The sequence below is a fragment of the Sminthopsis crassicaudata genome, chromosome 2, assembly GCF_048593235.1.
Source record: "Sminthopsis crassicaudata isolate SCR6 chromosome 2, ASM4859323v1, whole genome shotgun sequence".
Classification (NCBI taxonomy): Eukaryota; Metazoa; Chordata; class Mammalia; order Dasyuromorphia; family Dasyuridae; genus Sminthopsis; species Sminthopsis crassicaudata.
In genome coordinates, this window is record NC_133618.1 from 186,110,690 (window position 1) to 186,182,778 (window position 72,089).

The following is a 72,089-nucleotide window of genomic DNA, read 5'->3' on the forward strand; positions in this document are numbered from 1 at the left end:
TTCATGTTCACATTGGAATATATAACTATTATGATTGATAACAAGACTCTTTACAACCCATTTATTGCTCCTAGATTTATCCTCTGAGACCAAATCTATTCCTTCTTCTATGTTACAACCCCTCAGATACTTAGAGATAGCTATCATGTCCTCCCTTATCTCCCAGAATCTTCTCTTCTTCTATGTTTACATTTATTTTAATCTAATTTTACATTAAATGAATTCTAGGTTCTTTATTATCCTGCTTGCATTATTCTAGATATTCTCCAGTTTATCAAACATGCCATATAGAAATGAGAGCAGCTCAACCAGAATGCAGAAATGTAGATGCAATCTGATAGTGTCAACATAAAATTATCACTACTTAATTCCTTAACACTGACACCTTTTAATGATGCTCATGATTTTTATTAGCTTTTTGGTTTTTTTTTTCACTTTTGGTAGAAACATAACACTGTTAATTTATAAGTAGCTTATATGCTGCTAAAAAACCTCTAGATTTATTTGGGAGGAGGGGAGGATGAATTACCATTTGACTGTTCTTTGATTATCTTGGAATTATGACTTTTTTCAGTAAAATAACATATTTATTAGTTATACACTTCTTCCTGTTTTATAAAAAGCCTACTATCTTATCCATTTGAATTTTTTCTATATATTGTTTTTTTATCCAATGTAATAACTATCTTCTTTGTATCATCCTAGGATCTGATAAATGTGCCATGTAACCATTCAAATTTTTCCTATCTTAAGATCCCTTTTACCACAAAATATATTTTGTAATTTCCTGTGTCTCCTGATAGAAGACTAGAACTATGCCCTTTGGCTTCCATATATTCTTAGTTCATAGTAAAGATATTTCCACTTAAAAAGCACTAAATAAATATTTGTTGAACTAAATTATAGATTTTCAAGCACTCTGTCATTTATTCAATTATTCTGTGGGAAAAAAAAGATACAAAAGCTACTAAAAAAATAATACCAATCAAACCAAGCAAAAAGAATGAAATAAAGGGACGAAAATGTAAAGTATCTCATTGGAAAAATAGCTGACCTGGATAATTGGTCCAGAAGAAGCAATTTAAAAATTACTGGCCTACTTGAAGAGCATGATCAAAAAAAAATACTTTATAATATTCTTTAAGAGATCATTAAGGAAAATTGCTCCCAGATTCTAGAAACAATGGGGAAAATACTCATAGAAAGAATTCATTGATAACCTTTGTAAAGAGATCCCACAATAAAAAATAAAAACAAAAACAACAACAAAAAACAAACAAACAAACAAACAAACAAACAAAAAAACTTTGTTGCAAAACTCTAGAACTACACTCCAAGGGAAAAAAAATACTGCAAACTGCCAGACAACAACAATAAAAATATAAAGGAGCAAAAGTCAGGATTAAATCAGGATTTGGCAGCTTTTACAATAAAGGATCAGAGGGCCTGGAATAACTTATTCCAGAAGGCAAATGATCTAGGGTTATAACCAAGATTTAACTGCCCAGTGAGACTCAGAATCATTTTTCAGGGGAGACAATGGATCTTCAATAAAGTAAGAGACTTTCAATCATTTCTATTGAAAAAACCATAACTAAAAAGAAAATTTAATCTTCAAACATAGGATTCAAGGAAAGTATATAAAAGTAAACAGAAGTGAAATATATATTATTAAAGGTTAAATTGTTTAAATCCTTAAATGTAAAAATGATATTTATAACTCTTGAGTACTGTATGTGTTCTTGGGGCAGTTGGAGGGGGGCAATACATGGATGGAGGATGGGGCTATGAAGGGATTCTGATGTAATGATATCAAAAAAAAGAAACATTAAGGAGTGGGAAAATGTAATGGAAAAAGAGTAAAGAAGAGGTGAAATGTGACAAATTAGATTACATAAAGAGGCACAAAATACCCATTATAATCGAGGGAAAAAGAGAGGGGTATAAACATAATCTGAAGCTTGATCTCATCAATTTTGGCTCTAAGAAGGAATATTTCAATCATTCAGTTGGATAGAAATTTATCTAACCCTATGCAGAACTTAAAAAAAAAAGCAAGGAAAAGAGGAGCAAGTTAGGAGGGAAGGCAGAAAACACTAGGGAAAAAAAGTAAGAGAAAGAGGAAAGGGGTGATAGAAGATATGGTAGTGGGTGTGTTGGGTTAAAAAAACACTAATAAGACAGAGTGAAATGAGAAAAGAAAAGCATATACAGGGGAGTAAATAATGGAGGGAAATATACAGAGCTGATAATTCTAACTGGGAATATGAATGGATGAAATCTTCCCCAAAATACAGTGAGTAGAAGAGTGGATTAAAAAACAGAATCCTACAATATGTTGTTTATCAGAAACACATTTGACACAAAAATAAATATACAGAATAAAGGTAAAAGGCTGAAACAAAACTTTTTTTTTTAATTTAATTATAATTTTGATTTATCAGATATATGCATGGGTAATTTTACAGCAATTGACAATTTGACAATTTGACAATTGCCAAACCTTTTGTTCCAATTTTTCCCCTCCTTACCCCCCTCCCAGATAGCTGGTTGACCAATACATGTTAAATATGTTAAAGTATAGATTAAGTCAATATATGTATACTTGTCCAAACAGTTGTTTTGCTGTACAAAAAGAATTGGACTTTGAAATAATGTACAATTAGCCTGTGAAGGAAATAAAAATGTATGTGGACAAAAATGGAGGGATTGGGAATTCTATATACTGGTTCATAATTACTTCCCAGAGTTCTTTCGCTGGGTGTGGCTGTTTCAATTCATTACTGCTCTATTGGAACTGATTTGGTTCATCTCATTGTTGAAAATGGTCACAACCATCAGAATTGATTTCGTGTATAATGATCTGTTGGTCCTGCTCATTTCACTCAGCATCAATTCATATAAGTCTCTCCAGGCCTTTCTGAAATAATCCTGTTGGTCTTTTCTTACAGAACAATAATATTCCATAATATTCATATACCACAATTTATTCAGCCATTCTCCACTTGATGGGCATCCATGTAGTTTCCAATTTCTGGCCACTACAAAGAGGTGTGCCACAAACATTCTTGCACATAAAGATCCCTTTCCCATCTTTAAGATTTCTTTGGGATACAAACCCAGTAGTAACACTGCTGGGTCAAATGGTATGCACAGTTTGATAACTTTTTGAGCACAGTTCCAAATTGCTATCCAGAATGGCTGGATGTATTCACAACTTCATCAACAATGTATCAGTGTCCCTGGTTTCCCACATCCCCTCTAACATTGCCCAATCTGACAGGTGTATAGTGGTATCTCAAAGTTGTCTTAATTTGCATTTCTCTAATTAATAATGATTTGGAGCATCTTTTCATATGGCTAGAAATAGTTTCAATTTCTTCATCTGAGAATTATCTGTTCATATATTTTAACCATTTATCAATTGGAGTATGGCTTGATTTCTTATAAATTAGAGTCAATTGTATATTTTGGAAATGAGGCTTTTATCTGAACCTTTGACTTTAAAATGTTTTCCAGTTCATTGTTTCCCTTCTAATTTCATCAGCATTAGTTTTGTTTGTACAAAAACTATTCAATTTGATATAATCAAAGTTTTTTTTTTCTTTATTTTGTGATCAGTAATGATCTCTAGTTCTTTTTTGGACATAAATTCATTCCTCTTCCACAGGTCTGAGAGATAAACTAATATATATTCCTCTAATTTATTTATATTCTCATTCTTTATGCTGAGGTCATGCACTTATTTTCACCTGAGCTTGGTGTATGGTGTTAAGTGTGGGTAAATGCCTAGTTTATGCCATACTAATTTCCAATTTTCCCAGCAATTTTTGTCAAACAGTGAGTTCTTATGCAAAAAGTTGGGGTCTTTGGGTTTGTCAGACACTAGATTATTGAAGTTATTGGCAGTTTTTCCTTTGAACCTAACCTATTCCATTGATCAACTAGTCTATTGCTTAGCCAATATCAAATGGTTTTGGTAATTATAATTTTAGATCCGGTACAGCCAGGCCACCTTCCTTTGATTTTTTTATTTTCATCAATTCCCATGAAATTGTTGACCTTTTATTTTTCCATATGAACTTTGTTGTTATTTTTTCTAGGTCATTAAAGTAATTTTGGGGAGTATGATTGGTATAGCACTTAATAAATAGATTAGTTTAGGTAGTATTGTCATCTTTATTATATTTGCTTGCCCTATCTAAAAGCATTTAATATTTTTCCAATTAGTTAGATCAGACTTAATTTATGTGGAAAGTGTTTTGTAGTTTTGCTCATATAGTTTCTGATTTTTCCTTGGCAGATAGATTCCTAAATATTGTATACTATCAGTAGTTACTTTAAATGGAATTTCTCTTTGTAACTCTAATTGTTGGATTTTGTTAGTGATATATAAGAATGCTGATGATTTATGTGGGTTTATTGTGTATCCTGAAACTTTGTTATAAGTGTGAATTATTTCTAATACCTTTTTAGTAGAATCTTTGGGGTTCTCTACGTATACCATCATATCATCAACAAAGAATGATAATTCGGTTTCCTCATTACCTATTCTAATTCCTTTGATCTTTTCCTCAACTCTTATTGCCGAAGCTAGCATTTCTAATACAATATTTAATATTAATGGTGATAGTGGGCAACATTGTTTAACTCCTGATCTTATTGGGAATGGTTGCAATGTATCCCCATTACATATGATGCTTACTGATGGTTTTAAGTAGATGCTACTGATTATTTTAAGGGAAAGTCCATTTATTCCTATACTATCAAGTGTTTTTAATAGAAATGGATGTTGGATTTTATCAAATGTTTTTACTGCATCTATTGAGATGATCATATGGTTTTTGTGAATTTGGTTATTATTATGGCCAATTATACTGATAGTTTTCCTAATATTGAACCAGCCCTGCATTCCTGGTATAAATCCTACTTGATCATGGTGTATTATCCTGGGGATGATTTTCTGAAGTCTTTTTGCTAATATCTTATTTAAGATTTTATCATCAATATTCATTAAGGAGATTGGTCTATAGTTTTCTTTTTCAGTTTTCAACCTACCTGGTATGGTATAAGTACCATCTCTGTGTCATAAAAGGAATTTTATAGGACTCCTTCATTCCTTATTTTTTCAAATAGTTAATATAACATTGCAGCTTAATTGTTCTTTGAATGTTTCCTAGAATTCACATGTAAATCCATCTTGTCCTGGAGATTTTTTTCTTAGGCAGTTGATTAATATCTTGTTCTATTTATTTTCCTGAAATGGGACTATTTAAAGAATTTACTTCCTCCTCTTTTAATCTAAGAAACCTATATTTTTGGAGGTATTCATCTATTTCACTTGGTTATCAAATTTGTTGGCATAAAGTTGGGCAAAGTAACTCCTTATTATGTTTCTAATTTCCTCTTCATTGGTGGAAAGTTTCCCCTTTTCATTTTTAAGATTAAAAATTTGATTTTTTTCTCTCCTTTCTCTATTCAGATTTACTAAAGGTTTATCTATTTTATTGTTTTTTTCATAAAACCAACTCTTAGTTTTACTGATTAATTCAATATTTTTTTTACTTTCAATATTATTAATTTCTCTTTTTAATTTTAGAATTTCAAGTTTAGTATTTGATTAGGGTTTTTTTTTAATTTGGTCTTTTTCTAGTTTTTTAAGTTGTAAGCCCAATTCATTGACCTTCTCTTTCTCTATTTTATTCAAGTAAGCCTCTAAAGATATAAAAAATTTTCCTTCTCACTTCTTTAGCTGAATTCCACAAATTTTGGTATGATGTCTCATCATTGTCATTATCTTGAATGAAAGTATTATGTCTATAATTTGCTGTTTTACACAATCATTCTTTAAGATGAGATTATTTAGTTTCCAATTACTTTTTGGTCTATTTACCCTTAACTTTTTTTGAATGTAATTTTATTGTATTGTGATCTGAAAAGAAATAATTTACTATTTCTGCCTTCCTGCATTTAATTTTGAGATCTTTATGTCCTAATATATGGTCAATTTTTGTATACGTTCCATGAACTGCTGAGAAGAAAGTATACTCCTTTCTGACACCATTCCGTTTTCTCCAAAGATTTATCATACCTCTATTTTCCTAATATTTGATTTACCTCTTTAATTTCTTTCTTATTTGTTCTGTGGTTTGATTTATCTAATTCTGAGAGTGCAAGGGTGAGATCTCCCACTATTATAGTTTTGTTGTCCATTTCTTATTGCAACTCTAGGAAGTTAAATGCTATACCATTTAGTGCATATATGTTTAGTATTGATATTGCTTCATTGTCTATGCTACTCATTAGCAGGATATAGTTTTTTTTTTTCCTTATCTCTTTTTATTAGATCAATTTTTGCTTTTGCTTGATCTGAGATAAGGATAGATACCCCTGCTTTTTTTACTTCACCTGAAGCATAGTAAATTCTGCTCCCACCTTTTACCTTTACTCTCTATGTATTTCCCTGCTTTAAATATGTTTCTTGTAAACAACATATTGTAGGGTTCTGAATTTTGTTCCAGTCTGCTACCCTCCTCAGCTTAATAGGAGAGTTCATCCCATTCACATTATAGTTAAAATTACTAATTCTGTATTTCCTGCCGCATTATATTATCCCCAGATTATGCTTTTTTTTTCCTTACCCCCCGAATCCCCTCCTCAATATTAAACTTATAGGCCCCACTTGTGTCATGCAGCCCTCACTCTTTATAGTATCCCTTCCCCTCCCTTCAATTCTCTTCCCCTTTCTTGTACCCTTTCTGTATTACTCTTTTCTTTTTGCCTTTTCCTCTCCTGCTTTCAAATGAGGTGAGAGAGAATTCTCTGTAAAACAAATATGTCAATCATTTTCTCTTTGAGCCAATTCTGATGAAATTAAGATTCACACAATGTTCCTTCCCCTCTCTAAATTCCCTCAGATATGGTAAATTTTCTTTGCCTCTTCCTGGGATGTAGTTTCCCTCTTTTTATCTCCCCTTTTCCATTTTTCTGACACTATCCTCTTTTCATTTCTACTTCCCTTTTTTTGTTATCTCAGTAAAATAAAATTATACATGTGGTGTTAATGTATTTCCACAACAGAAATACTGTTCTCAAGAGTTCTGTTTACCTTTTTTTGCTTCTCATGAATCCTATAGCTGGAGATAATTTTTTTGTTTAGATCTTGTTTTTTCCTTAGAAACAAATGGAATTCATCTGTTTCATTAAATGTCCATCTTCTTCCATGGAAGAAAATACTGAACTTAGCTGGGTAGTTTATTCTTGGGTGCATTCCAAGTTCTTTTGCCTTTCAAAATATCAGATCCCAGGCCCTTTGATCCTTTAATGTGATGGCAGCCAGATTTTAAGTGAACCTTATTGTGGCACCTTGGTATTTGAATTGTTTTTTCTTGGCTGCTTGTAATACTTTTTCTTTACTCTGATAGTTCTGAAGTTTGGCCACAATATTCCATGGAGTTTTTTTGTTTTGGTTTGGTTTGGTTTTTTGGGGGTTTTTTAGGGTCTTTTTCAGAAAGCATTTGATGAAGTCTTTCCATGCCTATTTGACCTTCTGGTTCTATTACCTCTGGGCAGTTCTCTTTGATGATTTCCTGTAAAATACAATCTAGGCTCTTTTTTCATCATAATTTTAATTTTCTGGAAGTCCAGTAATCCTCAGATTGTCTCTACTAGCTCTATTTTCCAGGTCTGTCATTTTTCCAAGCTGATATTTGACTTTTTTCTCCAGTTTTCATATTTATCGGATTTGCTTGACTGATTCTTGGTGTCTCAGTGAATCATTCATTTATATTTGTTCAGTTCTGATTTTTAATGAGATATTCTCTTCATTAGCTTTTTTTTTACTTATTTTTGTATATGTCCAAATTAGTTTTTTAATGGGTTGTTTTGCTCTATAGAATTTTTTTTCCTTTTCTCTATTTTTTTAGGGAGTTATTTTCTATTTCCAATTCACAAATCCTACTTTCCAGGGATTTTTTTAACCTTTCTCCAATTCACATAGTCTGTTTTCCTGCACTTTCTGGAAATTCTTTATCTTTTCCAATTCACATTGCAGGACATTGTTACTGTCTTGCATAGCTTCTCTTTCCTTTCCCCATTTCTCTTCTAACTCTCTTTTGAGGTTTTTAACCGTCTCTTCTAGGAGAGAGTTATGGGATGGGTGCCAAGTAATATTATTTTTCAGGTTATTATCTGGAGACTGTCTGCTATTAGTCTCCTTGTGATTGCAAACCTGCTCTCTTTCTATATAGAAGCTATTGATCTTCCTTTTAATTTTTGTAAAGTCTGTAGGGTCTGCCTTCAGGGTAAGGTGGTTACCAACTTCCTCTGCAGAGCAGGGATAGGTATATGGACAGCAGCTGTGTTGTGAACGGGTTGCAAATGTACAAGGGTGCTCTGGAAGATAGTTCCCCCTCCCCACTGGAAGTGATTCAGAGCTGGTTAGCAGAGACTGGGCTGGAGAAGTGCTCAGTGTAGATCCCCCACTGTGTGGTCTAGCAACTGCCCTGAGGCTAGAGGCTGAACAGTGAAAGTATCACCACCCCAGACCAAAGCCCCCATGGGGCTCTGGATATTAGCAGCTGACCAGCCAATAGCCCAGGTATATAGACAGGAAGTGTCTCTGCTCCGGGAAACACAGTTGCTGCTGTGTAAGTTTCATTGCTATGGAAGTTCCACAGCCTCAGGCTTAACCCCCCACTGTGCAGATTAGAGGCTGCCCCAGGCTGTGTCCCCCTGGCTTCAAGGTTCTTAACTGCCCCAAGGAAAAGCCCAGTACAGCAGAAGGCGGCTGTACAGCTGTGTTGTGATCTGTAGTGAGTCACTTTTGGTTTTAGGTAGATATAGTCAGGCATTTTTTAAAGTGGCTTTGATTTCTCTGCTGATCTGCTGTTTTACAAGTATAGTAGAGAAATCAGCCTATGCCAGAGTTATTTATAGCTTTTCTAACCCCAGAGGCCTCCTCAGCCAGATCTGCACAATATGCTAGCCTAGTTCTATCACTGTCTGTGCCACTCTTTTCCCACATTTTAGGACAAACCTTTTCTGACAAAATTCCAGATTATCTTCAGCTGGTAAGTTGTTGTACTTCTAATCTTTCATGGGTTTTAACAGTCAAGCACTATTTTTAAGGCTGAATTAAATAGTTGGTAGTAAGGGAATTAGAGAGCTCAGAATGTCGTGTGTGGCTTCTCCACCATCTTGACTCTACTTGCCTGAAACAGAATTTATTATGCTTCAGCTGAAGTAAAAAAAAAAAAAATCCAGGATAACAATTTTGATCTCAGATAAAGCCAAAGTAAAAATAGATCTAATTAAAAGTGATAAGAAAGGAAACTACATTTTCATATAGGGTATCATACATAATGAAGTATTGATGATACTAAATGTATATGAACCAAGTAGTAGAGAAGCAAAACTGCTAGAGCAGATTTTAAGTCTCTTATGGGGAGAAATAGTCAGCAAAACTATGCTAATGGGGGACTGCAACCATTCCCTGTCAGAATCAGACTAATCTAACTAAAAAACAAACAAGAAAGAAACTAGGGAGGTTAACAGAATCCTAGAAAACTTCAATATGATAGACTTCTGGAAAAAATTTAACAGGAACAGAAAGGAATATATTTTTTTCTTAGCAGTACATGGCACCAATACAAAAATTGACCATGTATTATCACATAAAAACCTCATAATCAAATGCAGAAAGGCAGAAATAGTAAATGCTATTTTTTAGACCACAATCCAATAAAAATCATGTTCAACAAAGAGGCAAGAAATGATAGATTAAAATATAATTGGAAATTAAATTATCTAATTCTAAAAAAATGAGTGGGTCAAACAACATATCACAGGAACAATCCATATTTTCATTCAAGAGAATGACAATAAAGAGACAACATACCAAAACCAATGGACTGCAGCCAAAGCACTTCTTAGTGAAAATTTACATCTCTAAATAGCTACATGAGTAAAATAGAGAAAATGGAGATCAATGCATGCAATTAAAAAAAAAAAAAAGAACAAATTCAAAATCCCCAATTAGATAGCAAATCTCAAAGGACAGATTGATTAATGCAATTAAAATTAATAAACTTATTGAAGTAAGAAATAAAACTAAACTAAATACAACAAAATAAATGAACTTTTGATTAATTTTATTAGAAAAAGGAAAGAAGAAATCAAGTCACCAACATAAAAATGAAAAATGACAAGAAATTAAGGCAATAATTAGGAGCTATTTTACCCAACTATATGGTGGCAAGTCTGACAATCTAATTAAAATGGATGAGTATTTACAAAAAAAAAAAAAAAAAAAAAAAAATTAAAATTGCCCAGATTAACAGAAGAGGAAATAAATTACATAAATAGTTTCATTTTAGAAAAAGAAAATGAACAAGCCATCAATTAACCCCCAAAGAAAAAATCTCCGGGTCCTAATGGATTTATTTACAAGTGAATTTTATCAAACTCTTAGAGAACAATTCATTGAAATACGATGTAAACTCCTGGAAAAATAGGTAAAGGAGTACTTCCAAATTCCTTCTATGACACAAATATGGTACTGATAGCTAAACCAGGAAAAGCCAAAACAGAAAAAGAAAATTACAGATTAATCTCCCTAATTTACACCTAATATTGGTGTAAATTTTTAAAAATAAAATATTTGCAAAGAGATTACATCAATTTATCTGCAGGATAATATATTATTATCAAGTGGGATCTATACCAAGAATGCAAGGCTGGTTCAATATCAGGAAAACTATTACTATATACTCAGTCACATCCATAACAAAACCATCAGAAATACTCTAATAATCTCAATAGATGCCAAAAAAGCTTTTGATAAAATACAACACACATTCTTGTTAAAAAACACTAGAAAGCATAGAGATAAAGGAAGTTTTCCTTAAAATAATAAACAGTATTTATCTGAAACCAAAAGCAAGTATTCATAATTCTTTTTCTTGTTCTTTTTGTATATTACTAGGGACACACCCAGAGGCACAATAACAGCCCTATCTTTGCAGATAAAATTTTACAGCTTTCCCTTTGCTATCTCAGCTTTGTATTAAAGGAGATTCTCTACTCCCCTTTCTCTATTTTTGTGTGCAGGTGTGCATGCATATTTCTGTAAATTTAGAATCACACTCTTGTTAAGCTGCTGCAAAGGAAAAAAAAAGTTTGTTTGTTTGTTTTTTCTTTTTTTTTTTCTTTCTCTGTTTTCACTGGTATATGATAGGGTAGAAAACATTAACAAACTTTGACTATGCTGACAAGTTCTCTTGTGCAATATAGTTCTCATTTCAATTTAATCTTGTTAGCAAGCTTGCTTGAATTCAGAGTAGTGCTAAGGAAGATAAAAGTCAAAATTAGTATTTGTGGGTCTCCTTCTTACAGAAAAAGGGAATATTTCTTACAATTAGATAAAAGGAAGGCTGGCCAAGTGCTTCTGTTCAAAACAATCCACATACACTATTTATTATATAGCCAAATAAAAAAAGGAACAAAGTATTCTCCAGCAAGTCAATGAGTAGTAATTTTAATGCAAAATGTAGTCATATTTTTTTAAAACCTGCATGTGTGATTTAATTATCAAATTCTTTCTTACATCCCAAATATTGAAAGAAACCAAACATGGATGGAAGCTCATCTAGCCTTCATTTGCTGTTATGAGACAGGGCACAATTGTTTAAACATCTTAAAAGAAGCATTTATGTTCCTGTCAAGGTGGTCATCTCAAAAGTATGACCCCAACCAAGAGAGGAATGATGTGGAAATTTTTTGATGTGCTAATATTAGTTTGTTTAGGAAGAATTTCTTTTAAAATTGACATTAAACACAATTGCATGAAAGATCCAAAAAAAAAAAAAAAAACTAAGTAAAAGTGATTATTAATTTTCATACTATGCTCCTATTCCATACTGCAGCTTTCACCCAGTTGTAAATTGACATAGATTTGATCCCTGGTCTTCTGTGTGGTGAACTTTCATTATTTCTAACATAACCCAGACCTCCATGCTACTGTTTCTGAACCATTAAATTTCATAGTATTCATCTAAAAATATCTATCCCTTCTGCTCTTTCACCTCTTGCTATGGGAAGAATAATAAAATAAATACTATCATTCCTAGAAAGCACAGATAAACTCAACTATCATTCACCATCCTTCCCTGGATATGATATCCAGAAATGCATTGCTTTTACTATTTTAATGTTAGCTCCTTAGGGGAAGGAGTGGTTTTGCTTTTTTTTTAAATTTCTATCTTTAGTGTTTAAACATATATAAATGTACATATACACATATATGTATACAAATGTTCATAAAACATATGTTTATAGTATCTGCCATTTTAAATATGTATTTTTTGGTCATTCATCCACCCCTTCTTTATTGTTGAGAAAAAAATAAGGAATAAAGATATAAAATGGTTTTGTCAAGATTAGACACATAAAAAGTGTGAGAAAACATAACACGGAACAAATTCTTATTTAATTTATCCCTTTTTATTTAAAAGATTCAATAGGTGGTATGCATGTAATATATAAATGTATAAGATTCAAAGTTGAAAAAGAATTCTAGAAATTTTATTTTAATTTTCTCATTTCGGGGGCGGAGCCAAGATGGCGGAGAAGAAACACAAGACTCAGTGAACGTCCTCACTCCCTCACAACCAATTAGATAAATTAAGTCTCAAAATTAGCTCAGGACTGATAGATACCACAAGGACTGGAAGCACGACTTACCAGCTGAAGAGAATCTGGAGTTTCAACAGGAAAGGTCAGTTCTCAGGGGAGGAATAAGAGAGACCAGCACAGACGGTGGGGTAGGGGCACACTGCGCCCATTGCGCTGGGAAGGGCTCTGGGATCAGAGAAGCCACTGAGGTAAAGGAATCTGACACAGGCTGTTAGCTCTTCTCTGCTAATTATTTAGCAGTTCAGAAGAGAAAGCCAAAATATTTTAAAACTCAGATTAGAATTTCCCCGATCCTGGGGGTGACTCAGCAGAGACTCGGCACCAGGGGGTGTGGCCTCAGCTACCTCCTGAGAATAGTTAAGAGATTGACAAGTGGGTGGATACGGCCCAAGGCAACACACCCTGCCTAGCTTAGCTGGAGGGAGTGGAACTCAGCTCCAGGAAGTCCCAGAGAAGCGGAACCTTTGAACTAGGGACCGCGGTTTCTGGCAGACACTTCCAGTTTGAGCGCAGGGGCTTTTCAAGTCACCTGCTGCAGACATCCACGCCCCACCCTGACACATAGGCTGGGCTTCCTGCAGTCTTCACTATTCTACGCCCTCGAAGCACAGTAGTGCTAATCACCTCTGAGGCACTTCCAGGGAGGGGGTGGGGAACTCTCTCCCAGAGCTCTATCTTAGCTCAGGCTCAGGAGCCGCTGCATCCATCCGGTCTGGGAGGAAGCTGGTAAAGAAGTAAATAAATAAATTCCTACCCCAGGGACAGACCCCAAAAGATTTTTTAAGTATGAGCAAAAAAGCTAGAAAAACCATAGATTCCTTCTATACAGGGAAAGAGCGGGTATCCAACCCCAAGGAAGTTAACAGCAGAGAGACAGCAGATAACAACCTAAAGGGGAACGATCCCTGCCCCCCATCACATAACTCTCTCCTAGAAGAATCTCTTAAAAAATTGAGGGAGATTGAAGAAAAATGGGGAAAGGAAAGGGAAGCTATGATAGAGAATAACAACGTCCTGAAATTGGAGTTGGAAAAAATAAAGAATTCACAGGAGATGCAGAGAAACAAAATTTATGAATTAGAAAAGGTTAAAAAAACACAGGAAAGTAGGATTTCTTAATTGGAAAAGATAAAAAAGTCTCAAGAAAATAGAATTTCTGAATTGGAAAAAGAAAATAATTCTCAAAAAAAAATTAGGGAAATGGAAAAAAATTCAATAGAGCAAAATAATTCATTTAAAAATGAAATTGGGCATTTACAAAAAGAACTAAAAACTGTGAAAGAAGAAAATAACTCCTTAAAAGTCAGGATGGAACAAATAGAAATGAATGATTCACAGAGAACCCAAGAATCAGTCAAACAAAACAAAAAAAATGAGAAGCTGGAGAACAACGTCAAATACTTACTGGGAAAATCTATAGACATGGAAAATAGATCTAGGAGAGATAATCTGCGGATTATTGGACTTCCAGAAAACTATGACCAAAAAAAGAGCCTAGATTCTATTTTACAGGAAATTATCAAGGAGAATTGTCCAGAGATAATAGAAACAGAAGGGAAAGTAGATGTGGAAAGAATTCATCGAACTCCTTCTGAAATAGACCCTAAAAAAAGAACACCACGGAATATAGTGGCTAAGCTGCAGAATTACCACACAAAGGAGAAAATCCTGCAAGCAGCTAGAAAAAAAGATTTTAAATACCAAGGAGCCACAATAAGGGTCACCCAAGATCTGGCTGCCTCCACATTAAAATATAGAAGGGCCTGGAACCTGATATTCCGTAAGGCAAAAGATCAAGGACTGCAACCAAGAATGAACTACCCAGCTAAGTTTAGCATCTTTTTCCATGGAAGAAGATGGTCATTCAATGAAACAGAGGAATTCTATGTTTCTAAGAAAAAAACCAGACTTAAACAAAAAATTTGATCTACATCCACAAGACTGAAGAGAAACAGAAAAAGGTACACAGAACCCTTTAGAACTGTAACTCTGTTGTGGGTATATAAAAAAATACTCAAGGATAATTTGATTTTACTGATATAAAAGAAAAAAATGGGGGTGTAGTAAAGGGAAGGATGTCGGTTCAGAAAAGGGGGAAGGAGTGATAAAAAGAGGGAAACTACATGCCAGGAAGAGGCATAGAAAATACACCATATCTGAGGGAACTTAGTGAGGGGGAGAATCATTGTGTGAATCTTACTCTCATCAGGAGAGGCTCAAAGAGTAAATAATTAACATATTTGTTTTTCAGAGAATTTTCTCTCACCTCATTAAAAGGGGGGAGAGGAAAAGGGAAAAGGAAAAGGAGAATAAGTGAAGGGACTTGGAGGGAGTGGGGAGGGATCCTAAAAAAAAAAAAAGAGGGAGGGTTGTGCGTCACAAGGGGGATCTGTAAATTAAATATCGGGAGGGGGATCAGGGGGGTCAAGGGAAAAAAGCATAATCTGGGGATAATACGATGGCAGGAAATACAGAATTAGTAATTTTAACTGTAAATGTAAATGGGATGAACGATCCCATCAAACGGAGACGGATAGCAGATTGGATCAAAAAGCAGAACCCTACAATATGTTGCCTACAGGAAACACAGTTAAAGCAGGGAGATACATACAGAATAAAGGTAAAAGGTTGGAACAGAGCCTATTATGCTTCAGGTAAAGCCAAAAAAGCAGGGGTAGCTATCCTTATCTCAGATCAAGCAAAAGCAGAAGTAGATCTCGTTAAAAAAGATAAGGAAGGAAACTATATCCTGCTGAAAGGTAGCATAAATAATGAAGCCATATCAATACTAAACATATATGCACCAAGTGGTATAGCATCTAACATTCTAAAGGAAAAGTTAAGAGAACTGCAAGAAGAAATAGACAGTAAAACTATAATAGTGGGAGATCTCAACCTTGCACTCTCAGATTTAGACAAATCAAACCACAAAACAAACAAGAAAGAAATTACAAAAGTAAATAGAATATTAGAAAAACTAGGTATGATAGACCTTTGGAGAAAACTGAATGGCAATAGAAAGAAATATACTTTCTTCTCAGCAGTTCATGGATCCTATACAAAAATTGACCATATATTAGGACATAAAGATCTCAAAATTAAATGTAGGAAGGCAGAAATAATAAATGCCTTCTTCTCAGATCACAATGCAATAAAAGCTACATTCAGTAAAAAGTTAGGGGTAAATAGACCAAAAAGTAATTGGAAACTGAATAATCTCATCTTAAAGAATGACTGGGTGAAAGAGCAAATTATAGAAACAATTAACAATTTCACCCAAGATAATGACAATGATGAGACATCATATCAAAATCTTTGGGATGCAGCTAAAGCAGTAATAAGGGGAAATTTTATATCTTTAGAGGCTTATTTGAAGAAAATTGAGAAAGAGAAGATTAACGAATTAGGCTTACAACTTAAAAGGCTAGAAAAAGACCAAATTATAAACCCCCAACCAAAAATTAAACTTGAAATACAAAAATTAAAAGGAGAAATCAATAAAATTGAAAGTAAAAAAACTATTGGATTAATAAATAAAACCAAGAGTTGGTTTTATGAAAAAGCCAATAAAATAGATAAACCTTTGGTAAATTTGATCAAAAAAAAGAAAGAGGAAAATCAAATTGATAGTCTTACAAATGAAAAGGGGGATCTTTCCACCAATGAAGAGGAAATTAGAGAAATAATAAGGAGTTACTTTGCCCAACTTTATGCCAATAAATTTGATAACTTAAGTGAAATGGATGACTTCCTCCAAAAATATAGGCTCCCTAGATTAACAGAGGAGGAGATAAATTGCTTAAATAGTCCCATTTCAGAAAAAGAAATAGAACAAGCTATTAATCAACTCCCCAGGAAAAAATCCCCAGGGCCAGATGGATTCACATGTGAATTCTACCAAACATTTAAAGAACAATTAGCCCCAATGTTATATAAATTATTTGAAAAAATAGGGGATGAAGGAGTCCTACCAAACTCCTTTTATGACACAGACATGGTACTGATACCTAAACCAGGTAGATCGAAAACTGAGAAAGAAAATTATAGACCAATCTCCTTAATGAATATTGATGCTAAAATCTTAAATAAGATATTAGCAAAAAGACTTCAGAAAATCATCTCCAAGATAATACACTATGATCAAGTAGGATTCATTCCAGGATTGCAGGGCTGGTTTAATATTAGGAAAACTATTAATATAATTGACCATATTAATAATCAAATTAATAAGAACCATATGATCATCTCAATAGATGCAGAAAAAGCATTTGACAAAATCCAACATCCATTCCTACTAAAAACTCTTGAGAGTATAGGAATAAATGGAGTATTCCTTAGAATAATTAGGAGCATATATTTAAGACCTTCCGTAAGCATAATATGCAATAGAAATAAACTGCAACCTTTCCCAGTAAGATCAGGAGTGAAACAAGGTTGCCCACTATCACCATTACTATTCAATATAGTACTAGAAACGCTAGCCTCGGCAATAAGAGCCGAGAAAGAGATTCAAGGAATTAGAGTAGGAAATGAGGAAATTAAACTATCACTTTTTGCAGATGACATGATGGTATACTTAGAGAACCCCAAAGACTCTGCTAAAAAGCTACTAGAAATAATTCAAAATTTCAGCAAAGTGGCAGGATACAAAATAAATCCACATAAATCCTCGGCATTTTTATATATCACTAACAAAATGCAACAGCAAGAGATACAAAGAGAAATTCCATTCCAAACAAATGTTGAGAGTATAAAATATTTGGGAATCCATCTACCAAAGAAAAATCAGGAATTATATGAGAAAAATTACAAAACACTTGCCACAAAAATAAAATCAGATTTAAAAAATTGGAAAGAAATTCAGTGCTCTTGGATAGGCCGAGCAAATATAATAAAGATGACAATACTCCCCAAACTAATCTATTTTTTTAGTCTATACCAATCAGACTCCCAAGAAACTATTTCAATGACCTAGAAAAAATAACAACAAAATTCATATGGAAGAATACAAGGTCGAGAATTGCAAGGGAACTAATGAAAAAAAAACTCAGAGGAAGGTGGTCTAAGTGTACCTGATCTAAAGCTATATTATATAGCAGCAGTCAACAAAACCATTTGGTATTGGCTAAGAAATACACCGGTAGATCAGTGGAACAGATTAGATACAAAGGGCAAAAAAGGGTACATCTATAGCAATCTAATCTTTGACAAACCCAAAGATTCCAATATTAGGGATAAAAATTCATTATTCGGAAAAAACTGTTGGGAAAACTGGAAATTAGTATGGCAGAAATTAGATATGGATCCACACTTAACACCATATACTAAGATAAAATCAAAATGGATCCATGATTTAGGCATAAAGAGGGACATAATAAATAGATTAGAGGAACAGAGGATAATCTACCTCTCAGTCTTGTGGAGGAGGAAGGAATTTATGACCAGAGGAGAACTAGAGATCATTATTGATCACAAAATAGAAGATTTTGATTACATCAAACTAAAAAGTTTCTGTACAAATAATACTAATGCAAACAAGATTAGAAGGGAAGTAACAAATTGGGAAAATATTTTTAAAAACAAAGGTTCTGACAAAGGTCTCATTTCCAAAATATATAGAGAACTGACCATAATTTATAAGAAACCGAACCATTCTCCAATTGATAAATGGTCAAAGGATATGAACAGACAATTCTCAGATGAAGAAATTGAAACTATATTCACTCACATGAAAGAGTGTTCCAAATCACTACTGATCAGAGAAATGCAAATTAAGGCCACTCTGTGATACCACTACACACCTGTCAGATTGGCTAAGATGACAGGAACAAATAATGATAAATGTTGGAGGGGATGTGGGGAAACTGGGACACTAATACATTGCTGGTGGAGTTGCGAAAGAATCCAGCCATTCTGGAGAGCAATCTGGAATTATGCCCAAAAAGTTATCAAACTGTGCATACCCTTTGACCCAGCAGCGCTACTACTGGGATTATATCCCAAAGAAATACTAAAGAGCGGAAAGAGACATATATGTGCCAGAATGTTTGTGGCAGCTCTTTTTGTTGTAGCTAGAAACTGGAAGATGAATGGATGTCCATCAGTTGGAGAATGGTTGGGTAAATTGTGGTATATGAAGGTTATGGAATATTATTGCTCTGTAAGAAATGACCAGCAGGAGGAATACAGAGAGGCCTGGAGAGACTTAAATCAACTGATGCTGAGAGAAATGAGCAGAACCAGAAGATCACTGTACACTTCAACAACAATACTGTATGAGGATGTATTCTGATGGAAGTGGAAATCTTCAACATAGAGAAGATCCAACTCACTTCCAGTTGATCAATGATGGACAGAGGTAGCTACACCCAGAGAAGAAACACTGGGAAGTGAATGTAAATTGTTAGCACTAATATCTGTCTGCCCAGGTTGCATGTACCTTCGGATTCTAATGTTTATTGTGCAACAAGAAAATGATATTCACACACATGTATTGTACCTAGACTATATTGTAACACATGTAAAATGTATGGGATTGCCTGTCATCGGGGGGAGGGAGGGGGGGTAATTTGGAAAAATGAATACAAAAAGAAAAAAAATAAAATAAAATAAAATAAATAAATAAATAAATAATGACTTTACAATTAAAAAAATTTTTTTTTCTCATTTCATAGAAGCAAAAGCCCCCAAAATTGAAGAGAATGATGCATAAATATAATCATAAGATTATAAGATAATAATGACAAAAGCAATTAACATTTATAAAATGCTTACTGGCACTGTGGTAAGCACTTTATATAAGCATTGAAAGTACTCTAGAAGTCAGCTAGTCCAATCACCTCTTTATTTTTTTAACCAAAGAGAAGATATTGTGAAAGTCCATGATTTGCTTAAGGCAAAAAAGATGAATTGTAGAGTGAGGATGTAAACCCAGATCAACTAACAATTTAGTGTTTTCTCCAGAGCCATAAATATAGAAGGGTCTTAGGAGTGTTGCCCAGCTATGAAAAATTTAGAGCCATTGAAGAGCACTACCCTGGAATGCACTTCCCTCTTTTCCCTCCTCCCCCTTATTTGTTTCACCTTGCCCTGTTCTTGCCTATCTTGAACTTTATAGTAGCTTTGACTGTGGGTGTACTTTGTCTACTTCTGAGCAAGAAACTCAAGGACCTTTGAGTCTCCCCCATGAACATCTTCCCTGTCTAGGTCAGCAAGCCAGTGGTGTTATTGTTATTTATATCCCCTAAAGAATATCAGGCCCTATTTACACTATATATGATAGATACAGTCTAGCTCTTTTCATTGTAATACAATGATTTTTGTTACTCAACATGCATCTGTTTGATAAAAATATGCTTAGTAAAGTCTTGTTATTAACAGTAGTTCAAATTCAAGAATAAAAACATTCATATGAACATAAGATAAAGGAATGCATGCTAAAGTTCTTTTTAACTAATAAACTGTGCTTATTAATAACTTATTGTGATTTGATGAATGATCCTGAATCTTAATTTTTTGTCCAAAACCCTGAAAGATGTATCTTTGAGTTATGTGTATGTTTATGCTTTTGAAATAATCAAAGTAGTCAAACTTTCCATTTTCTCCATTTTAGCTAAAAAAAAAAAAAAAAAAATCTATCTTGAGTTGTCTGCTTACATATGAACCCCTTCAGCTTTTCAATCCCTGACTCTTTTTTTGCCAACACATATAAGTTCCTAATTCTAAAAAAAAAAAGAGACATCAATTTCCAAGTATCCCTTTTATTCAATAATAATGTTGCCCACATAAAAATGCTGACAGTTTTATACTGTCACAATGTTTGAGTTCAGTCCTAAGAAGTAATTGGTTAAGGTGCAAATTGTTTTCTTCTTTACATACATGAACTCTGATGGTAAACTCTTCTTCCACATGACTTTATTATAAAATTCATGCTGTAGAGTGCATAACATTACTCTGAATAGTCTGCTTGTTTTGTTAGGAACATCAGTTGCAAAACTGATAAAAGTTAGTGATTATATTATAAAATTGTGATAAAATGTCTATATGTAACAGTGAAAATTAAGAAAAACTAAAGAAATGAGAAAAACGGCGACCTTCAGAAAGCTGCATGAATGATTAATTTTTCAGGGTAAGTATTTGATAATACAAAGTGTATTTCATAAAATGCGTGACATTTTGAGTGATATTAAACTAACCGAAGTCTGATGGCAAACGTATTTAAATAATTATATACAATTATAATTATATGTAAATAATAATATTTAATATTATTAATATAATACACAAATATATATCACTGACCACAAGCCAAAAATAAATAAATAAATAAATAAATAAATAAATAAATAAATAAATAAATAAGTAGATAGATAAATAAATAGATAAATAAATAAATAAATAAGAGCCAGGATGTGCCTTACAATACATTTCTCTTCAAAAACTTTTCTTCCTAAAAAGGGTAGAAGTAGACTCTTGGTAAAACACACAAATAAATATATACTTTTATTCAGCATATTTTAAATAAAATGTTAATTTATTTTGAAGACACCAAAAAGAACAATTAAAAAAAAACATACTTTATACTAGTTCTATCAAATTGTAGGAGGAAATTGAAAATCCAAATGTTCAAATACAGTAGACATTCAATAAATCCTTCATAACATTTTTATGATTTCTTTTCACTTAAAAATATTATTGAATGCATAACAAGGGACTGACCAACAAACCCAGTCCTTATTAAAATGTTTTGCATGTCTCTTTAGTAATATTCAGATGTGAATGTTGAAAGATACATGGACATTCTCATAACTGACTTTGGTTTGCTAATCATGGGGTTAGCTTCTTGTATGTAGCCTTGACGGGGGTTCTTTAAAAAATATTATAGGTGATCACATTCATGTTCTTCACTTTTGCTGAATTCTTCCTGACAACTGAGAGAAGACAAATAATTTGAAAAAATAAGGCTCAGGGTCTTCTCCATCTCAGGCAAACTTGATGCCTATGAATCTAGGCTCTATTTGGTTTATTGCTTTGTTATTTGTACTCCTTTCTTCTACTATGCTGCTATGACTTTTTTTCTCTCAGATGACAATATTTGTATACAGTCATCAAGTGTCTTTTTTTTTTTGGGGGGGGGGCAAAGAGAGGATCATTCCTAACTCTGGGTCCATAATTTTGCTAACTGTTGTGAACCATAGACCTAAGCCTCTAATAATGTGTTTTATTTTTACCTGTTAGATATGTGATACACTACTTCACAAAAAAGGCATTTTAATTAAACAAATATGCAAATAAAACAATAATATGAAGTCCCCCCAAAAAGACCCTCTTCCACAAGTAAAATATGTACTCAATGTTCCTTCATAATGGTCATGTATGGAATATATAAACAAGGTTAACAGATGTGTCCAGACCACATACATGAATGAATGGAACTGCAGAAGACATAATACTTGAAAAACACAATTACTAGCATATACATGAAAAATCAACTTAACTCTTATGCTGCTAGAAAATTGCTGATGTTTTCTAATGGTATAACTGGACTGTTTTCTGTTATCTCTCCCCACCCTTTTCCCTCTCCTTCCCAAAAGGCTCTTGTCTCAGTTATTTCCTTTGAGGCATCACTCTCCATTAGATTTTCTTTCCATTATTTTCAGTTGGGATTAATCTCTATTGCTCCCAATCTGGTTATTCAAAATTTACTTATTTTTAGACATTCATGCTGTCATTACAACTAATTTAGTGGATCTTTTTGTCATATCCACTATACAGTGGAGTAGCTAACCATAGAATGGTTAATAAATTTTGTTTGGTTTTTCTCCCATTATAGAAGAAACTAGAGCTCTCAGCCTGCAATTTCAGTTTTTTGTACCTGTTATAACCCACAGTTGTTCTCAGAATCATTTGTAACTTATACCTATTGTGATTACTAACTTTCTTCCTAGATCTTCTCAATCACCATCCTCAAGCGATTGGCTCTCCAACTTGCTTCAGGTCCCACAATTTTTTAGCTAAGCTTCTCCAACAAGTTTCTCAGTCAATTTTTAAGAAATTTCTTATTAAAATGATGCATGTGTATTACTACTAGCCTTATATCCAAAAGAGTTATTAAAAAAGGGAAAGGGACCTGTATGTGCAAGAATGTTTGTGGCAGCCCTCTTTGTAGTGGCCAGAAACTGGAAACTACATGAATGCCCATCAAGTGGAGATTGGCTGAATAAATTGTGGTATATGAATATTATGGAATATTATTGTTCTGTAAGAAATGACAAATGGGATGATTTCAGAAAGGCCTGGAGAGACTTACATGAACTGATGCTGAGTGAAATGAGTAGGACCAAGTGAGAGTTGTATACTTCAACAACAATACTATATGATGATCAATTCCGATGGACGTGGCCATTTTCAACAATGAGATGAACCAAATCAGTTCCAATAGACCAGTAATGAACTGAACCAGCTACACCTGGCAAAATAACTCTGGGACATGGCTATGAACCACTACATAGAATTCCCAATCCCTCTAGTTTTGTCTGCCTGCATTTTGGATTTCCTTCACAGGCTATTTGTATACTATTTCAAAGTCTGATTCTTTTTGTACAACAAAATAACTGTTTGGACATGTATACATATATTATATTTAACTTATACTTTTACATATTTAACTTGTATTGGTCAACCTGCCATCTGGGGGAGGGGGAAGAAGGGGAAAAATTAGAACAAAAGGTTTGGCAATTGTCAATGTTGTAAAATTACCCATGCATATATCTGGTAAATAAAAACTATTAAAATTAAAAAAAAAAATGATGCATGGAATTAGAGCCTTTATAAGGCACACAATTAAATATATATGTTTATTTGGCATATTTTAAATAAAATATTGATTTACTTTGAAAACATCAAAAGGAAAATAAAAAAGAAGCACACAATTTATCCTAGTTCTATCAATTAGACTTTTCTCTGTCAAGAATTAACAAATTAAATTATTCTCACACAAGGTGCATAAAGAAGTACCAAGGTCCAAAATGAGATTTGGGGTGCCTTTGGACCCTTTTTTAGCACTTATCTACAACTCCTCCTTTTCTCCCCAACTTTCCCCTCAGCTCTACTTGAGTTTCATTAATTTATCCCAACTCTTCTGAGCTACTTTCAGCTCCTAACTTGGCCTCAGTAAGACTGTCCTTCCCTAGGTCTCACAATTAAAATGTCATCCAATTTTTGATCAGAAATGTGTTTTTAAAACTTATCACATTCCCAATTTGAGGAAAACCTCACAGGGAATTATTGCTCCAAATATAAAAGGAATTAAGAGACACTGGAGCAAAGAAACTTTCCCATGTAGAAAAACAATTGTTTCAAGAGTTCTAGAATTATATTTAAACTAGCCCTTTATCATTACTTCAGGTCTAGTAGTCTAGACCTACAACAGGTCTAGTCATCTATCCAAACTATCAATTTTATGTATTCCCTATTTTCCACCTCTCTAGAAATAGAATAGCAATCAAGTTAAGGATATCTTTGGTCCTAGAAAGGACATAACAATCCACTCAAATCACTGATCTATGATTTACTTACCATTTTTGTGATTCCTTCCCAGCCTCTCATTTGAGAAAGTAAAATTCTTTACTGGTGTATTCTTGTTTTTGAATTTGTGTCCCAAATATTTAGCATTATGTAGAGGAAATAATTATCACTAATATATAATGAAAAACACTGATTCAAGAGTCAAGAGATCTGGGGTTAAATGTCATCTGTGATATATTCTGTCTTGTGCAACTTTGAGCAAATAACATAACTAAGTTGGGATGTAATTTCTTTATCTGCACACAATAAGAGTTGGAGTAGGTAGTCTCTGAGGTCTATTCCAATTGCAGATGTTTAAATTCTCCTAGGCAAAATGTGGGAAAAGTTTAAGAAGCACTGATTTAGATAAATCTTCTGAATTTAGAAACAAAGAAAATGAGGGCCAAAGATGTTAAATTATTTTCCCAGACTTATATAGGCAATGATAGAACTGTTACTCAAGCCTGTATCTTCTGAATCTAGATCAAGTCCTTTAAAATCTTTTAAACCCTAGTCTTTCCCAAGTACTTCTTAAATACTTACTATATTCTAGGCAATATATTAATTATTAGGAACCATTTTGTTAAGGGGAAAAAAGAAAACGCTTATCCTCAAGTAGCTTATATTGTACTGGTGGAAGATAACACTTAAAAGGAAGCTATAAGTGAAGAAAAAAGAAAGAATTAGAGATGAATAATGAATACATTAATTCCCTGGATATTCTTAATCACTTGTTCTTCCACATGACTTTTGTTACAATATTTTCTAATTCTATAAAAAAAATTTGCTGACTAATTGGTATGGCACTGAATAAACTGATTAACTTATGTAGAATTATTATTTTATTATATTAGTTCAGCATACTCTTGAGCAATTGATATTTTCCCAATTGTTTAGTATTTTGAAATTGTATTTTGTAATTATATTCATACTGTTATTCAGTTTGTCTTAGCAGTTAGATTCCCAAATATCTTATATTTTCTGCAGTAATTTTAAATAAAATTTCTCTTTCTATTTTTTGCTGGTATCTCTTGCTGCTTTATATACAACAGCCAAAGATTTGTGTGAAATTAGTTTATAATCCTGGAACTTCATTTACATTGTGAATTGTTTCAAGTCGTTTTTAGTTATTTTTTTAGGATTCTTTAAGAATTCTTCTCTTATTATTAAAACTACCATTTGTTTAAGACCACTCTGAGATACCACTACACACCTGTCAGATTGGCTAAGATGACAGGAACAAATAATGACAAATGTTGGAGGGGATGTGGGGAAACTGGGACACTAATACATTGCTGGTGGAGTTGTGAAAGAATCCAGCCATTCTGGAGAGCAATCTGGAATTATGCCCAAAAAGTTATCAAACTGTGCATACCCTTTGACCCAGCAGCGCTACTACTGGGATTATATCCCAAAGAAATACTAAAGAGCGGAAAGAGACATATATGTGCCAAAATGTTTGTGGCAGCTCTTTTTGTTGTAGCTAGAAACTGGAGGATGAATGGATGTCCATCAGTTGGAGAATGGTTGGGTAAATTGTGGTATATGAAGGTTATGGAATATTATTGCTCGGTAAGAAATGACCAGCAGGAGGAATATAGAGAGGCCTGGAGAGACTTAAATCAACTGATGCTGAGTGAAATGAGCAGAACCAGAAGATCACTGTACACTTCAACAACAATACTGTATGAGGATGTATTCTGATGGAAGTGGAAATCTTCAACATAAAGAAGATCCAACTCACTTCCAGTTGATCAATGATGGACAGAGGTAGCTGCACCCAGAGAAGAAACACTGGGAGGGGAATGAAAATTGTTAGCACTAATATCTGTCTGCCCAGGTTGCATGTACCTTCGGATTCTAATGTTTATTGTGCAACAAGAAAATGATATTCGCACACATGTATTGTACCTAGACTATATTGTAACACATGTAAAATGTATGGTATTGCCTGTCGTCGGGGGGAGGGAATAGAGGGAGGGGGGGTAAATTGGAAAAATGAATACAAGGGATAATATTATAAAATATATATATATATATATATATATATATATATATATATATAATAAAAAAAAAAATCAACTGCAAAAAAAAAAAAAAAAAACTACCATTTGTAATATAATATTGAAAAGTAGTAGTGACAATGGGCATCCTTATTTCACCCCTGATCTTAATGGTAATACCTCTGGTTTAGGAATAGGTGTCATATTTTGTCAAAAAGTTTTTAGCATCTATTGACATAATAATGATTTGTGTTTGTTTTGTTATTGGTGTGATCAATTGTGCTGATGCTTTTCCTAATATTGAACCAGGATTTCATTCCCAGCATAAATTTCATTTTATGGAATATATTGTCTATTATGTATTGTCTTGGGGATAGATTGGTGTTATGTTTTTGCTAATATTCTATTTAAAATTTTTGCATCAATGTTCATTAAGTAAATTGGTCTATAGTTTCATTCCCTGTTTTGGCTCTTTCTAGTTAAGATATCAGCATCATAATTTGTTTAAAAAATAATTTGGTAGGACCCCTTCTATGTCTCTATTTCCAAATAGTTTGCCGGAATTTTTTTCCCTTCATCTGATAATTCTGGAATTTGATAATATTCCCTGGAGTTTTCACTTTGGAATATCTTTCAGGAGGTGGTCAGTGGATTTTTTTTGCCCTTTGGTTTTAGGATATCTGGACAGTTTTCTTTGATAATTTCTTGAAAACTATTGTAAAATCTCCTTTTTTTTCATGATGCCTTTCACTTAGTCCAGTAATTCTTAAGTTCTCTTTTTCCAACAAATTGTATTTTTTTCAATGCATTATATTTCCTCTTATTTTTTCTATTCTTTTGATTATGTTGGATTGATTCCTGATGTCTCATATAATCATTTGCTTCCATTACTCCAGTTCTAGTTTTAATGAATTATTTTCTTCAGTTGGATTTTTAACCTCTTTTTCCATTTGGTGAATTATATACATATAAAGGTATAATTTTCTCCATTGGATCCCTCCTCTTGTTCCCATTTGATCAATTTTATTTTTTAATGAAAGGGGTATTTTTTAGTCATTTTTTGTGATTTTCCCAATATATGCATTATTTTCACAATTATGCAAAACTCTCATTTATTTTCCTATTTTTTTCTTCTACCTCTAACTTGATTGTTAAAATCATTTTTGAGCTCTTCCAAGATTACATTTTAAACTTGAGACCAACTCATATTCTTCTTTGAGGCTTCACATGTAGTTATTTTGCTGTTGCTGTCTTCCTCTAAGATTGTGTTCTTATATTTTCTGTCACCACATTAGCTTTCTATAGATGAAAATTGAGCTTTGTTCCCAGGGCACAGAAGACATTGATCTATGGTTCTTTTTGCAGAGGAACAGAGACCTAAAACTGGCTTTCCACACTGGAGTTTGAGGTGCTGACACTGTTGGATTGGCCTAGGGTTCCAGGGTTCACAATTTTCCTTCTTCTTTGGGACTTAAGGGCCCCCAGCTAAACTGTTCATCCGAGATCAAGAGATGCCAGCTGCTCCTCTGTGCTGCAGCTACGAGCTTCCTGCTAGATTGCCTACACTATGCTTGTGTTGGGCTGTGTTTCCCTTTTATCAAGTGAGACAGATATTTCTTGAAGTCCCTCTATGTTATTTTAAGCTGGAAATTGTTTCACTCCATCTTTTTATGTGTTTTTTCACTATAATATCTTTTTAGAGGACTGATTTAACAATGTTTTTGAGGGAAACTGGGGAACTAAGGCTTCTCTAGGCTATCTTGGTTCCATCCCATCCACACCCCTTCATTTTTGAGTGATATCATTTGACATTTTTCATTTCTCTCTGTCTCTCTGTCAGTCTGTCTGTTTCTCTTTGTCTCTTTTGGTCCCTTGTGATTTTGCATTTACTTTCATCTGCCCTCAATAGCAATGTTCTCAATATTTGAGATTTGGAATAATGACTTTTCAGAACCCTGTCCTGCACCGCCAGTCAAGATTGTCCTTGAGCAAAAAATATCCCAAACTGAGTGCTGCAGCACTTCCCTATTCATTGCTCTTTCTTTTTCAGACTTCCAAGATTCTTAAGTTAGGGGAAGGGGATTGTATTGAGCCTTTTAGGCCACCTAGAGGCTTCCTCAGGGAACCCCTCTTCTCTTGTTTTTCTCAAACACAGAGGCTTACAGATTATGTTCCATCTCTAGCAGCAGCACTCATTATTCTGAAATTTTCCTATTTATTTTCTATTTCCTATTTTTTCCTATTCTTTTTCATATTATCCAGGGGCATCTGGCTGACTTTATATGAAGTTGATAGATAGGTGAAAGAAGTCACTTGCTTTAGTTTTTCATTTTACATATATATATATATATATATATATATATATACATATATATATATATATATACATACACACACACACTAGATAATTGCATTATCATTTTGCCTCCTCTTCAGACATCCACTTTGGCAGAAAATGGAATATTTTTCTTATATTGTAAACTATAGAAAATATTCTGGATGATCTGATATAATTGCAGCTATTGGATATCAAATCTCATGTAAGTTACTGCTACAAGTGACTAAAGGCGATTTGAAGACAAATGGTGAATACAAACAGAATGTAGGATGCTACAACAACTTCATAATGAGAAAGAAAATAAAAGTCATTGTGAAGTACAAATAGGACCAGTAATAGAATTGAAATAGTAATTAGTAATTAATAAGAGATACATAATCACCCATATTTTCCCAAAATATCCTTGAAATACTCAGAAAACCCCCACAGAAATATGTCCTTCTGATTGATATTGACTTTATTAAGAATTTTAGTCAAAAATGAACTGAATGAGAAAGTCTATAGGTGCTGCAATTTGCTCCAGTTAAAAGAATAATTATTGTAATGGAAAGATTTACAGAGGTAGAGTTAGAAAATAATTCCTCTAAGAAAGATCTTTAGGGGTGGACTTAAATGGGATATTTGGGGAAGTAATGGATTTCCTTCACTGATTCATGTACCATTGACCAGTTATATTGAAGAGGAAATTATTTTTCTGGTATGGATCAGCTTAGATGACCACTGATTCTGGGTGATCATAAATCCATCATGACTTTTAGTGGTGACCATGTTGCTACAGCTCATAGAACTTTGAGACTTTAGGTCATAACAATAAGTGTACTCATTAACCTTTAGATTCTTTATGACTCTATATCCTATATATCTATAGACACAAATTACATTACTTCCAATTCAATTTAAATAGTTTATATTAAAAAAAACTGCAATAGTGAAAATGTATGGATTGGCCATACCATATTCAAATTGTATGTATCATATATAATGAAATTGACCCAGCATTCAAAAATCATCCATCACTTGGAAAATGTTATTTATGTTTATAAAGATTGTCCTGATGTCATGGACATTGTTCACGTGATTTTTATATTCTATATATTTAGAAGTATAAGCTCTTTAAATATTGTATAGTGGTTATTAAATTAAGAAGGAATACTGATTAAAATAAATTTGATGTGTGTAGTACTTCAATATGATTATCTTATTTCACATTTTAATAATCTAGAACTACAAAGCCATTTCTACTGGAAACATGGGGAAGGCATCTTACTGTCCAATTATTTATTTATTTATTTATTTTTGTAAAATTAGACCTTAAGACCATAGATTTAGAGACTGAAGGGATTAGAAGTCTTCAATCCATTCACATTAAAGATGAGAAGGCATGAGGCCTGCAGAAGTTGGAAGATCTGCCCAATGTAGTAAACAACAGAACAGCTGTTCAAGTCCAAGTTCCTTGATTAAATATACTCTTTCTAATACACTGAATAACCTTTGCATGAAGACATCTTCCCTATCCCCACCCCTCATCTCTGTTTAAAAACAAACAAACAAACAAAGAAAAAACAAGATTAAAAAAAAAAAAAAAAACAGCTGTTTAAAAGCCTTTATATTTGTTTAATATAATCTGACTTCAGTTCAGATTTTTGGTAAATTTCCCAAGACCAGAGAGTTCTAATACATGTTAAAGTTTCTAATTTTCTCTTTTATAATTTTCCCACAATCATTATGCAGGAATATAAGATTGACTCTTTTTTCCAATTAGCAAAATTTGGCACTGGATTCAGAAACAAGAATTCACTGAGATAGAGTACCAAGACAGAAATGCCCCACTCACTGTTGGATCTGAGCAACAGTTACATGTGTAAATTGTGAGAGTTAGTATTTACAAAGACGCACTATAGCAGTTTAATTATTTTTAACTTCTGTTTCCCACAATGCAAATAATACCAAATCCCACCCCAAAATAATAACAAAAAATGCTCTACTTTTAAAAATGCATGATGCTTGTGCCTATATCTTTTTTTGCTCCAATATTCTTTGTAACTTCTTAAAAGAAGTCATTGATTTCCAAAACTTGGAAGATTGTAACTTAACTATTTTCTTTCAAGTATGCATAAACATTTCAATTATGGTTTTAATGAATATTTTGCTAGATTCTTATGTTTAATGGAAAAAAAATTCTGAATACTATTATTGAGAGCTATCTAATAATATTCTAGTTTACCATCTTTTCAGATTTGGAGTTGTTTATATATTCATTCAATTTGTAATCTTGTTAGCAAGTAAATGAATAAAATTACATTCATTATGTGTGTATTTTTTTTAAAAATTAGTTCAATATTTTCTTTTTAAGAATAAAAAAAAAATGAGTATTCGAATTATATAAAGTTGCCCTGGTGAGGTGCACTCAATTTCTTTTTTATTCATATTCATTTTAATTCAGTGACATGTTTCTTCTTCCAATTCATATATCAAAATTAAATGGAGATTCTGGAAAGAAAAATATGCATATATATACATATATATGGATTATATTTCAGGAAAACATTATCAGTACAATAAAACAGTAATAAATTCAATTGATTAACATTTTAGAATGTTGAACATCAACTAATGAAAGAATTATTTAAAGGTTAAGTTAGAAAATATGAATTAGGACAACAAAATTATGAGCAGACAACAAAAAGTCATCTTATCAAGTATAACTATAATTCCTTTTCCCTTAGGGAAAATAATGGCAAGCTCAACAAAGATGTGTTCTGACGGGGAGGGAAAAGGACAGGGCAAGGACATCTTGCTACTAAATCCTCCCACTGTTTTGTTGTCAGCTTTGTGCTTCAAGAACTTCCATAGAGGTTTCACAAGGTGAAATCTAGATGGCCATAGCTAATATGGGAAGACATAGTAACAATTACTTCAACTTATATTTGGAAGGTCTCACAGTTTGCTTTTTTTTTTTTTTTTTTCTCCCACACTAGTTCTCCAACATGCTTTTTCAGTGACTGAACTCTCATGGCCAAATACTTCTCAGCAGGTAAAAAATGTATAGTATGATGAGAAATAAAACTTTATAAAAGATAATAATTCTTTACAAAGTTCTGCCCAGTATTTGTCATGACAACCACATTATTAAGTCAAGGTCCCTAATAAGCTAAAACAGACTACTAAACACCTCTTAACATGAGAAGCTGCACAGAATTTAGATAAAGTTTCTGTCCTCATTAAGTACATTCTGATACCAAAACTGCACTACCATTCTGGTTATGAATGGTAATATTTTCCTGTTGCCTGAACAAGTCACATTGTAGAATCTATCTTGTAGATTGAAATGCATGTGGGGCCATAGATGTCTTGCTATTAGCTTCCATTTGTGATGTAGATAGGAGTATCTCCATAAGGAAGGAAACAAAGCAGTTATATAAGTACCTACAATGAGGTAAGCATTATTTTACTTTACAATTTGTTTCATTTGTTCTTCACAAACACCCTGGGGAACAGATTTTACTATTATCCCCATTTTAGAGATAAAGAAATTGATGAAGAAATAAGTTAAATGACTTTACCAGGGTCATCCCACAAATGTCTTAAGTTTAAATATGAACTCAGATTTCTGGCCTCTAATCTAAAGCCAGTACTCTAGCTTATTCTACCAATACCTACTCTAAAACTCTTATTATACAAGAACACAGTTCATAATTCATAGAATGTCAAAGTTAGGTGGAAATTTTGAGATTACCTAGTGCCATTCCCTTAGTGAAGGGACTCACCCAAGTTTATGTAGATAGTGAATGAATAGGAGATAAACCCAAGTTTTCTAATTCCAAATATATTTCTTGATAAATGTACAAATGATGTAAACAGTCAATAGAAGAACTTATGATTATGAATTTGTTGTAGATCTTGTTAGTGCCTACATGAAACATTTTTTCAAATTATTGTTTATCCTCTGTCTTCTTTTCAAGATATAGTTCAATGTCAAATTCAGTTATTCTATGATTACTTTTCTAGATGTCTTAATATTCCTACCATTCAAAAAACACAGAAAAAAAAAACAATTATCCCCACCAAAAAATAAAAAAAATAAACAAAAAACCTATATTGAAGAATACCCAAACATTTCTGAAGAAATCAATGTCTTTGGAAAATGTCTGTTTTTGCAAATTATTTTTGTTACTATGAATATTTTTTGGAGAATATTATAGAATTTTACATTAAGTTGTTGATTGTGTTATATATAGATAGAACAAATACTATTTGGTATAAATTATATTATTTAAAGGAATAAAATGATGAAAATATGGCAAATATAATGCCAGTAATTGCCTTCAGAAGACACACTGAATATACCCTCTGGGAACCGAGGAATTTTATCTTTGACAGACTTGATGTTATTTCTGACCATTTGATTTCCTCTAATAGAAATGCTAGTTTGCAGAATTCATGGGTGAGATATTTTCGGTATAAATGACTAGCATCACACCATTCAGGTTGTCGTGGCTACTCTGGCATCCTTGACCCTGGAGAGGAAGGAAGTACAAAACAATATAAGTAAATGAGGTTGATGACAAACATATTTCAGCTAACTGCTTCCCTCAAATAGAATACACCCTCAAGAAAATAAAGCATTCATTAGAATTCTTTTTTTTTCTAGGATAACTATAGGAAAGGGTCTCTTCCCCATCTCTTCTTACATTTCCCTCTCTGGTATATACCCCATAGAAAACAAACTTTGGGTAAGAAATGTTTAGATTAAACACAATTAAACCAGGGAAGATGCAGAAGCCAATAATGAGGGAAGGGAGAGAAGAGACAAGGGAAAGGTAGAACACTAAATCTTTATTGTCTACTATGTATTAAGCAATGTTTTAAGCATAGTAATAATAAAATTTAATAATATGCTAGACTAATAATATGCCAAAAGTTAATAATAATCTCACAAATATTAAATCATTTGAGGCTCACAACAATCCAAGAAGGCTGGTTATATTATTATCCCTAATTTGCAATTGAGAAAAGTGAGACAGACAGAGATTATGTGCCTTAATCAGGTTCATAGAGCTAATATGTATTTGAAGATGTTAAAATAAAGATTGATTCCATGGTCAGCATTTTATCAACTGATCAACCTAGCTATCTGCCTTCTAATATGGTGTCCTCAGGTATTTCAACACAAACCTGAATAAAATAAAAATAAAACTATTCTAACTAAAACATTTCAAATAATCCAAACTGTTTAGAATCCCATAAATTCAAAACAAAATAAATTGTAAAGGGCATTTGTACATTTAGTTCAATCCATGATTAGAGGCAGGTACCTACATGCATTACCTTCTTCAGTGGATAAAGAGTTGGTCCTGGAGTCAAGAAGATATGAGCTTAAATCTGGCTTTAGATATCTATTAGCTGTGTGATCTTGGTTTAACTACATAATCACTTAATCTCTGTTTACCTCAGTTTCCTCAACTATAAATTATTAATAATAAGAGTACCTATCTCTTAAGGTTGTTTTAAAGGGCAAAGGAAATAAAATTTCTGAAGATATTAGCACAATAACTGGCACATAATAAGAACTATATAAATGTTTATTCCTTGTTCTATCACCCTCCTCAATTTTCCATAAAAAATAAAATTAGTCCGAGATTAGAGAGACAATATGGCTAATAGGTCAACTATTAGGAATAGAATCTGAATCTCGTACCTCTTTACCCAGTGATCATTACATTTTATCATTTAGGTTACTAAATCATTGAGTAGCATATGCTGCTGGAAAAAAAATAATGAGAATGGTCATCACACTATCTACCTTCTGTAATGGTAAATTTCAGATAATCCTGGATTAAGAATCAAGAGACCTGAGTTTGAATGCAGGGATTGTTCTTATGACATATGTGATCTTAGACAAGTTATCTTCCCTCCCTAAAAGTATTGTTATTTTATTTATTTTTTAATGTGAAATAAACATTTTGGAATAGGTATCTATTAATCCTTCAAAGTTATTTTTGTTTGTTTGTTTGTTTTTTGTTTTTCCTAAGGCTGGGATTAAGTGACTTGCCCAGGGTCACACAGCTAGGAAGTGTTAAGTGTCTAAGACTAGATTTGAACTCCGGTCCTCCTGAATTCAAGGATGGTGCTCTATCTACTGCACTACCTAGCTGCCCCAAGCTTTTGCTCATTGCTATGAATCACCTTTCCTTTAAACTTTGCTTGCAATTTGTAGTAATTTCTATTGTTTTATCCTTTGGAAGCAATTGGAATAGGTCTACTCCTTAATATTCAAATTTCACAAGCCTCCCCATGAAAAACATTTCCCATATACAACTTTGAAGTCAATGTGGTATAGTGGAGACAATACTTGATTAAAGATAAAAGACTTTGGGACTGGGGTAGGGGGAGAGTTCCAGCTCTGCCACTAATTAACTTCATGATATTGGTTGTCACCTATGAATGCATCAATTTGTTCATTTATAAAAAAGGATGAAGGATAGGTGATTTATTCACATTTTCATGGATCTCTGAGAATTTTAAAAGTTCTTTGATCCAAAGAAAATTTTCTAGATAATATCACATATAAGAAGTGATAGATTACCAATAATCAGGCTGAGAGTTTAGGATCTAACATAGTCCAGCTGTCTTCTTATTCTGATATTCTGAACATCGAGGTGTAACTAGGCTATAAAGCTGAGTACAGGACTTTGACTAGAAGGTAAGATATGCCTTGGTGTCCAGAATCCAAATTGTATTCAAGAATGTGACTGATGCACTTGTATAGTGAAAGGGGAAAATTCAAAACCTCAGGATTGCTCCAGAGCCAGCAAGGAAGAACTCTGCAAGCAATGGTTTTTGGATAACTGTCTCTATTGCTTTGACATAGTTATCCATGAGAAAAATGTAGAATTTTAAAGCTTACAAACTTCAAGGAGATACTTTTAGCCTATTATTCGTATTTTCCTGATGATTCAACATATTTTTAAAACTGTCAAGTCTTACAGCTATAAAAAGAGGATGTTTGATAACTTCCTTAATCTTGTGCCAATGGCAACTGGCCTAATGTTATAATAAAGGTGTGACAGGGTGCACCAGCTTAACCTGATTTAGCAGCAAGCATGTTCCAAGAGGACTGAAAATTCCAGAGAATTAGCAGTGATATTTGAAGCTTTCCACATCTAGGTCACTCTTTGGATTGAGCCCCAGCTTTCCAGTGATGGAATGTACTAAGCAGCTGTTAGCTCTGCTGCAGCCTGTGGGGAACAAGGTGGTGGTCTCAGTCCAGTTCCTGACAAAGTATCTGAGTCTCCCAAAACAATAACAGTTGGCATCTTGCTCAGCAGTCTGAGTTGAGACGCCAAGAAGCAAATGGGCATGGAAGGTAAGTAACCTTCTCACCTCTAGACATTTGCTCCAGATGGCCATAGCAGACATTATGCTATAATAGTCCTTCATGTTTATATAGATCTTTTTTCTGGGCAACTTAAAATACTTTGCAGTCAGAAATCCATCTCTTAAATCATCATAACATCCCTCTGAGTCAAGTAGAGACAAAGTGACAGCTTCTCAGTAATGCAATTCCTGTTAAAACAAATATATACAAAGCCAGTAAAATATCTTTTAAATTGTATCTCTGGCAAATACTCCAGGTATGCCCTTGTATAAAAGCTTTCTGAGATGAACTATGTCAACTTGATATAATCTTTTTTTTTTTTTTTTTTTTTTGAAAAAAGGAGTTCTCAAAGGTACAAATACTTGGAAGCTATGTGATGTAGTGGGGTTTCAAAGATCTGACTCAGCAACTCATAAACTTAGTGACATTCAGGAAGCCATTTATTATATCTTATCCTCTTTTTTCTGAATCAAAAATTAGTAATGAGTATACATGCACTTAAAAAAAAATCACAAACTATGCTCCATTGATTTATGGGACTATGACTTAAGTTCCTGAAAATGTAAGCTCTTTGAGGGTAGGGACTATGATTTTTGATTTATATGGACAATTTAATGGAGTGATTAACATAAAGCAGCTGCTTGGTAAGTGCTTCTTGATTAATTGTTTCTTCAGAAGTCTTAGAATTTTTGTTAAGGTCAAGTGAACTATTAAATCTCTTATCAGGACATTAATTAATATTAAAATATTAAGTTAATTATCTTATTTAAATCTTACATCTTATTGTATTGTGCTTGCAAAAATTTTTGAGGGAGTTAACAAGAAGGAATTCCCTCAACCAATGAAGAATTTTTTTCTTCAATTTACATTCTTAGAGAGTTGTTGGGGCAATGACAAATTGACTCATGTCAGAAATGGTGCTTGAACCTAAAACTTTTTCACTGACACAGGCTTTCTGTCCGCTATAATATGATATTTTTCACACTAAAATAAACCTAATGTATTTGGTAACAGTAAACTACAGTGAAAATATCAATTATTATTGGAGTCTTGCCAATAGCAAAATAAAATACTGTTGCAGCAAAATAGACAAAGTATATATGTATACAGTATTAGCAATGTCAATATATATTATCTCTCCAAATTATTAGTTAGGAAACCTAGAATCTAGAGTTATTCTTCCTAACCATGTGCTACATGTTTGAATTCAGGCAAATCATTCAATCTTGTTCTCTGTCAGTTTTCTAATCTGGGGAGGGAGGACTAGCTAATATTTAGAACTATTCAAACATGGAAAGAACTGGTTAAGAACAAAGTTAATTTATTAAGATGATAGGAACAAATAATGATGAATGTTGGAGGGGATGTGGGAAAACTGGGACACTAATACATTGTTGGTGGAGTTGTGAAAGAATCCAGCCATTCTGGAGAGCAATTTGGAACTATGTCCAAAAAGTTATCAAACTGTGCATACCCTTTGATTCAGCAGTGCTGCTATTGGGCTTATATCCCAAAGAAATACTGAGGAGGCGAAAGGGACCTGTATGTGCCAAAATGTTTGTGGCAGCTCTTTTTGTAGTAGCTAGAAACTGGAAGATGAATGGATGTCCATCAATTGGAGAATGGTTGGGTAAATTATGGTATATGAAGGTTATGGAATATTATTGCTCTGTAAGAAATGACCAGCAGGAGGAATACAGAGAGGCTTGGAGAGACATAGCAACTGATGCTGAGTGAAATGAATAGAACCAGAAGATCGTTGTACACTTCAATGTTGTATGAAGATGTATTCTGATGGAAGTGAATATCTTCAACATAAAGAAGATCCAACTCACTTTCAGTTGATCAATGATGGACAGAAATAACTGCAGCCAGAGAAGGAACACTGGGAAGTGAATGTAAATTGTTAGCACTACTATCTATCAACCCATGTTACTTATACCTTCGGAATCTAATACTTAATGTGCAACAAGAAAATGGTATTTACACACATATTATATCTAGGTTATATTGTAACATATGTAAAATATGTGGGATTGCCTGTCATCATGGGAGGGAGTGGTGAGAGGGGGGGATAATTTGGAAAAATGAATACAAGGGATAATATTTTAAAAAAAATTACTCATGCATATATACTGTGGAAAAAAATATAAATTAAAAAAAAAGAACAAAATTAATTTATTATCAGAAGATTATAGGTGAATCAGTGGATTCACTGTTGGGCCTGTAGTTAGAAAGTTCATATATTAGATTAGAACTTACTAGCTATGTGACCCAGACAATATACTTCACCTCGTTCAGTTTCAGTTCCCTCAACTATAAAGCAGACTATGATAATAACAGTTTTGTGTACCAAAGTTGTGAGAATCTACTAAAATGGTATTATTAGAGCACTTGACACATAGAATGTAACAAACAAATAATGGTTTTCTTCTTCCTTAGGACTAGAAACCTTGAAATGCTCATTGGATAACAACTGGTCATAGACATCTTAGAAATGTATGTTATGATAGAATTTGATTAAAACATCTATGAAAAAATTTCCAATTTTCACAACTTGTGTATAATTAAACTAGTTGGTAATCCAATTCAGAGATCCATAGTAGACACAAGGATGCTGCAGCTTATTATCAACAGATAATAAAACAGAGATATATGTATAAAATAGGAGTCATGAAGTAAAAGAAAGGATAGCTTGCATGCTCTGAAAGAAAAGCTCCACAGAATGACAGGTGAAACCATATTTGAATTTATAGGAAAACATAAATAAATAAGAAGAATGTATATGTAAGATCTGCATCATTAATAAGGAGAACATATGTATATGTATGTGTTTGCATTCTCTCCAATTAAAGGTTATGGTGACATAGAAACATACATCAAGAATTTTTCAAATATGGTTTCAGTGCCAATTTTAGAAATGTCTATAGTGTAGCCATAATCCTCCTTCCTTACAACAGCTAATTTCTATATATCCCTGTAGGAGAACATTTAATAAGACTTCTTGCCACATAATCTCCAAACATTGTGTTTATCTCACACTTAAATAATTGTTTGTGTTAAATTCTGAAGTAGAAAAAAAGGATGTGAAGGAGCATAAAAATTCTTAGTAGGGTCAATCACAAATTTAACAGATTCTAAGTTTTTGCATTTGTCAGATGTTCTTAAAACAGTCATAGTTACTAAATGCTTTGTAACCTACCCCATTATGAGAAAAAAAAAAGTCTCAGATAGCTATTCATATAGCCATCAGCAGGAAATATTCATTTCTTATGCTTATGTATAGAAATAGAGTGGTAGGAAAAGATATCTAGGGAATTCTTAATTAAATTTAAGAAAATTCCACCCAGAGGCAGATATTAAAGTTATTAATATGCCTTTCAAATTTTCCTCACTGCTCATCAAGGCAGAAATATTCCTAAGAGAAAACAAATTTAAATATTTAATCTGTAATTCCCTCAACCCAATGCCTTAACCTATTAAATTTTTAAAGGTAAACTCCCCACATAAATTTTATAAGCCCATATTCCCTATCATGTTACACCAAACTTTGGATAGAGAATTAACTGAATATATTAGAAATTTATAACTCTGCTACAACCAACATTAGTTTAACAATTCCATAACTTGTCTGATTTCAAAATTAGAGTTTTAGTGTATCTTTTAAGTATCTGGGCAGTTTATATGTAGGCAGGCATAGTATCACAAAATCATGGATTTGGGGAAGAACTCAAGATGCCCAACTACGTTAAGTTGTACATTGTTAGGATTCTTAGATGAGGCTAAGTTGGTTGTCTAATTTAGCATGGTACTTAACAGTTCTCTAGTTCAGAGTTTATACCTTTCACACCTTTAAGAGAACATATAAAAGGACAAGCCCCTCATGGACTTCCAAGAAATTCAGAACTAGGATTGAGTTCCAGGAGATCCATAAGGCAGAAACCCACAAATCCCACACTCTTGGAGGCAGAGGCAGATTCATTCCCACTTCGACTTTTGTGCTGGCTGGAGACATTTGGGCAAGAGCTCTTGGGAACCAAGGAGAGAGGAAGGCCTTCAGAAAACTTGCTAAGCCCCAAGTGAAGGAGATAAGATTTTGGAAGAGACAATAAAGGATTTGGACTTTAACTCCTGGCTGCTTTTGGGACTATTGAAATGAACTGAAACTAAGGCTGCCTCCAGAAGCTCCCCAAGCGATCTGCTCACAGAGAACAATTACAATTTAGAGAAGAGAACATTACAGTACATGAGCAAGTATCTGCTACAACATGCTCAACGAGTACCCATTCAACTTCCCTTTGAATACCTCTAAAAAAAAGGAAAACTCCCAAACTCCCAAAGGTCTATTGCCTAATTGAATAGGAAATTCAAAAAGAACTCAATAATTAGATCTACTAATAAGTAATAAAATTAAAGATAAATGGACACTTTTGCATTTTGATATAAAAAAACATCTACAAAAGGACAAAAATGTCCAAACATTAGTTAATATGAAACTATTTTGGATGCTTTAGTATATTACAAGTATAGAATGAGATGCAGGTTAATATAACTATCAAAAATATCAAAAGCCAATTGAATCATGGCCAATTTAATCCATGGCCCCAAATTTTGAACCAAAATTAATCTTGATTCCATCTCAAAAACATTTTGAGATTGAAAATCTCCTGATTCCTCCAATCCCTCCCCCACATTGAGAAGACATTATGCCTGTCTAACTCTTTTATTTCAAAATATATTATTTTTTTACAGTGTTAACCATAAATAAGCAGTTATAAAATTCTGTGCTAAGTACTTTACAAATATTATCTCATTTGATCTTCACAATAACTTTAAGAAGTATGATACCCATTTTACAGATGAGAATCATGAGGCCAATGGAATTAAGTGATTTGCCCTGGGTCATGTGTCAGTGATTGTCTGAGATCACATATGAACTTAGGTCTTCCTGCTTCTAGGCCCTCCACTACAACACTTAACCTTATACTGAAAATTTTGTCATAGGTACTAATACTCTTTAAAGAATCAAATCTCCCAATTTCTCAATTCATATGATTTAATCTAATGCTCTGCAACTAAACAAAGAGATGACCACTTTCTTGATCTTGCTTTACCCTTAAGATTTACAGTTTCATCTTCATGAATTTTAAAATTAAATTATCTGATAATTTTTTTTATCATTCCTTATTTTATGGTCCCTAATACTGATTTATGTTCTTCCCATGATCCTTCATTCTTTAGTTCTTTCATGGCCATCATTTTATGGTCACTAACTATACCATTCTTCTTTTCTTAAATCCTTAATGTATCACTTTAGCTTAACACTATTCTCTGCAATTATATCAATGTCTGAGAAAGCAGAAACCCATAATGTTTTGCAATAATAGTACCGTATACTTTGGTACAAAGAACAAAGGGAGTCAGAGTAGAATTTTTTCTGCCAATGTTGTTGTGCTTGACATGGCATAAAACGAAACAAAGAAGTATGTTTAGGTTTTCAAGCATTTCCCTTCAGATTAACTGATCTCTTTCTGCAGGTCAGGAAAAAAAGATCCTAGTAAGTAATAATCTTGCTCTTGACAATTACATTATGATGATTATTTTTCCCCAAGAGGAAGGTGATGTCATGACATGCAAGTAATTGTTTTTATGTGGGGGAGAGCTGTGCAAGTTTACCTACTTCGTTTTCCCTTTCATAGTCCTCAGGATTACAATGGCCAGATATAGATCAGAGTTTCTGGAGATGACCCTGGATATAATGAGAGTAAAAAAAAAAAAAAAAAATCTGCCCCTTTTTAAGGCCTCAGTTTGACTGAAACCACACCCATTTAGTGATTAGGGCTAGATAGAATTTGTTTGTTTGTTTGTTTGGAAACAATTGATCATTTTATTTAAGAGTATAACAATAATGAGATAACATAACAAATTTATAGGATTCCGCCAAAGCAATTTATTTATTTTTTTATTTTTTTAAATAATAGTTTTTATTTATCAGATAAATGCATGGGTAATTTTACAGCATTAACAATTGCCAAACCTTTTGTTCCAATTTTTCCTCTCCTTCCCTCTATCCTCTCCCCAAGATGGCAGGTTGACTAATACATGTTAAAATGTTAAAGTATAAATTAAATATGATATATGTCTACATGTCCAAACAGTTATTTTGCTGTACAAAAAAGAATCGAACTTTGAAACAGTGTACAATTATCTTGTGAAGGAAGTCAAAAATGTAGGTAGATAAAAATAGAGGGATTGGGAATTCTATATAGTGGTTCATAGTCATCTCCCAGAGTTCTTTTGCTGGGTGTAGCTGATTCAGTTCATTACTGCTCTATTGGAACTGATTTGGCTCATCTCATCATTGAAGAGACCTATGCCCATCAGAATTGAGCTAGATAGAATTTGAAACAAAGCATCTCCTCTTTCATGCAATCAAAAATATCTAAATAAATATATCTGGGAGAGGGAGACCCTCAGTATTTCTGACCAAAACAGAAATAAATAATTGCTAATCATATTCATTCTAATCATTTAAGACCCAAATAATGATCAATTGGGGCTTGGCCTGGGAAGTATTTTGTTCAATCAATGGGAGTCAGGATGCTTTTGGTTTTGATTTAAGTTATGGTCCTTAAAAATAAATCTAGTATAGTTATTTGAGTAATATAGCTCATTGATTTCTTGAAACACTTTATTTCTCACATCAACACTGTCTCCTATAACTACTCACAGAATTCCTAAAGCTTTTTTTTTTTCTCCCTTAGTGTAGAAACACTTCTTATTTTTAGTTACTAGTTGAATAGATGGTAACAAGCAAATCGTAAGGAATTAAATCTAAAGAATTACTAATCTATTCTTTATATAAAATCTTTAATATTTCTAACTCTCTATTTGGTGTAAAATGCATTGAACAACAGAGATTTTTAAATTATTAAAAATTAGATTCTCAAATCCCATCTTCTTACAAAAATCCTTTCCCAGTTTCCCTCTCACTAATAGAGCTTTCTGTTCTAAAAGGAATGAGGTCCTGGGTAACAAGGTAGGGTTTTCAGAGAAAGTCTGAAGTGCTGATAAGATTATAATACTACTTGGGTAAAGCAGGGGAGGGCAATGATAGGGATTATCAACTCAGCCTTATAGTCCCACCCCTGTGGAAATCTTCTGAAAGCCCACCTTACTATATCCGATCAGAAAGCCAAGTTATGATGTGAAACTCTCCTATATAAATCTGTCCATGGTCTATGCTGTCTTCCCTGAATCCCTGTTGGGTTAGTCCACCACAGCAGTCTGCCTTTGGTACTTCCTCCCATCCTCCCTCTCCCATCCCTTGTGGTATTTTCTCCTTACCCTATGTCACCTCCATGGCTCATGGTGACTTTCTCCTTGCTATAGCTAACTCTTTTAGGATTTAGCTTGATAGTTAATATCATACTCCCACCTCATGGCTATTCCATTTCTCCTGATTAAATTTAAGTTCCACTGGAGTACTTTTTTGTTCCCTTGCTAATTGTAAAAACCCCTTTCCTTGCTACCTATATGCTCTGCAAATACTGTTGCTTATTTTACTTCTTTATATTGTCGTAACTTCTTCTCATAAAGGTACCTTTTGGCAAGGAGAAGTTCATTCTGAATTCTTCACATGTGAATTGCAACCCCTCCTCTGCCCTTTGGTACCAAATCTCATTATATGGTACTGGACCTCAGACTCATTAAAAGTATTATGTAGGTATTTTGTAGATATATGTACATGCATATTTACATGTCGTCTCATCTATTAGAATATGAGTTCCTTAAGGGCAGCAAAAATGTTTTATCTTTCTTTATGTTTCCAGTATATAAAAGAGTGCCTCATACATAATAAATGTTTAATTACAATGTTTAATTGTTGACAGACACAGATACATACACACACATACACAGAATTCAGAAAATGAGAAATCTAGCATTGAAAAAGATTTTAGATGACAAGTAATCCAAATTCCTCATCTTACAAGAGGAAAATTCTTCACTAAGAGAGGCAATGTGAATTATCTAACTCTTAAGGTCTGATAACAACACCAAATAATCAGATTGTCAGTGACTGGGCCTATAATCACCCAAAGAAGTTGAAGAAGAGGAAGAGGAAGCATTTATTAACCTAGTATTTTATATATATATATATATATATATATATATATATATATATATATATATATATATATATATATATATATATATATATATATATATATATATATATATATATATATATATATATATATATATATATATATATATATATGTATATACACACACACACCAGATAGTAAACCAAACACTTTATTAACATTATCTTATTTGAATCTCACAAGAATGAGCTACCTACTTTTATTTTAAGTATTTTATACTTAAAGCATAAAGAGGTGAAGTGATTTAAGCAGGGTCATACATCTAAAAAGTGTTTGAGGTTAGATTTAAACTTAGGTTTTCCTGAGTTCTAGGAATAATGCACTATCTACTATATTATCTAATTTCAAAATTACATTTAGATCTTCAGCTTTGACATGAAAGACGTGTTTAATGAAGACATAGGATTTCATTATATTGATATATGGAATTTAAGAATACAACTTACCCTGTTGTAATGCTATTCATCCTTCAAGGCTCAGGTCATGCAGGTATCCTTGATGTTCCTATTCAGATATAATATCTACTTTCTCAAGTCTCTCATCATAGGCTTTTATTCTTATCTTTCTCAAGTTCCTTATATTTTACTTTTTATTATAGCTCTACTGGCCATATTTTGTGCCTTCTGATTGTCCTGTCTAGTTTATAAATTCTTGAGAATAGTGTATACACATACATACATATATACACATGGCTAGGATACAGGGATAGACCAAGGCCAAAGCAGAGTCAGAGCTCTAAGAGTGGAAACAGGGATTAAAATCTGGTTCTGACAGGGCTCTGGGGAGGCATTTTGATAAATAGGGAAGGGCTGGGGTCATAATGTCTAAGATAGAAGGTCTTTCTCCTTATCTGGATCATCATGATTAGGAGGGGATGGTGGTGTTGCAGTACAATTAGGAACTAAAGCAGAGCAATTCAGCTAAACTGAGGACAATTAGGGAAACTGAGTCAGGACAATAAAAGGGAATATTCTTAATATTCAAATCATTGAATTACCTTCCTCTAGGTACCTGGAAGGTATTAGCACCATAATTAAAGTTAATAAACCAAAATAAAATTAGAAAAATGCAAGTACTTATGGCAAGGACAAGTCTCTCCCTGATAACCCCAAAGTTAATCAGCAATACAAAGGCTCCTTCCTGCTAGCATGTCAGGTCCTCTGCATTTGGGGCATCTCAGCCAGAGAATCCAATTTGAGAGGGGTTCACTGTGAGTTAGGAGGTCTGCAGTCATTTGTGCATTTAACTAAGCCTCTATTATAGAGCAGCAGAGTTCAAGACAGTTTGTGCTGCCCATTTTTACAGGGGAGGTTTGGAGTAGCTCCACCTGTCCCCACCCAGAGGAACAGACAGGTTGCAGAAAGGACCCAGATTTCTGAGCAGATTATGCATGGTTAGATCAAGGTGGGCAACCCTGAACTTTTAGAGGTCTGTAACCAAACTTCAAGATCCTTTGAGAATGCTAAAATACGGGGGTTACAGGAGTGGAGAAACAGATCAGAAAGACTCAAGATAGGTATATGATTTCTGGCTGTTTCTAAAAAATAATCCCCAAAACTGATTCTTCCAGGACAATTCCAACAGAATAAGGGATTTCAAAGTTAAAGTATAACAGCAAATTATAGTCCAGTAAATGTAAGCAAGGAGTAAAAACCAAAAGGACTGTTTAAAGGATTTCCAATTTAATCTGAACTAATGAGATAGGGGGTGGAGCAGAAGTGCCTAAGAAAAATATAGTAGTAGTTTCCCCAATTTCCTATCTCTTTCTCCTTTTATCTTTTCTCATGGAAAGGAATTATCAAATAACTATCCCACATATAAATCCCAAGAGTGAATCAAAATTCCTATGCATAACAGAGTAGTACATTAGGTTTTCCTAAAAATCCCCCAAATACACAACAATAGTTCCATCTCAAATCTTAAACACAATAATACAGTTAAACTTTTAACAATAATTCATCAACCATTTTCCCACTCCCCCGTATCAATCCATCAGGGGTAAGGGACAAAACTTCCTTCAAGACTGGTTCAGGTTGAGGTGGGAAGAGACTCTCAGTCCATGGAGGGGATGGCTGTGGTGTGGTGTGGCGTGCTGACAATCAAAGCTGAACTATGTCCCAGAAGCAAGTTAATATCTGTAATTTGACCAAAATATAAAACAAAAAACACCACAAATCTAACAAATAAAAGTTAGAACAGTTTGAGATAGAAAGACTTGGTTCACAAGACTTGTAAAATGTGAAAATCTAGCAGGTTCCTATGTGAAGAGATGAGTTTGCTTCTCAGGACAGGCAAATGGCTGTCAGTTATAGTTCCGAATAAATAACAATTAGGTATCATTGTGCTAATTGTCCTCTTCTTACTTAGAAACCTTTAAAAACCCAAATATCTACAGACACAAATATTCTGTAACAGATAAATGACCAGGGTAAATACTCATTTGCTTAAATATTTAGGATGTAATGATTACACACAATCAGACTGAAAATAGCAAGACATGACACAATTGAATTGTATTAATAGTTCTTATTGACTATTGTCTCTGATCAGTTACAGGAGGAAAAAAAATGCAGGGACATAACTATATCATAACATAAGCAGTTAAAACTCAACCTTCAGCATATACAGGCTAAAATAACTTTAATTCATTTTTATTTCAGTTAATTGTCCCACTAACTGTCAGAGATGGAGCATTAAAATTCCCAAACAGCATTAATTATAAGCCTAAGAAATTTTAAGTTCACATCTTTCATATCTAAATAGATGTTTAAGAAGTGAACATTATATATACAAATCAGTTTGCTTTTAAAATACCTAATACACAGACAAATATTCCGAATTGCATATTATCCATAACAGAAACATTTTCAAAAGGACAAAGAAAAAAAAAAAAGGTGTTATTTTCAGAGGCCCTTTAAATGACCTCAGGATGACCAAACATACTTAACTAAAACTTAAATAGAATATTCTAAACAGAATAACCTAATACCACATTAAAGAATCCAAGAGGTTCTAAAAATATATTAAACTTTTAGAAATAATCCTATCAAAGTATGGATCATGTTTTTGACCATATTCCTTACCAAGGAAACCATTATGTATCAAAAGAAACAAATATTCAGTCAATTAATTTAAAAGCAGGCTTATCTCTTAAAATCATGTGCCAAGCCAAGCCTCTGAAGAAAATGGGTAGAACACACTTGGTGGGAAAGAAGGAGGGAGAGGAAGGTGAGGATTCCATGTGGTCACCCTTCTATATTAGGCTTAATTGGGGAAAGGGGATTTCACATGGTCTCCCTTCTGTCCTTCCCCTATTCTATGTGGAATTTCTTCTAACTCTACCATGCTTCCAGATCCTCTACTCAACTTCCAGTTTCCCTCTTTATTTTTTTTTTGAATTAATAAATTTTTATTATAACTCATCAATTTTAGGATAAAATAAAACCTTTTTGCCATGTAAAGTCCACTACATTCTTTTCAAACTTTCTAGAACATTGTACATTATTCTGGGTTCTTCAAATTACCTTTGTTGCTCTTCCTACCATATAACGTTCCATTTCATATTTCTATATTGTCTTATATTTTTTATTAATTTTATAATTATAAATTTTTTGACAGTACATATCCATGAGTATTTTTTTTATAACATTATCCCTTGTATGCATTGTTCCAAATTTTAAACTCCCTCCTGTAGATGACAGGAAATCCAATATATATTAAATGTGTTACACTATAACCTAGAAACAATATATGTGTGTGAAGCCAATTTTCTTGTTGCACATTAAGAATTGGATTCTGAAGGTGTAAGTAACCTGGGTATAAAGACAGTAGTGCTAACAGTTTACATAGAATTCCAAATGTTTCTTCTCTGGATGTAGTTGTTTCTGTCCATCATTGATCAACTGGAAGTGAGTTGGATCTTTTTTATGATGAAGATATCCACTTCCATCAGAATATATCTTCATACACTATTGTTGTTGAAGTGTATAGTGATCTTCTGGTTCTGCTCATTTCTTCAGCATCAGTTCATGTAAGTCTCTCCAAACCCCTCTGTAGTCATCCTGCTGGTCATTTCTATATGGATCAATACTATACCATAATATTAATATACCATAATTTGTCCAATCATTCTCCAATTGATGGACATCCATTCAGTTTCCAGTTTCTAGCCACTACAGAAAGAGCTGCCACAAACATTTTAGCACATATAGGTCCCTTTCGCCTCCTCAGTATTTCTTTGGGATATAAGCCCAATAGCAGCAATGCTGGATCAAAGGGTATGCACAGTTTGATAACTTTTTGGGCATAGTTCCAAATTGCTCTCCAGAATGGCTGGATTCTTTCACAATTCCACTAACAATGCATTAGTGTCCCAGTTTTGCCACATCCCCTCCAAAATTCATCATTATTTGTTCCTGTCATCTTAGCCAATCTGACAGGTGTATAGTGGTATCACAGAGTTGTCTTAATTTGCATTTCTCTGATCAGTAGTGATTTGGAACACTTTCATATTGAGTGGCTATAGTTTCAATTTCATCATCTGAAAATTGTCTGTTCATATCCTTTGACAATTTATCAGTTGGAGAATGGTTTAATTTCTTATAAATTAGGGTCAGTTCTCTATATATTTTGGAAATGAGACCTTTGTCAGAACCTTTAAAATTTAAAAATATTTTCCCAATTTGTTACTTCCCTTCTAATCTTGTTTTCATTAGTTTTGTTTGTACAAAAGCTTTTTAATTTGATATAATCAAAATCTTCCATTTTGTGATCAATAATGATCTCTAGTTCTCCTTTGGTCATAAATTCCTTCCTCCTCCACAGGTCTGAGAGGTAGACTATACTCTGTTTCTTTCATCTATTTATGATCTCATTCTTCATGCCTAAATCATGGATCCATTTTGATCTTATCTTGGTATATGGTGTTAAGTGTGTGGCACCATATTTAATTTCTCCCATACTAATTTACAGTTTTTCCAAAAGTTTTTTTTTTTTTTTTTTTTTTTTTTTTTTTTTTAAAGAATGCTTATCCTAAATGTTGCTGTCTTTGGGTTTGATCAAACACTAGATTGCTATAATTGTACCCTATTTTGTCCTGTGTACCTAATCTGTTCCACTGATCGACTAGTTTATTTCTTAGCCAATACCAAATGGTTTTGGTGACTGCTGCTTTATAATATAGCTTTAGATCAGGTATAGCTAGACCATATTCATCTGACTTTTTTTTTTCATGAATTCCCTTGAAATTCTCGACCTTTTATTCTTCCATATGAATTTTTTTGTTATTTATTCTAGGTAATTAAAATAGTTTCTTGGGAATCTACATAAATATATTAGTTTGGGGAATATTGTCATCTTTATTATATTTGCTCAGCCTATCCATGAGCACTGAATCTCTTTCCAGTTACTTAGATCTGACTTTATTTTTCTGGCAAGTGTTTTGTAATTTTGCTTATATAATTCCTTACTTTTCTTTGTTAGATGGATTCCCAAATATGTTATACTCTCGATATGTGTTTTGAGTGGAATTTTTCTTTATATCTCTTGCTGTTGCATTTTGTTGGTGATGTATAAAAATGCTGAGGATTTATGGGGATTTATTTTGTATCCAGCAACTTTGCTAAAGTTGTGAATTATTTCTAATAACTTTGTATTAGAATCTCTGGGGTTCTCTAAGTATACCATTATATCATCTGCAAAGAGTGAATTCTCTGAAAAACAAATAGGTCAATCATTTACTTTTTGAGCCTACTCTGATGAGAGTAAGATTCACACAATGTTTCTCCCCCTCTCTAAATTCCCTTTTATGTGGTAGATTTTTATGCCTCTTCCTGGGATGTAGTTTCCCTCTTTTTATCTCTACTTTCCCTTTTTCTTATACTATCCCCTTCCCTTTACTACTTCCGTTTTTTATGTTATATCAATATATCAATAAAATCAAATTATCCATGTGGACTTTCTGTATATCCACAACAGAGATACAGCTCTCAAGAGTTCTTTTTACCTTTTTCTGCATCTCTCAAGTCTTTTGGATGTAGATCAAATTTTTTGTTTAAGTCTGTTTTGTTCTTTTTTGTTTGTTTGTTTGTTTTTTTTGTTTGTTTGTTTCTTTCTTTCTTTCTTTTTTTTTTTTCTTAGAAAGAAAAGGAATTCCTCTGTTTCATTAAATAACCATCTTCTTCCATGGAAGAAAATGCTAAACTTAGCTGGGTACTTTATTCTTGGTTGCAATCCTTGTTCTTTTGCCTTTTTGGAATATCAGGTTCCAGGCCCTTTGATACTTTAATGTGGAGGCAGCCAGATCTTGTGTGACCCTTATTGTGGCACCTTGATGTTTGAATTGTTTTTTCCTTGCTGCTTGCAATATTTTTTCCTTAGTTTGGTAGTTCTGCAGTTTAGCCTGCAGTTTAGTTCTTTTTTAGGGTCTTTTTCAGAAGGTGTTCGATTAATTCTTTCAATGCCTATTTTCCTTCTGTTTCTATTATCTGTGGACAGTTTTCTATGATGATCTCCTGTAAAATAGAATTTAGCCTCTTTTTTTCATCATAATTTTTGGGAAGTCCAATGATCCTCAGATTATCTCTCCTAGATCTATTTTCCAAGTCTATAGATTTTCCCAGTAAATATTTGATATTATTCCCCAGCTTTTTTTTTTTTTTTTTTTTTTTTTTTTGTTTGTTTGTTTGGGTGATTCTTGGTTTCTCAATGAATCATTCATTTCTATTTGTTCAGTCCTGAATTTTAATGAGTTATTTTCTTCATTCACATTTTTAGTTCTTTTTGTATATGTCCAAATAAGTTTTTAAATGAATGATTTTGCTCTGTTGAATTTTTTACCATTTTACTAATTTATTTATTTTATTTATTTATTTTTTTTTAGTGAGTTATTTTCGTTTTCCAAATCACAAATCCTATTTTCTTGGGAATTTTTTATCTTTTCCAATTCAGAAATCCTACTTTCCTCTGATTTTTTAACCTTTTCTAATTCACAAATTTTGTTTCCCTGCACCTCTGAATTCTTTATTTTTTCCAACTCAAATTTCAGGACATTGTTATGTTATCATAGATTTTCTTTCCTTTCCGCATTTTTCTTCAAACTCTCTTAACTCCTTAATAATTTCTTGTAGGAGAGAGTTATGTGATGGGTGGCAGGTATCATTTCCATTCAGGCTGTTATCTGGAGACTCTCTGATGTTAGCCTCCTCTGTGCTGGAACCTCTCTTTCTCTGTATAGAAGGTGTCAGTTGTTCTCTTCAGCTTCTTACTCATTGTTAACACTCTGTGGGGTGTCTGCCCCTGGAGTAAGAAATTTATCAGCTTCCTCCCAGACTGGATAGATGCATCAGTCCTGTGTCTGGGCTAAAAGAGAGCTTTGGGAGACAGTTCCCCTCCCCACTCCCTGGAAATGCCTCAGAGGTGTTTAGAATGGCTGTACTACTGTGAGGAGTGCCCAGTGAAGGACCCCCGCTGTGTGGCTAGCAACTGCCCTGAGGTTTAAGGCTGAACAAAGTGTCACAAACCCCAGACAAAGCCTCCCGTGGGGCCGTGGGTATTAGCAGCTGATGTGCTAAAAGCACTTGTGCTCAAACCAGAAGTGTCTGCCCAGAAACCGCAGTCCCTGATGCAGAGATTCCACTTCTCTGGGAGTCCCGCTGCTGCTAGAATTCCACTGCCTCAGGCTGAGCCTGCACTATGTGGATTAGAGGCTTCCTTGGGCTGTGTCCCTCACTGTTCAGGTTCTTAACTGCCCCAAGGAGAAGCCCCAGATAGCAGAAGGTGTCTGCACAGCAGAAATGAGATTGGTGTTAGGCCACTTCCAGATTGGGGTGGTTCTAGGATCTGGCTTTAAAATTTAAAGTAGCTTGATTTCTCTTCTGATCTGCTGTTTTATAAGCAGAGTAGAGTTATCAGCCTGTGCCAGATTCCTCTATCTCAGTGGCTTCTCTGATCCCAGAGTTCTCCCCAGCCTGTTTGGCACAGTGTGCTAGCTCTTAGTCCAACCCTGTCAATACTGATCTTTTTTTTTTTTCCCCCCTCCCCTTGGAACCAACCTTTTCTGTTGAAATTCCCAATTCTCTTTGGCTGGTAAATCGTGCTTCTAATCCTTGTGGTTTTTATCAGTCCAGCATTATTTTTGAGGCTGATTTAACTAGCTGGTATTGAGGGAAGAAGGGAGCTTACAAATTTGTGTGTATCTTCTCTGCCATCTAGGCTCCGCCCCTCCTGTTTCCCTCTTGCCACATACTTTAACCAATTCCCAACCCTATGGCCTTTAAAGCAGCAGAAAGCAGTGTGTGTGTGGATGGGGGTGAGTTTAATCCTCAATTCTGAAGACAAAGGATCCCATTTCTCCCTACGTCACCCAACCTATTTCCACATGTGAATTTTCCTTCTTGTCTCTCCGAAATGGCCTTCAAAATTATTAAGATTCACAATACAGACTTCGGGCCAAGATGGTGGAGAGGAGGCACACAGCTGCTTCAGCTCTGTGTTTCCTCTCAGAATTTACTTCATGACAATGGAATTAATGTTTGAATGTTAAAAAAAAAAAAAAAAAAAACACACAAATAATCACCAACAGAAGACAACCTTAAAATTCACCAGAAAAGGTCTGTTTTTGCTTGGGAGAGGGGACAAACAAATTGGGCTTAGCCTGAAGGCAAGCAGCCAGAGTGAGGCAGGCAGCTCACACTGCTCAGACTAGGGTGGGGAGGGCTGCCATCTCTGCCATTTCTGTCAATGACCTTTACCCCTGTGTGTATATTCTTGGCAGCCCAGTAACACTATCCAGCCCCATCCCTCCCAGAAACAGACCAATTGTTTCTCTTGTCAGTTTTTTTTTTTTTTATTCTGCTCTGACAAAATGAACAAAAAATTTAAAAGGGCTCTAACCATTGACAGCTTCTGCAAGGATAGAGAGCAGACTTCAAACCCTGAGGAAACTAAAAGCAGACTGTCCCCAGAGGAATCCCCTAAGGGGTATATGATCTGCTCCTCAATACACAATACTCTCATAGAGGAAATCAAAAAGATTCTCACAAGAGAGCTAGAAGAGAAATGGGAAAAGGAAAGGGAAGCATGGCAAGAGAGTCTGGAGAAGTCATCCAGAATGGATAAAGAGATCAAATCATGAGACATAAAATTAGTGAGTTGGAAAAAGAAAACAGCTCTTTACAAAATAAAATTGATGAAATTGAAAAAAATGCCATAGAAGAAAAAAAAAAACTCACTTAAAAACTCAATTGGACAATTACAGAAAGATATAAAAAAAAGTGAGTGAAGAAAATACATCATTGAAAATTAGAATCAAACAGGTAGAATTGAATGACTCAAGGAGAAACCAAGAAGTAGTCAAGCAAAAGCAGAAAAATGAAACAATAGAAAAGAATGTCAAGTACTTTATTGGGAACACAACAGACCTGGAAAACAGATCCAGGAGAGACAATTTGAGAATAATCAGACTCCCTGAAAAATATGAGGAAAAAAAGAGACTGGACACTATTTTCCAGGAAATCATCAAAGAGAACTTCCCAGGGGCTTTAAAAACAGAGGGTAAAATAGACATTGGAAAAATTCATGAATCACCTGCTGAAAGGGACCCTAAAATCAAAATGCCAAGAAATATAGTGGCCAAGTTCAAGAACCATCAGACGAAAGAAAAAATATTGGAAGCTGATAGAAAAAAATCAATTCAGCCACAATAAGGATAACCTGGGATCTAGCAGCGTCCACATTAAAAGAATGAAGGGCCTAGAATATGATATTCCAAAAGGCTAATTTATACTCTTAACATATTTAACATGTATTGGTCGACCTGCCTTATTGGGGTGAGGGTGGGAAGGAGGGGAAAAATTGGAACAAATGATTTGGCAATTTTCAATGTTGTAAAATTACTTATGCAAATATCTGGTAAATAAAAAACTATTAAAAAATAAAAATCCAAATTTTTCATTCAATATTATGTCTAATTTTGCTGGATATGATATTTTTGAGTGCAGATCTAATTATTTTGATTACTGGTTTATGTGATTTCAAGAGCTATAGACTTTCAATATGGTTATTGATAAATCCTATACAATTCTAATTTTAGCCCCAACATATCTGAATTGTCTTTACTGGTTTTTTGCAATGGTTTCTCTTTGACCTGGAAGTTTCAAAATTTTATAATAATATCCCTACGTTTTTTTGTTATGTTTTGTTTTGTTTTCTGTAAAGAATTTCTTTGAAGTAGTGACTTGTGGATTTATTTTATTTTTACTGTCTCCTCACATTCTATCACTCCAGGACAATTTTCTTTCGTTATTTCTTACATTATTGGCCCAATGTTCTTTCACAGCTTTCAGATAGTCCAATTATTCTATCAATTTTTTAATCTGTTTTCCAGATATGTTGTTTTTCTTACAAAATGCTTCACATTTTGTTATATTTTTTCATCCTTTATAGTTTATTTATTACTTCTTGATCTCTTATAGATTTACTGATTTCCCCCTGCCCAATTCTAATTTTCAAAGAATTATTTTCTTTCTAAGACACTGTATCTCCTTTTCTGAGTTGGTTAACTTTTTCCCCCCACAATCTTCTTGTTTTTCTTCAATGCTCTTTATTGTTTTTATTTTTCCTTAATGTCTCTCATTTGTGTTTTAAAGTCTTTTTTGAATTCTGTAAGTTTGCTCTGGTTAGGGTTGACATGTAATATTTCTCCTTTTCTTTCTTTCTTTCTTTCTTTCTTTCTTTCTTTCTTTCTTTCTTTCTTTCTTTCTTTCTTTCTTTCTTTCTTTCTTTCTTTCTTTCTTTCCTTCCTTCCTTCCTTCCTTCCTTCCTTCCTTCCTTCCTTCCTTCCTTCCTTCCTTCCTTCCTTCCTTCCTTCCTTCCTTCCTTCTTTCTTTCTTTCTTTCTTTCTTTCTTTCTTTCTTTCTTTCTTTCTTTCTTTCTTTCTTTCTTTCTTTCTTTCTTTCTTTCTTTCTCTTTTTTTTTTAAATTTCAGTGTCCTACTCTGAAGATGAAATTCATGTCTTCCATATTCCCTTAGTAAGTTGGTTCTTGCTTCTTTGCCAGTTCATTTTTTAATGAGAAATACTAGTATAGGCATCTCTAATTCTGGTGGGGGAATGGGGCCGCTAGCTTCATGTTAGCTCTCCCCTTTGACCTGGAACCCTAAACCAAAAGTCCCCCCCCCCCCCACATGTGTTTGCAGACAACAACAGCCAATGTTCCTAATCAGCAAAGTTTCTCTCAGCCTTCTTGCACATATGTCCTTGACTCCTCATACCTTTCTAGAGGTAAAAGTTCCTGTGGTTTGGGCTAAACACCTTCTGAACCTCAATGTTCTGTCTGGCTGTTTCTGTTGAGCTAGTATAGAGTGTTTACACTTCACACAGGTAAATACCTATCCTAGAATCTTTCTTTGGGTCTTCTTGGGTTGTCCTAGGATGACCCCTGTTCTGCCCCAAGTATTCTTTGTTTTTCAACAGTCTACTTTTACATAAGGTGCAAATTTGTTCTGTTTGTGGGTGAAATTTGAAGAGTTTGAAATTTATTGGCCTATTCTGCCATCTTCCCAGGATTTCTTTCCTGTGAGGCCCTTATTCATCTCACCAGATCTTATTCTTCCAACTATGCCCTCTTTCAATATGGTTGTTCATTCCATGTTTAGTGGTGGAAAGATTTGTTAAACAACATAAATATTCACATGGAAGGTCCTATTTATCAAATAACACAGAATTGGAACTGCATTCTTATCTCAATACCATAAAGAAATCAAAGTTTACTTCATACAGACACATGGTGCAAATAATGATCCATATTCTAACATTTCTATATCATCTTTAAAATTATAAGCAGGAATGACTTGATTAGATTATTCCCTTAGCCCATGTTCAATGGAAATTGCTAATTTAAAAGTAAGTGCTATTTTAGTCTTTTTTTTATTACACAATTGACATAAAACCAGAAATTGGGCCAGGTTTTCTTCTCCAAAACAAAAGACATTTTAGAAGCAGGGGAAAATTCATGTACCTTGTTCATAAACAATGAATTTCTAGCCCAATGATGATTTTGCCTATTTTTAACATTCTCTTTTATTGTTAACCTACTTTTAATTCAGACTAGTTCTCTGACCCATAGGTCAGAGGTCATTTTACTTGAATAATTTGTTTATTTATTGTTTCATTAGTTTTTATTTCATGGCTTTTATTTACTAGTTTATTTGTTTATCACTATTTTAGTCTTAAATTGTGTTAATGTGCCCTAGTTATGTTCCTTATTAATGTAATAACTTAGTTTTATGTTTCCTGAACCATACCTGATGTACATTCCATTGAAAACAGAATGTGAAAAACTTCAGAATTGTGCAGTTCAGGTCTGATAATGGAAGAAAAGAAAGTTGTTATTTTTTCTCCTCTTATGTTAACAACCACTTAGTTTTAGTCAATAAGCTGAGCAGAGCACTTATAAAACACATTTACTTTATTACTCTGAAGATGTTACAGCGAAAGAAAGTCTTACAAAGAGAGCTTTAAAAAGTCAAATAATAAAAGCTTTCCCCATGGGGTCACAGAGAAAACCAGAGACAGAACTGGGACAGGAAGCCAATCAAGCACTAAAAACTTTCAGACACTATTAAAACTAATCATATAAGTTGTGTTCAATAAGACAGATAAAGATATGAGAGAATAAATGGGTAGTGGTTACTTTCAATTATATTTAAATTCTTATTCTTCAATTCTCCTGCAAGAAACTGTTAGGTATAGTAAAAACTGAAATCTTGGGCTTAAATTCCTGTAGTGTTACTTTTAGCTATAGATTCTCAGGCAACTCACTTCACTTCTCTAACTCTCAGTTTCATCATGTCTAAAATAAAGAGGCCAAATTATTCCATTTCTAATACTCTTTCACAACAACAACAACAACAAAATCTCAAAATCCTTTGGTTTGAATTGTAATTTACAGTAATACTCAAGTTATGTTAGAATTAGAAGCATAGAATTGAATGGAGCAGGATGGATGTAGATGATAATAATCAGGTAAGGTTCCATAGAGAAGAGAAGAGTTAGAGCTTAGAAAGGTTTGGCAAGATTTAAAGGGGGAAAAGGGACACTAATCTGTAAGGTAAATATAAGCAGCATCAAATGAATCAAAGGACTTGATTTCATACTCTGTCTTGGTATAGAAAGCTGTTCTGAGTAATGAATAGCCATTTTATTTCTCTAGTACCTAATTGTTCATTTTAAAAAGGAGAAAGTTAAAGAAAATTATTATTAAAGATTCTTCTAATTCTTAATCTAGAACCCTAGAGGGCTTCTATATCTTCATTTTCTTTCCTTGACTATTCTGTAGATGTTTTGTCCTCAGAGAGAATCTAACTGACAAAAAACCTTGGGGGTTAGTATTATAAATCATTTAGAAGTCATTGGATGGTGGGAACTTGTTCACAGTGTCTTCACAAAATTCACATCAAATTCTATAAGATTCCATGAATTATTGGGAAGAAAATTATCTTCTTAGGTGTCCTAGCTGATGGCAGAGCAATTGGACTAAAGGACCTGTGAGGAACCATAGCTAAATGAGGAGAACTGGGAGTACATTTTCTCTCTAGATTCCCAGAGCCTGAATAAGGGTGATAATTTCTGTAGTACAGTCTTCAGACAGAAGTTACGGAATAGGGAACAGAATATGAGTATGAATATACTTCTACAATCACAAGAAATTTCAGGCTCTTATTTCTGCCTCTGTTAGTCTATTACAAACAAGTTAATCTTCCTTGGAAAGCTTTAGGTGACTCTAAAAGTAATAACCTAGATGTTTTATGTTAGTGTCTTTGGATTGGTGCTTCTTGAAGATAGAAAAATAGATTTCTTGGCCTTTGAGTATTGCTGATCATTTGTAGGGTCTGTAACAACATACATTATACATGTAATATACATCCCTCCCATTAAGAAACAGCAATATATATAATTATGCAATTAAGAAAATATTAATATTAAATGGCAGCATTATTAGACTTTATATAAAGTCTACTAAGTTCCAGATACAATATTAAATACCTTATAAGTGGTATCCAATTTAATTTTCACAACCCTTGGAAGTGAAGTAGGTGCTCTGTTTATTCCCATTTTATGGTTAAGAAAACTGAATCAAACAGAGATTAAGTGATTTGTCCAGGATCACAAAGATAGTAAGTGTGGAGGGTAAAATCTGAATTTAGGTCTTGCTGACTCCAAGCCCAGTACTATCTACTGGGCCATCTATCTGCCCAATCTAATTATACCTTTAGCTGCAAATCCACAGGGACTAATGATTCCTTGATTCAATTGTTCTTTTTATTTCTTTGTATTTTGTGTGCCAGAATGTAGTAAATACTTAATAAATACATATGGGATGAATGAATGATATCAGTGTGATTACCAATTAATCCAAAAAATGAGAGAACTTTTTTTTTGGAAATAACTGAATCACCTCTTTCTCTCTCCCTGGAGATAAATTTGCATTAAGCACATGAACTTTTTTGAAGGATGAGGGGTGCATTGTTGTTATTATTATTGTTGTTGTTGTTTTATTTGCTTGATTACTTACTGGCTTGTGTTTTTTTTTTTTTGTTTTTTTTTTTTTGTTTTGTTTTGTTTTGTTTTTTTCCTATAGCAGATGCTGAAGAAAGTAAAATTGTACTCTTTGGGTTGGGGACAATGGATGCATTTCATTTTCAGAGAGATATATGTTGTTTGAATTTTATCACACTTGTATCTAAAAAAATTATATTCAGATAATGGTGATTCCCCTGGAAAAGAGGATTGTTGGGTTTGGATACTAGGATGGTACAATATGAGAGTGGCTAAGAAGAGTATGGCCCAAACCAGATTCTTGTACTAACCATGATCCCGACTAATAGGGACCCAATGAGAAGAGCAGATTTTTGACAGTATGCTTTGTTAATCAATCATTCTCCCTAGTTTTGATGATGAATGCAAGCCACAGAGAAATATTGATATATCTCACCTTAATGGTTATAGGGCTAATCCTCGTATTTAATTCATAGATAGGATATGAAATGTGTTATTTATTATCCATAGAAAACATTGTCTTAAATCAAAACTGGATCCCAAAACTGAAGAAGTAGACTGCAGAGAACATTTCATCTAACCTCTACTTGACTCATCATCCATTCTACTATTCCTTCCATAAGTGATCTTTCAGTCTCTACTTGAAAATCTCTAGTAAAGGGGAACCCATCATCTAATAAGGCAGAGTATCTCTGTTGGACAACTCCAATTATTTGACTCCTTCCTAGATCATATCATTTTCCTGGTGGAGGGGCTTATAGAGTTCACTGAGAGCTATGCTGTATAGGGTTGCCCAAAACAAATTATAGTGCAGAATCCCGACAAAAGGTGCAAACTGAGTGTGGATCACAATGTAGTATTTTCACTTTTGTTGTTGTTTGCTTGCATTTCGTTTTCTTTCCCATTTTTTTTTCCTTTTCAATCTGCTTTTTCTTGCACATCATGGTAATTGTGGAAATATGCATACAAGAATTGGCCATATTTAACATATATTTGATTATTTGCTTTCTGGGGAGGGATGGAGAAAGAAAGGGAGAAAAATAAATGGAACACAAAGTTTTGCAAGGATGAGTGCTGAAACCTATCTGTGCATATGTTTTGAAAATAAAAAAAGCTTTTAAAAAGAGAGAGAGATCTTTTTTTTAAATTATTCTGTAATTATTTGGTGGTTTGTAGATATGGGTTGAGTTGCATAGTCCTTCCAGGAGATGACATCTATATTTTTCTTCTACCATAATACCCTCTGAGTTCTGTTCAATACAATTTGACCATGACAAGAGACTAGCTCACTTCCCAGCTCAATTGTATTTTATCGGCATTCCAATTAAAAATTTGAGAGCTCCTATGATATTCCTCATCTTATATTTCGTTACCTTTGGCATCCAGTATCACCTCTGTACTTGCAGATTTTCCACAAGTTTTGTCATAGAACTCATCTCTCTTCCCTTTTTTTGGTAACTCCTTCAGCTTCAATGGGCTTAACTCTCAACACTAAGCAGATGACTAACAATTGTCTCTCACTTCATGTTAAATCTTGCAATAGCAATTGCCAATTCAACATTTGAAACTAAATATTCCAGAGATATTTCAAAGTAAACATGCCCAAAACTTAACAAATTATTCTTCTTAAATTCCTCCATCTTTTCAAATTGACCCTTTCTGTCAACAGTTTCACCATACTTTCAATGTTTCATTTCATGACTTTGGCATCATAATCAAATATTCAATCTCCGTCATGCCTCATATTCAATGGGTTTCCATAGTTTTTCATTTCTGGCAAACATATCTCCCATTTTACCCCTTTTCTGCAATCTACCCACATACACAAACACAGACACATAATTTTTGGTCATGTCCTAATCTCTTCTCAAACAGATTATTTTAAAGTAATCAAATTTTTGTCCGTTTCTGCCTTAAGATGCTAAATACTTCTGGCCATTTTATAAATTCTATAAAATTATGCCAAAAATGTTTTCCTTCTATGTACCTTTTAGGATAAAATTAAAGTCTTTTGTTTAGTTTTGTTTAGTTAAAGGATGGAGAACCATCCTTTAATTAGCTGAAATTTGCTTTTGTATTTTAGTTTCATTTAATGTTAGAAAGTTAACATTTATACAATATTTCATCTACTTGTATATTCATCAGTTGACTATTATACAAGCACCTAATATTTAGAAGACTAACAATTAAGTTCATAATTGTAGAGAGATTAATTGTTCTCCTTCTATTGTGGCAGAAACTAAAGGAAACTTCATAGAATTTGTGCAAAATACATGACTGATTTTGGTTCATAAATTGCTGTGGCCAAAAGATACCATGGATAAGGTGTCATTTCACATTTGGTATATTATATTTATTTGTAAGATTGTTACTCCAAATGTTGGCATAATCTATTGTCAGGACTATATAATATTAATATCAAAAAGCAGTTCTAATATCAGAAAGAAAAATATATTCTTCTTAATTATGTAGAATATTCCATTTTGAAAAGATTTATTTTCCCAACAAAGACTTTGTTAGATATAATCAATATTTTAAAATTCACCTTGCAAATGAGAAAAATAAGACTGAAAGAAGTAATGTGATATAACTATAGACATAGAACATGTAAATTTTGAAATCAGACTTCAAATTGTACCTTCTTATGTAAGAAATTATAGAATTATGGAGTTGAAAAGACTTTACATGTCAAGTACAACTTTCATCTAAAGCATGAATACTCTACTAATAATAACTAACTCCCTAATAATACTTCATTTGAAGCATACTAGTATCTTTTGAGCAAAATCAATTGAGCAATAGTTATTTTCAATTTGGGATAGTCTACTTGGAGGGAAATTAATCTTTATGTTTATGCCAAGTCTGCTTTCTGATAAGCTCAAAGGGCTGGCAATATTAATTCACAGACTAAAAAGTTAATGAAATATTAGGCTCAATTAAAAGAGGCATAGTGTTCAGGATGATGATAACAAGTCTATGATATTCTACTATAGTCAAACTCCATCTTGAATGTTTAGTTTAATCCTGAGTGACACATAGTAGACATTTAAAAAGGAAGATTGCTTCTAGAGAAGGGAAATTAGTATTAAAAGAGGATTTGATTCCTTGCAAATTGAAAGAAAATGTTTATCCTGGAGAAGATAATCTTAGAGAGAGGCGTAGAAAACCCTCTCCAAGTATTTATTAAGAATAGTCATAAAGAAGGGTTAGAAATTACTTAATATAAAACACAAAAATAGGAACCATAGATGGATTATTTGAGGATGATTAAAAGAAGAAATCTTCTGCAGAAAGATGGTATATCAGTAAGGCTTGAGACACTATTCATGTTTTATATGTGGTTTAGATGAAATGAGAGTGAGATAAGAGGATCTTCTAATAAACTTTTCCAAACACACAGCAAACATACACATTTTGCTCATAATAATAACTTCCTTTTTCACAAAAATTTTACCTCACTTTGAGTTAGTTTCCAACACCAGCATTTAGATTCATCAAGGCAAATTGGTGCTTTAACTATCATATAGTCTTTACATATATTCCTATACTGTTATGTCTGAAAATAAATGTTTATTGTTATTTTTACATAATAGGCACTATATTATGTATTGGAGATATAGTGAAAATAATATTGTATTCATATTGAAAAAATGGAGGGATAAAAGCTGGAAGGATTTTAATATTAAATCTGTTACTTGTTGCCAATGAGAAATAGGGAATATTCACTTCACCACAATGTAGCTTCGACTTAGTAAAATGAAAGAGTTAATAAAAATTAGCATTTATTCCAAGTTAATCCTCAAAATAATCTTAGAAAGTAGTTGCTATTTTCATTCCCCATTTTTTAAAATGAGGAAATTTAAAGGACTTCTGGCCAAGATGGCGTCATGGAGGCAGACAGCTGCTGGAGCTCCGCATTTTCTCTCAGGTCTTTCTTCATGACAAGCCTCGGAGTTAATGCTTGACTGGAAAAGAAACCCACAGATAATCACTAACAGAAGACATCTTTGAAATTCTCCAGAGAAGGTTTGTGTTTGCTCAGGGGAGGGGACGAACAGACTGGGCACTGAGGCAGCAAGAGTGAGGCAGGCAGCTCACACAGCTCAGACCAGAGTGGGGAGGGGTATGATCTCTTATATTTCTTCTAAAAGACTTATACTCTAGTGTGGATGTTCCATCTTGGCAGCAAGCCAGCAGCAGCAGAGAGGGTGTAAACACCGGAGGGGAAGAATAAAACCCCAAAAAGACAGCATCTCTCAGGACTGGCCATCCCCATCCCCACCCAGAGTGACTCAGTGCATTCTCAGAGCCTCAGCAGTCTGTAGAGGAAGCTCGGTAACACCAGCCAGCTTCATTCCCGCCCCCTCCTAAAAAAAAAAAAAAAAAAAAAAAAAAAAAAAAAAAAAAAAAAAAAAAAAACCACACCGACCAATTCTTTCTCTTCTCAATTTGTTTTCTTCGATTCACACTCTGACAAAATGAACAAAAAATTGAAAAGGGATCTAACCATTGACAGCTTCTGTATGGAGAGAGAGCAGACTTCAAACAATGAGGAGACTAAAAGCAGATTGTCTCCAGAGAAATCCCCTAAGGGGGATATGATCTGCTCCTCAATATATAAGACTCTCATAGAGGAAATCAAAAAGGCTCTCACAAGAGAGCTATAAGAGAAATGGGAAAAGGAAAGGGCAGCTTGGCAAGAGAGTCTGGAGAAGTCAGACCACGCATTTAAAAACAGAATGGATAAAGAGATCAAATCATTGAGAAATAAAATTAGTGAGCTGAAAAAAGAAAACAGCTCTCTAAAAAATAAAATTGATGAAATGGAAAAAAAAATCCATAGAAGATAAAAATTCAATTGGACAATTACAAAAAGATATAAAAAAAGAGTGAAGAAAATACATCATTGAAAATTAGAATGGAACAGGTAGAAATGAATGACTCAAGGAGAAAGCAAGAAGTACTCAAGCAAAACCAGAAAAATGAAACAATTGAAAAGAATGTCAAGTACCTTATTGGAAAGACAACAAACCTGGAAAACAGATCCAGGAGAGACAATTTGAGAATAATCAGACTCCCTGAAAAATGTGAGGAAAAAAAGAGACTGGACGTTATTTTGCAGGAAATCATCAAAGAGAACTGCCCAGACATTTTGGAAACAGAGGATAAATTAGACATTGAAAAAATTCAACGATCACCTACTGAAAGGGACCCTAAAATCAAAACAACAGGAAATATAGTGGCCAAGTTCAAGAACCATCAGACAAAGGAAAAGATATTGAAAGCTGCTAGAAAAAAAAGCAATTCAGAAATGGAGGAGCCACAATAAGGATAACCAAGGATCTAGCAGCGTCCACATTAAAAGAACAAAGGACCTGGAACATGATATTCTGAAAGGCTAAGGAACTTGGTATGCAGCCAAGAATAACTTACCCAGCAAAAATGAGCATCATTTTCCAGGGAAGAAGATGGACATTTCAGAAAATAAAGGAATTCCATAAATTCTCGATGAAAAAAACATATCTACACAAAATGATTGATCTTCAAATACAAATCTTGAGAACTATATTTCTGCCATAAAGATATGTAAAGAACATATGTATAATTTGTCCTAGAAACTAGAGGTGGAAAGGAAATTATACCATAAAAAAGGGTAAAGTGGTGGTACTACATCTCATGAAGAGGCAAAGGTAACCTATTATATCTGAGAGAAAGAAAAAAAGGGGGATGAACATAATGTATCTCAATAGACATACTCAATTTATGCTGAAACATCTTCCACTTCATTGAAAAGTGAGACAGAAGGAGTAAGCTAAGGGGAAGGGAATAAATAAATTGTGATAAAAAGAGGTAACATAGGAAGAGGAACTTTAAGGTGGGGGAGGGATACTAAAAAGGGGGGGGGCTGTGAAAAGGAAGTGGTGTTCACAAGTTTAATACTGGGGAGGGGGGTAAGAGGGAAGAAAAGGAGAAAAGCATAAGCAGGGGTTAATAGGATAGCCAGCAATATAGAATTAGTCATTCTAACCATAAATGTGAATGGAGTAAACTCCCCCATAAAGAGGAAGCAATTATCAGACTGGATTGAAAGCCAGAATCCTATAATATGTTGTTTACAGGAAACACACCTGAAACAGTGTGATATATTCAAAATAAAAGTAAAATGGTGGAGCAGAATCTACTATGTTTCAGGTAAAGCCAAAAAGCAGGGGAAGCCATCCTCATCTCAGATCAAGCAAAAACAAAAATTGATCTAATTAAAAGAGATAAGGAAGGGCATTATATCCTGCTAAAGGATAGCATAGATAATGAAGCACAATCAATATTAAACAAGTACACACCAAGTGGTACAGCATCTAAATTGTTAAAAGAGAAATTAAGAGAGCTGCAAGAAGAAATAGACAGCAAAACTATAATAGTGGGAGATCTCAACCTTGCACTCTTAGAATTAGATAAATCAAACCACAAAATAAATAAGAAAGAAGTCAAAGAGATAAATAGAATACTGGAAAAGTTTAATATGATAGATCTTTGGTGAAAGCTAAATGGAGACAAAAAGGAGTACACTTTCTTCTTAGCAGTTCATGGAACCTATACAAAAATTGATCATATACTAGGACATAAAAAAACTCAAAATCAAATGCAGTAAGGCAGAAATAGTAAATTTCAGACCACAATGCAATGAAAATTACATCAAGCCAGGGGAAAATCGAAAAAAAAGTAATTGGAAACTAAATAATTTCATACTAAAGAATGATTGGGTGAAACAACAAATCATAGACACAATAACTTCACCCAAGAAAATGACAATAATGAGACATCATACCAAAATGTGTGGAATACAGCCAAAGCAGTAATAAGGGGAAATTTTATATCACTAGAGGCCTACTTGCATAAAATAGAGAAATAGGTGGTCAATGCATTGGGCTTACAATTAAAATTGCTAGAAAAGAAACAAATTAAAAAACACAAAACTTGAAATTCTAAAAACAAAAGGTGAGATTAATAAAATTTAAAGTAAAAAAAAAAACAACTATTGATTTAATTAATAAAATTAAGAGTTGGTTCTATGAAAAAAACAACAAAATAGACAAATCCTTAGTAAATCTGATTAAAAAAATGGAAGAGGAAAAGGAAATTGTTATTCTTAAAAATGAAAAGGGAGAACTCACCACTAATGAAGAGGAAATTAGAACAATAGTTAGGAGCTACTTTGCTCAACTTTATGCCAATAAATTCGATAACTTAAGTGAAATGGAAGAATACCTTCAAAAATATAGCTTGCCCAGATTAACAGAGGAAGAAGTAAGTAGTCTAAACTGTCCCGTTTCAGAAAAAGAAATAGAACAAGCTATTAACCAACTTCCTAAGAAAAAATCCCCAGGATAAGATGGATTTACATGTGAATTCTACCAAACATTTAAAGAACAACTAACTCCAATGTTCTATAAACTATTTGAAAAAATAGGGATTAAAGGAGACCTACCAAATTCATTTTATGACAGATATGGTACTGATACCTAAACCAGGTAGGCTGAAAACAGAGAAAGAAAATTATAGACCAATCTCCCTAATGGTTATTAATGCTAAAATCTTAAATAAAATATTAGCAAAAAGACTACAGAAAATCATGCCCAGGATATTTCATTAATGACCAAGTAGGATTTATACCAGGAATGCAGGGCTGGTTTAATATTAGGAAAACTATTAGCATAATTGACTATATCTATCACCAAATTAACAAAAAACATATGATCATCTCAATAGATGCAGAAAAAGCATTTGATAAAATCCAACATCCATTCCTACTAAAAACGCTTGAGAGTATAGGAATAAATGGACTATTCCTTAAAATAATACCAAGCATACATTTAAAACCTTCAGTAAACATCATATGTAATGGCGATAAACTGGAACCTTTCCCAGTAAGATCAGGAGTGAAACAAGTTTGCCCACTATTACCAATACTATTCAACATTGTACTAGAAATGCTAGCCTCGGCAATAAGAGCTAAGAAAAAGATTCAAGGAATTAGAGTAAGTGATGAGGAAATCAAGCTATTTCTCTTTGCAAATGACATGATGGTATACTTAGAGAACTCCAAAGACTCTGCTAAAAAGCTATTAGAAATAATTCAGAACTTTAGCAAAGTTGCAGGATACAAAATAAATCCACATAAATCCTCAGCATTTTTATACATTACCAACACAATCCAACAGCAAGAGATACAAAGAGAAATTCCACTCAGAATAACTGTCAATAGTATAAAATATTAGGGAATATATCTATCCAAGGAAAATCAGGAATTATATGAGCAAAATTACAGCAAACACACACCTTCTCTGGCAAATTTCAAGGATGTCTTCTGTTGGTGATTATTTGTGGGTTTCTTCTCTGGTCAAGCATTAATTCTGAGGCTTGTCATGAAGTAAGTCCTCAGAGAAAACGTGGAGCTGAAGCAGCTTTCTGCCTCCACGCCGCCATCTTGGCCTGAAGTCCTCTTATTTTCCTTTTATTTATTTATTTATTTATTTATTTATTTTACTCAGAACTTCCAAGAAGTCATTTTGGCCTTGAGACCAATTATTATCACTTTTTTAGATAGCCTCTGTAGACATTTTGCCCTCCTCAGAATTTTTGTTTGTTCTTCCCTGTCACAATAATATCTTTCTATTATCAAGATGCTTTTCAGTTTCTTGCTCATTTTCTTTTTCTTTCTTTCTTTCTTTCTTTCTTTCTTTCTTTCTTTCTTTCTTTCTTTCTTTCTTTCTTTCTTTCTTTCTTTCTTTCTTGCTTGCTTGCTTCTTTTTTACTTTTATGGTCAGGTTCTTCTCTTTGGATAAATGGAGCATGTTCCAGGCCTCCTTGCAGTTCTGAGACTTGACTTTTGAGCACAGGGGTCCCTTGTGTTTGCAGAGTGTAGCTTTTCCTGCTCTTTCCAGCATACAGTCCTGTTTCTGAAAATTTGCCTTCTGAGCTGGATGTGGAAATTGCCTCACTGGTTTGCTCCACTACTAAGCCAGGACTCAGAGTCTCAGTTGCTGATTTACTGTGAGTAAGATACTGTCACTGACTTTACCAGACTCTGTTGGAGATGAATTAAACACCACTTTTCACCCCAGTGAGATGGATCTTTCTTGAAGTTTTTCCAATTTATTTTGATCTAAAGAGTGGTTTCATTCTGTTCAGAGATTCTGAAAGATTCACAGAGAGATCCTGTTCAGAGACTTGCTTTCAAATAGTATTTGAGGGAAACTGGGAGAGTTCAAGCAGCTTCCTGACTCCACCCCCGGGAGTCTCAATATTTGTAACTCTTAAGATTTGTATCTTTTTGGGGGCAGTTAGAGGGGCATGCATGGATGAAATGCATGGGTATGAATTGACTCTGATGTGATGCTAACAAAAGAAAAAGACATTAAGGGGTGGGACAAGGATTATACCTGGAGAAGAGGAAAGAGGAAGCAAAATGGGATAGATTAGATTATATGAAGAGACACAAAATACCTATCATAATGAAGGAGAAAAAAGTGAGACAAACATTGTGGGAAGCTTAATCTCATCAATTTTGGATCAAAGAGGGAACAATATATTCACTAAGTTGAGTATAGACATTTATCTTACCCAGAGGAAGTAAAACGAGACAGGGAAAAGAAAAATTTGGGGCTCAATAGATGGGAGAGAAGAAACTTTAGGAAAAATGGGTAAGAGAAAAAAGGAGATATGATACAATGGAGGGCAGACTGAGGGCAGAGTGGATTAAAAACAAGCACTACTAAGGAATAAGAGAATAAAAAGAAAACAAAATTTTATACAAGGAAGAAAATAGGATAGAGAGAAATAAAGAGCTACTAATCATAACTGTGAATGTGAATGGGATGAACTTTCTCATAAAACAGAAGCAAATTGCAGGATGGATTAAAAGCCAGAAGCCTGCAGTGTATTGTTTACAAGACAAAAAGATGCATCCAGAATAAGGATAAAAGACTGGAGCAAAAAAATGTGAATACTTCATCCAACTATTGAAAAAGAGCATAAGTAATAATTCTGATCCCAGATAAAGGAAAAGCAAAAAATGGATCTAATTAAAAGAGATAAGAAAAGAAACATCTTGTTAAAGAACACCATAGAAAATTAAATGATACTGATACTAAATATATATGTACCAAGAGGTACAGCATTCAAATTCTTAGAGAAGAAATTAAACCAATTACAGGAATAGACAGCAAAACTATACTAGTGGGGGACCTCCCCTTCCCCCTCTCCGAATTAGATGAATCTAAACACAAAATATACAAGAAGGAAATGAGGAAGGCTCATAGAATATTTTTTCCCCTGAGGCAATTGGGTTTAATTGACTTGCCCAGATCACTTAGTAAGTTTCAGGAGGCCATGACTTCAGGGCTTGTCCTCTAAGCATTGTGCTACCTAGTTGTCCGAAGGCTTACAGAATCTTAGAAAATTTTGATATGATATACCTTTGGAGAAACCTGAATAAGGATTGAAAAGAATAATCCTTTTTTTTAAATAGTTTTTATTTTCAAAAGATATGCAAAGCTAGTTTTCAATATTAACCTTTGTAAACTCTTGTATTACAATTTTCTCCCTCCCTTTTTCCTCCTCTCTCCTAGACGCAAGTAATCCAATACATGTTAAACATGTGCAATTCTTTAATGAGTATTTCCACATTTATTATTCTGCACAAGAAAAATAAATCAAAAAGGGAAAAATGAGAAAGAAAAAACGCAAGCAACCAACAACAAAAAAATTGAAAATACTATGTTGTTATCCATATTCAGTCCCCCCAGTCTGGATGCAAATGACCCTCTCCATCACAAATCTATTAGAATTGGCCTGAATCACTTCATTGTTGGAAACAGCCATTAGAGTTAATCATCACATAGGCTTGTTGTTGCTGTGTACAATGCTCTCTTGGTTCTATTCACTTCACTAAGCATCAGTTCATGTAAGTCTCTCCCTGGCCTTTCTGATATCATCCTTTGTTATTTGTTTCTTATAAAGAACAATAATATTCCAGAGCATAAATATGCCATAACAAAAGAATGAGTCCTGCCAAATTCCTTCTTCTGCACAAACATGGTAGTGATACTAAAGCAGGAAGAAGTGAAAAGAAAAAGGAAATTAGGGGCGGAGCCAAGATGGTGGAGAAGATACAAGGGATTTTGTGAGCTCCCTTCTTCACTCAATACCAATTAGTTAAATCAGCCTCAAAAAATAACGCTGGACTGATAGAAACCACAAGGACTGGAAGCACAACTTACCAGCTGAAGAGAATCTGGAGTTTCAACAGAAAAGGTCAGTTCCTAGGGGAGGAAGAAAAAAGGCCAGCACAGACAGGGTGAGGTGCTAACACACTGCGCCAACTGAGCTGGGGAGAACTCTGGGATCAGAGAAACCACTTAGATAAAAGAATCTGGCACAGGTTGTTAGCTCTTCTCTGCTTATAAAACAGTAGTTCAGAAGAGAAATCAAGCCACTTTAAAATATAAAGCCAGATACTAGAACCACCCCAATGTGGAAGTGACCTAACAGATCTCAGCACAAAAGTGAAGCCTCCATCTGCTGTCCAGGGCTTCACCTTGGGGTAGTTAAGACCTTGAAAAGAGGGGACACAGCCCAAGGCAACATATAATTTGCATAGTGCCTGGCTTGGCTGGAGGCTGTAGAACTCAGCCTCAGAAGTCCCAGAGAAGCAGAACCTTTGAAATAGGGACCACAGTTTGAGCACAGGGGCTTTTCACACCAGCTGCTGATAACCACGCCCCATGGGATGCATTGGCTGGGCTTTGTGTAGTCTTTACTGTTCAGTCTTAAACCTCAGGAAAGTCTCTAGGACACACAGCGGGGTCCTTCACTGGGCAACCCTCACAGTGCTCAGCCATACTAATCACCCCTGAGGCACTTCCAGGGAGTGGGAGGGGAATTCTCTCCCAGAGCTATCTCTTTTTTTTTTTAGGTTTATTTTTTTTAAATAATTTTTATTATATATATATATTTTTATAATATTATTCCTTGTATTCATTTTTCCAAATTATCCCCCCCTCCATCTACTCCCTCCCCCAGATAACAGGCAATCCCATACATTTTACTTGTGTTACAATATAACTTAGATACAATACATGTGTGTAAATACCATTTTCTTGTTGCACAATAAGCATTAGATTCCGAAGGTACATATAACCTGGGCAGACAGATATTAGTGCTAACAATTTAAATTCATTTCCCAGTGTTTCTTCTCTGGGTGTAGCTACCTCTGTCCATCATTGATCAACTGGAAGTGAGTTGGCTCTTCTTTATGTTGAAGATTTCCACTACCATCGGAATATATCTTCATACAGTATTGTTGTTTAAGTGTACAGCGATCTTCTGGTTCTGCTCATTTCACTCAGCATCAGTTCCTGCAAGTCTCTCCAAGCCTTTCTGTATTCCTCCTGCTGGTCATTTCTTACAGAGCAATAATATTCCATAACCTTCATATAGCATAATTTACCCAACCATTCTCCAACTGATGGACATCCATTCATCTTCCAGTTTCTAGCTACAACAAAAAGAGCTGCCACAAACATTTTGGCACATATATGTCTCTTTCTGCTCTTTAGTATTTCTTTGGGATATAAGCCCAGTAGTAGCACTGCTGGGTCAAAGGGTATGCACAGTTTGATAACTTTTTGGGCATAGTTCCAAATTGCTCTCTAGAATGGCTGGATTCTTTCACAACTCCACCAGCAATGTATTAGTGTCCCAGTTTTCCCACATCCTCTCCAACATTCAGAATTATTTGTTCCTGTCATCTTAGCCAATATGACAGGTATGTAGTGGTATCTCAGAGTTGTCTTAATTTGCATTTCTCTAATCAGTAGTGATTTGGAACACTCTTTCATGTGAGTGGATATAGTTTCAATTTCTTCATCTGATAATTGTCTGTTCATATCCTTTGACATAAATTTCTTCCTCCTCCACAGGTCTGAGAGGTAGACTATCCTCTGTTCCTCTAATCTTTTTATGATTTCATTCTTTATGCCTAAATCATGGACCCATTTTGATCTTATCTTGGTATATGGCGTTAAGTGTGGATCCATATCTAATTTCTGCCATATTAATTTCCAGTTTTCCCAACAGTTTTTTCCAAATAATGAATTTTTATCCCTAATGTTGGTATCTTTGGGTTTGTCAAATATTAGATTGCTATAGATGTACCCTTTTTTATCTTTTGTATCTAATCTGTTCCACTGATCTACCGGTCTATTTCTTAGCCAATACCAAATGGTTTTCGTGACTGCTGCTATATAATATAGCTTTAGATCAGGTACACTTAGACCACCTTCCTCTCTTAGCTCAAGCACAGCAGCTGCTGCAACCATCTGGTCTGGG